The sequence below is a fragment of the Lupinus angustifolius genome, chromosome LG13 (genome assembly GCF_001865875.1).
Source record: "Lupinus angustifolius cultivar Tanjil chromosome LG13, LupAngTanjil_v1.0, whole genome shotgun sequence".
Classification (NCBI taxonomy): domain Eukaryota; kingdom Viridiplantae; phylum Streptophyta; class Magnoliopsida; order Fabales; family Fabaceae; genus Lupinus; species Lupinus angustifolius.
Window position 1 is genome coordinate 5,354,232 of NC_032021.1, and position 57,628 is coordinate 5,411,859.

A 57,628-nucleotide genomic window follows, 5' to 3' on the forward strand; every position below is an offset into this window, starting at 1 on the left:
GGGTGGGACTTTAGGCAATATGTTTCCTTCACTTTCTTTTGGTGTTTAAAATCTTCCAAATTTATGGGAACTTCGAAATGTTCATAAAAATAATGAGGGTTTTGGAGGATACAAGAAAATCTCATTTTCTTCACTTCATTTTATAAGACTCGAACAAGATAGAGGTTTTTAAGTAAACCTTATCCTCCCTCTGCTACATCCAAACATCCCCTTAAATTAACACTACTATCCACAAAGATATAGAAAGACAATAAGACATGAAAGTTACACATACCCGTCCTACATCCTGGAGATAATGAGGAACCAACTCTTTCATAATTGGAAGAGTTACTTCTGATCGCAGCCTGTATAGAATCACAAAAACAAAAGCCCCCACATATGAAGTAATGATATAGGTTTTGAAGACTATAAAAACTGTTACGATATAAAAAGAAAACTGGGGCAAAGAAAACTCAAATGGAGAAGAATCACATCAAGGACAAAACATCAATAATCATCCGGAGACAAAAAAACACATGGCAGGCATAATCATGAAAGGTGATGCAATTAAAGGTTTCCATGGCAACAAAGGTGACTGTTTTTACTTCTTGCAACAATCACTTGGGTTTTTGGGTTAGGGTTTATAATTCACTGGCATGCACTCAGACTTCTGCTGAATATGTAACTCAAGCTCCCCGTCCTCTCATTATACATGGACATATGCCAAAGAATGAACAACTTTATGTCTATTTTTTCTCCTCTCTGCTTTTAATTTTGTCCGTTTGAATACTAGTTATTGTGTTCATCCATGCCAATCTCAAAACAGAAACATAACGAATATACTACAGGAGCACCAAAACACTTAACTCTTTTGAATTCACCAACATATAAATTTTATATCCATGCTACCTGCTCTCAGCAGCACATTGCATGGCATCACCAATACAGTCATTAAATTTGTAATTGGCATTTCCATCATAAGCAATCAGTTTTAGTTTGGCTAAGCAACAACGATCAAGCAAGAACTGTAATTAATTAATAAAATAAACATTTAAGTCTAACCAGAGAGAGAAAGATCAAATCAAGGGTACATACTGAGCATGTGACGATAAAGGAAGTGCTGCATATCCAATTACCACCTGGAAAATTTGACAAGGATAATTGATTCAATAAAATCAACAAGCAGCCCCGGACAGCCAACCATAAAGAGAAGGGTTAAAAATTGAGAAATTAAGTGGAGCACAAGCTTACTGGCTTTGGAGATTCCAATTTTGTGTGAAGATCAACGTGATAGAAGGTAAATAGAAGGTGGTGCATTGGTGTCCACATAGCAGGAAGGGAAAGTTTAATTTCATCATGGTAGCAAGCAACCCTGGCCCCAACAGCAACTTGGGTATGAGCCCACTTCAGAAATGAAGCATCTGAGCCTGGATCTCTAGGATGCATTGCCTGGCAGATTAATCATACCCAAGAAACGAGTAAGATAAAGGTAAGTGTAGCACCATGACACGCAAAAATGAAGATCATTACCTCCAATGGATGTCTACGAACATCACCATCATCCTCCCTCAGTTCAACACGTATGAACAAATTCCTCTTCCTACTCAAACTTACAGTCAACGGATACACATACAGGCAGTGAAAAGGTTGCAAAAAGGGCTCGTTTCTCGTTGTAGTGCGGAAGTCAAAAGCATGGAACTGTATGTTAACCAATAGAGAGCATATTAGCAGAGACATTGAATACAGAAATGAAATTAACTTGAAAACCATAGTATAAAATGAAATATCTTCACCATAACAATGCCAAGCTTTATTTTCTTGACCAAACAAAAAATAGGCTAGAAAGATTCAGAGATCCCACAAAAAGTGACTAGCAAGACAACTTATGAATAAATATCTACCATTCATATATCCAATTTTACATAAATTTCACTATATGCACATGATACCCTATCAAAAGAATTACTTATAACAGGTCGTGATCTAATTCACTCAATAATGTTACAACCTAACACCTATAGGTACTATCAAGATGTTATCTTGATCACTGTAACAAAGAAAAAAGTTATTCTGACGATTTTATAATCTCAAACATCCAAAACCTTACAAAGATCCTACCATTGTACCAAAATTTGGCTATACAAATGCACTTTAAGACAGAAATTGTCATTATAAATCCCTTAAAACAGTGAATCCAACTCTAGCAAAAACTAACTCCAAAAGGTAAATATCTACGGTCCACTCAGTCAAGACACATGATACTTACATCAGCATTAAAATCTGGATTTACATGTTGATTTGCTCCATTTACCGAAACCTCTTTCCCACCATAGAAATTCCACTTGGAGACACTACCCTGAGGATCATCAGAAACATTACTATGATACTTTCCAGATGATGAATCTGCAATGTGATCCCCTGGGTTAACAGAATCATTGGTTATACTACCACTTTCAGACACGGTTTCCAAGTCAGCTTGAGAAATTTGGTGCTTTTCAATTTCCAGTCTCAAAACGCCTTTCACAGGTTTATGCACTTTACGCTTGGGATCCTTGACATTTAAGAAATAACAGCCAAAGAAAACAAGTTATTGCAAAATACTAATTTTTAAATCATAGAGCATGCATAGTGTCTTCTCGATATAACAGAAATGCACAGTTAACAAGAACACAGACTTTGAGTATAACAACTTCTGGCACAGCATAGTGTCCAAAATTCAATGTTTAGATCAAGCACAAATTATTTTTAGAAAATATAAGCCCAATAAATATGAGCAAATGAGCAACTAAAAACTGAAATTCTTATTGAATTGAATAAAATAAACAAATGATCAGAAAGAAAGATTCAATACAACTTAACATCTAATTAGATGGAGGAATGGAACACAAACCCATACAAAAGCAAAATAAAAAAATAAATAAACACCTATAGTTAATGCATACTGAATGATTGTAGCATAGTTGCCTTAAATAATTCATTAAAAGCATTTTCAGAATTATAAAATTACAAGTAGCAGATAACTTTCGCCAGAATTCATATGCCGTCAATTTAATCACTCAGAAAATAAAACTCTACTGAATGACACCTGAAACATATGATGAATAGGCCACATACCTGAAGTGATTCCTCAGTATAGCTTTCTTTGACTTTATTTAAATTTGAAACCTCAACTACAAGAGAATTTCCATTTGAGTAACTCAGCTTTCCATCTAAACATATCTTTCCACTAGTCTCAAAAACACCTTCATGGGAACTTGAACCAGATACACTTCTAGCTAGAGGGCTACTTGGGGAAGCAGGCCCCACTGAAGCTGCACCAGTACTGCTATCAAACAATGATACAATGGCCCATGAGAACGACTCTTTGTAAGGCATGATTTGAGACCACACTTGCAATTTTTGCTTCTCTCTCTCAGTCAAGTGCACCTGTCCAAGTGAAATGAATCTTAGAGCCTAAACAATTTTTTAGATGATATATCATATCAGGCACAACTAACATCACATTGCCGATTACAATCTAAAATAATCAGGCATCCATAGTCAGCAAGTCTACATTCAAAGAACATATTTATTTCTAGAAAACAATTTAAGTCCAAGCTGGGCAATGCATTGTTCTATGAAAGAAAACAGTATACTTGATCTTCTTCTTTTTATAATAAAAGAAATATGGTTAGAAGAAAAAATCAAAGTACAAAGGAAGAGGATAAGGCATCCTCTCAAACAAAACAAAATGAAACAACTAGAACCTATGTACAAAGCATGTCGAACCCTCTACATACCTATCAGATAAACACCACTAAAAAGCCCTAGGGCAGAGCATCAAAGGGATGCCGAAGTTTACTGTCAAAAAGGAGTCATAGGATATCCCATTGTTCCTTTCCAAACATATACAGCAAAAATAGTAAAACTAGAGCACTGAAATAAATAAAATAACATCTTTCTAACCACCGTGTTACAGTCTTCTCATTTTTAACACCATGAAATAATTTTGTTTAAATAAATAGTTAATAGATAGATCACACCCTTTTATGGTCCAAAAGTGCTCCTATATTCTATACACATGTGCAAAAAAGGAATTGACTCAAAATTAATGGGTAAATAAGGAAAAAAGAAAACAACTACAACAAAGTAAGAAATATATCAACACATACTGGATCTTTACGTGAATAAACAGAAGGAGTAACCCCGCCTTCTTCGGTAGCATGCTTCTCCAACTTGATTAAGAAACAAACTGAAGCAGATGGAGCATCTAAATAAAAAACTGCACGATGTTCATATGTAATTTTGGCCTGGAAATTTTAAAGAATGAATAGTCATTGTTACTTCGAACCCACTGATTCCATGCATTAGGAAAATAAAATGTCCCAGAAAACATGTTAAACTTGGTCATGTATAGCTTACATCCTGCATTTCAGTTGGAAAAACATGAAAGTAAAAGTCTTCTGATAATTTTTCTCTTCTTTCCCTATTGTATAAGCAAATTGTACCATAGAAGGGCTCTGCAAAAACAGAGTTCTTAGTCAGAAATGTTAATACGTTTTCAATGCATAAACCTTAAAAACTAAGAAGGCAACATCACAATGAGAGTATGCAATTAGGAAACAGAACAAAACTAACCAGCTAAACCTGCTTGAAATTGTAAAGATTGAACTTTTACGGAGATCTTCATTCCACTGGGATGACCAAGAGAAAAGGAAGGGGAATGAAACACTCAGTTGATTAAAACAAAAAGGAATCGAGAAAAGACTGATAAAACTATTCTGCTCGGAAACAACATCAGGACTGTCATACTGTGATATAGGATTTTCAAGCATCCTTTGTCCAAATATCAATGATCTCTCATTTTCCCAATCAAACGCCGGTTCATAAGCAGGAAGGGGAGATTGACCAACATGCTGCTGTGTATTAAGTATAAAGAGGGAAATGCATGTGTTCAGTTAAGCATCGATGTTGTTTTGAAATACAAAAGAAACTATAAACTCTAGACTAGCATAAAATCATACTATAGAGAAATTGCTATGGTACTCTTACTCCGGTGAGTACAGTACCCATTGTGAGTTACCAAGCATTCATTGGTTGTTAATTTCATAGTAAATGTTTAAAAAATAAAATAATAAGTCTTTGATGGGTGTCACATCCAATGAATAAATTGTACTATAGCATTCCCCTCGAAAGAATTAAAACAACTAGACCTTAGGAACATCTAAAGCAACATCTGCTGCAGCTTCTAAAAAATGCCGTCCTGAAGTACTAGGGATGTCATCCTCGCTAACAACTTCACCCTTTGTTCTCCTCGCACTAGCAAGCCGCATTTCTGCATATAACATTGAAAACAAAATACAACACAGAACCCACCCACATGCAATTAGTATCATTTCTAGGACAAATTCTTGCACACTCTAAGAATACTGTAATACTACAGAAAAAACATGACACATGGCACTACATATATACAGTTGCATCGAAGAAAAAAATATTATTGAAGTTAGTGAGATTATTACTCGAGTGTGATTGGATTAAGTAACATTAAATTTCAAAGAATTTTAAATTCAATTATTTTGAAATGAAGCATTTAAAATAGCGTAATTTACAAAATGCTCTTCAATCTTCAGAAACATCTCAGAAAAACGCTCCTTCATCGACCTGACCCTAGAAGTACGATGCCCGCGGATAGGTGAGAAACCATCATCACACAGCCCAGGATGCTTCCATGCCACCACCAGATCACCAATGTGGCATAGCTGTCATGCCTCCAGTTTCTGTTGATCCCATTCTAAATGCTTGTCTTCATCCTTTGGCTAGAATGTGTGGGAACTTTTGTGGAACAATCAGCAGTATAAAGCAAAGATGAAGGTGGGGAAATAGTGGTATTGAAGGAGACGAGGAAAAGTGTTTATGTGGGGCAAAGAACAATTGTGACTCTTAATAGGCATCTTGATAATTTTCACAAAATCCAAAGAAGTTTCGAATGGGCCACTAATTCTCTTAGTAACTCTACAAACTGGATGCCAATTCTCGTGTACCACGTTCCGCATACCAATTCATGGTACTTCACAATGTAAAGGAAAGTCTTCTTATTAAATGGTACTTTACAATGTAAACAAACTAGAATCACTTCAATAAGTAATCAAATTACTTGTTTCAGAAGGAGATGCACAGGCTAAGGTAAAAGCCAATGCCCTGGATATGACCGGAACTTACTTGGACTACTTCCAAGGTATAACATAACGACTTCGACTTCCAATCCTTAAAAAAGAAAGAAGGGAATATCAGACTGCCTAGCCTACTTCAGCTACAATCAAAAGTTCAAAACAACCTTCACCCACAATTAAAGAACCACAATTTGGAGATAGAGATAAGGTAGAATACCAGACACGCAGCACTCTCGCCATGCAAATTGCAGATAATATTTAAAACTCCTAATTTCATGTGATAAAAATCCTCTTTTAAAATTAACTAATTCCAAATTTAGTAATTCCAAATTTCTTGAAAACTCATTTCCAAACGGAGCATTTTGTGGTAGAGAATTTGAAACACTCTCTAAACATGAATTACCTACATACATTAATTATCTCATCAAAACAAAAAACCATAGTAAATAAAAATTCCTTCTGTTTTCCAGAACAATCACATTCTTATCCAACAACATACCACATTTTAAAATTAATTTAAAAAATAAGAAAATAAAAAGAAAATAGCATAATGCAGAAGCAAACAAATGTAGAATACCAGTCTCAACATCAGTATCAGGTCCTTCATATATCTGGTTACGAAACGACGGCGTACCAATGCTCTCATAATGACCGTACTTATTATCATCCTTCACCCAATCATTGGTGTAACAGTGAACCAGTTCATTCAGGTGTGGCCACTGCTCCAAATTCTCATCGAACTTCAACAACCAAACAATTGAAATTAATTAAAATAAACAAAACGACACCGTATTTGATAAATAACGGTTAATAGAATGAAATGTTACCTTGTTCTGCCACCTTGTGGTGGCGGGAATAGAATCACGGCGATGTCGGAGATGAAGCATTAGAGATCTAGGGTTTAATCCTCTGGTGCCGGGACTAGGGAATGTGAAGATCGAAGGGGTGAGATTCAGAGAATGGGAGTAATGTGAAGCATTGGATGGATCTGGAATGAGGAAAAGAGAATGAGAGAGAGAGAGAGAGTAGTTGGTGTAACTGAAGCAGTAGTAGAGGAAGTGGAGGATAGTGAAAAGGAGTCAAAGTGAAGTTCAAAGAGAGAAAACGCCAAAGAATGTTAGTTCATATGCACACACAACTAAACTACCAAGTGTCACGACATGTATCTCTTAAACTAATCCATTTTGCTTCTTTTTCTTTGCAACTTGTTTCTAATTAATTAATAAATGATAATAAAGATTTTCTACTTAGGATTAACAAAAGTTCAAAAATACTTATTAGTAGAGACAGAATCATATATTACAAAAGCGATTAGTTCCTTAACATAAGTATGGAATATCTCGATACTACCAACAAAATAATACATTAACCAAAACCATTTAATAAAGAGATGTATTAATATTGTAAGATATTTTTTACATTATTAGCTTACCATTCCTGTGTATAAATAAGAGATATATATTAACTTTGTGAAAACTGTAGATTAAAAGTGCATATGTTTTGAAATTAATATTGTAATCCCAAAATAATTTCGCTTAAATGTTTTGGGTATTTTTCTATTATTTTACATTTCCCTTCTCCAGCTATTCTAATTTCTAAGCAGTTATTTTAGCTTGTAAGAAAAGCAATAATGATAGATGGTAGTGACCAATGGGGTGGAGCTGTTGGCCTGTTCCATTTTTTATGTTTCTCTTTTTTGTTTCGCTTTTCCTGTCACAGAAGAATATAACCTATGCAGCTACGAACCATATGAGGGATAGGTACGGCTAAAAACTAAAAAGGAATGAAGTTAGTAAGTTTTTTATACTCATTCCTTATTTTGATTATCGATTTTATAGAAATTTAATGGTTTTAATTATTGAGTAAATCTAAATCATTAGATATTCATAAAATTGATCGATAGGACGGGGAATAAGTTTAATTAACTTACTCTAACCTCACTCTTGAAACAAGGCTTGTCTTGCTAGATCTTTAGAATAACCAAAAGATTAAAATTTTGATTCCTATAAGCAACACTTGTTGGATGAGACAGTCATATTGTATGAAAAAATTAGTTCCTTACTCAAAAGTAAGTGAGTAACATTAATAATATTAAAAAAATCAAAATTTTATTAGAGTCTAACAAAGTTATATATACTTTAAAAAATGTAAAAATAGATTTTCTAATATCATAATTGATGTGTAGGTTATAAGGAAAAACTCCCACTATCTTTAAAAAAAGTGTTTAATCCCATTATCCAAACATACTAATCACATCCTATAGAAACATCTTTATTAGAAGAAAGATTTTTTTGATTGTTGTTAAAACCATATCTGTTATTAAACCGGTCATGATACTAGTATAGTAGTACAGTGGTTCAACCAATGGTTCATTAATTAAATCGCATACCGGTCAAACCGAAAATACATACTTATATTTATATATATATAAACCTATAACAAAAAAATCCAAATAGGTAGATACTCAAATTTACAATTCATATTCACAATCTACTCAAAATTCACATAAACAAACAACTTTAAGTCTTTAACAAATTCAAAAGTCTAAATTACAAAATATATCAATCTAAAAGTATCACTTAACAACCGCAAAATATAAATAAATGACACAAGTTCATAACTCACTCTACAAAACAAATAAATTTGGAGTTTTAACATTTAACGTCAAGGAGTCAAAGTTGTCTCATATCGATATTATATTTTTGCACCAAATCCTATATTCAGACACAAGATTTCACAAATGTCATTGAGATTACACACAAATATTAGGAATCAAAATGTGTAATCAAAGTATGTCTTGGAAGCATGTGCCTTGAAGTGTTAAAGAATAGATGAAAAGATTGTCACCTTGTAATGGGTTTTTAAGTTTTTTAAGTTTTTTTTCAAAAAAGAAAATATATGTATAAACCGACCGGTTTAGTGAAATAACGATCGGTTCACCAGTTTTAACCGGTTTTGACCAGTTTTGATATTTGACCGGTTCAACATCTGTACCGTATTGATTAAAAGGCCGATTCACCGGTTTTCTAGTTGAATTGACCGGTACGATACAGTTTTTACATCATTTCATTTCACGTGTTAATATTAAATGTAATCTCCACTTTTTTCTAATGGTCATATCAACTATGATTAACTTTCATTTTTCAATGAGTTTATGACACATCTTCACTCCTCTAACCTCTAATAATGAATCATTCTCTCATTAGATATAACCACATGCTAAATTGGTAATATATACTTTAATATTAGTCATCTATATTTATCTATACTTCTATACTAATAGATAAAGGGAAAACATAAAATAATTATTCATGAAGTAATTTAAGCGTCCCTATATTACCATTTATAAGTTTTAATTTTATGTTTATATAAAGGGAGTAAAGTATCTCTTGATATAAGGAGATAAGTTATATCATCCTTACAATGAAATCATGACATATATCATATTTTATCGTTTTCTATAAAATATTTTTAAAACTAAACAAAATAACACATATGTTATATTTTTACTGATATGAGAAGATACATTATTCTCTTATATAAATTATGACTAAGTCAATGTAAATTAATATTTTTATTTAAATTCTTAGAGTAATTCTTAAACATCTCTCTCATTCCCACTTCTCATGTTAACTGATTTTCCTATTTTGAAGATAATTGAGCATCAGGACAGTTTTTCCTCTCCAGTTAATTGGTAGCGTGTATCACACTTCAATTTTATTCTCTATTTTCTTTCAACCTTTAGGTATGTCTCTTTTCTTTCCCTTTTACATATTTTATCTCTTCCCTTTTTGTTATAAATAGTATTATACATTGGGTTACTTCTGGGTTTAAACTTTATAATCTGAATGAAAGTATTTGAATTAAAATATCATATAAAAATGTCAACATACACATTGAGTTGTTGTAGAATAGTAACCACATACTATTTATAATTAAATAAAAAAATATTTTTGAAAAAAAAGTAGGAATAATTTGAATGAAAGTGTTTGAATAGTTGAAGTAAAAAAAAGTTTGAAGGAAATAAGAAAAATAAATTGTGATATGTTTATTTACTATATTTGACATTTATATAATGTAAACTATACATTACAAATAATAAAAAATGAGTTAATAGGCACGATGTAAGACGCTAATGAAATATAAATTCAAAACGTATAGTTAAAGAATAATCCACCATGATCGACATAAATAAACCTTAACAATACCAAGTCAATATGTGCTTAAGAAAAACAAGGTTTAGAAACAAATTACCAACAAAATATGGTTATCCATAAATTCTGAAGGAGAACAACAAATGTTGTCCCATTTCTCCTCTATAAGGTGTGAGCAATATCCAATAGTGCCAAATGCCATTAATCCAACTCTCATATTTATTCTATTGTACCCGTGATGGAGAAAAGTGGGGGACAGTTGCCTTAATTTTTTAAATCAAATTTAATATGTAAAAATAGAAAATTAGCATGATATATCATCTTAAACATTTTGCTTTTCAAATTAGAGTAAATACATATTTTAGTCTCTCATATTTTTAATTTTACCGGTTTAGTTATTTAAAAGAAAAGACCTAAAATGTTTCCCAATTTTTTTAAATGTGGTTCAAATTACTTTTTTTTGGTTTAAATTAGTATCTATTAAGTGTTGTAAAACATGCTGAAAATGATAATTTGACCAATATTTATTTTGGCACTATTTTAGATTTAAAAACTAAACTGATAAGATCAAAAAAAATAATGAACTAAAGTGAATATTTACTTTTTAAATTATTAACCATTCAAATTGAAGTAACAAATAGATTATCTTAGAATTATGTGAAGATTTGACAGAAATAGGCAATTATAATTTCAAATAGTCAATTTCCTAATAAAATCAAAACAATATTACCTAATACTCCCTTTGTCCTTATATATATATATATTTATTTATATATATATATATATATATAAATAAATAAGGCAATTATAACTAATTTAGATATAAGGAGGAGTGACTATCGATTTTTAAAAAAATTACATTAACGTTATAAATTAACACCTCTATTCACTGATAGAGAAGTGAAAGGTTTATTAAGCTATATGCAGCATAGTTATTAAAACCGTACCGTAATGGCCGGTTCAATCGGAAAACTGGTGAACCGGTCCCCTAACCGGTACGGTATAGGTGTTGAACCGGTCAAGTATCAAAACTGGTCAAAAACCGGTCCAAACGGTCAAAAATCGGTCCAAACGGTCAAAACCGGTGAACCGGTCGGTATTTTACTAAACCGGTCAGTTTATACACATAAATTTTTTTATTTTTAAAAAACTTAAAAACCCATTACAAGGATGACCCATCTTTCTAACCTTCTTCAACATCCTAACATTCGTGTGTTTGTGTAATCTTGGAGTACCGTATGAAGATAGGATTTGGTAGAAAAGTATAATATTCATATAAGACAATTTTGACTTGTTAAATGTTAAAACTCTAAATTTATTTGTTTTATAGAGTGAGTTGTGAAGTTATGTCATTTATTTATATTTTGTGGTTGTTAAGTGATACTTTTGGATTGATATATGTTTTTTAATTTAGACTTTGAATTTGTTAAATACTTAAAGTTGTTTATTTATGTGAATTTTGAGTAGATTATAAATATGAATTATATATATATATATAAATATAAGTAGGTATGTCCGGTTTAACCGACATGCGGTTTAATTACTGAACTACTGGTTGAACCACTGTACCACTATACCAGTACCCTGAGCGGTTTAATAACCGGTACGGTTTTAACAACACTGATGCATAGTATGATAGTACTAAACATAACAATATAAATTACAGAAACACATCATAAAATAAATTACTCATACACCTTGAGGTGCATGAGCAGATGTGCTTTATTTTTTACAATTTTTTATTTTCTTTAATTTTTAAAATAAAGTAAAATAAAGAATTTAAAAAAAAATATTGCAATAGAAGTTATTAAAATATAATTATTCGCCTCATTACTTTTATGATAAATTCCAGAATCCAGATAGCTTAGCAGTCAAACGGTGCAGCGTGCAGCGACAAGTATATATAACAAGAAGACCTAATGATACATGTATTATTGTTAGTGTAAGATTCATATATAATTATTGTATCATTGATTATTTATTTGAATTACTTCTTTTATTAAATATGAATAATAAATAATACAATGATAATATATAAAACTAATATAATTTTTTAATGCATATATTTTTTCTCATGATAAATATTATATATTATCATTATACATGTTGACGTCATCTCTAAATAGAAAAGAAGGTTGTCCTCATCATCCTACTCGAGAGTTGGCAAATTTAACATGTTTATTGTACAAATTATATATGTATAATATTTAATTTAATGGTGTGATTTTATACCGGAAGGTGTATTGCTCATTGTTGTTGGAAAAATATAATTAAATTTTCTTAGGAAAAATCTTGTGACCTAGTTGTCCAGAAATATATTTGCTATAAGAAGCATGTTTAAATCTAAAATGGGTTTTCTCAATCTCATCTCTATTAGGATGAGGAGTGTCTCAGTTCAGTTCAACTTTTGGTATAGTTTAATAATCGAACCAATTGAATGACATAATTCAGTTTAGTTTGGTTAATATTGAATTTATGTGTAAGAATCAAATTGATTATAAATGATTTGGTTTAATTCGGTTAAGATGTCTTTTTTAAATCATATGACACATCAAATTATATTCTATAAAACATTGATTGTGTATTTCAATTATCATTTTAGCCTTATTTACTGAGTAAAGATTATAGGACTATGCAACCAAGACACGTTTATCTAACTACCGTGAAACCCTAATTTCTCCTGCAAGCGAAAGTGTCACGATCTTGTTTCAATATAACATAGGTTAGTTGTCTTGGCCTTATAACTCTACCCATTGAGGAAGGAAAGCTCCACACTCATTTGTGGTGGGATACCTCTACTACTTATATGGATAGGGTGAGAGAGGAGTATTCTTATTCTAGATTTGATTGAAAATTAATGGAATGATATAATATTAGTGCATTCGAGGTTTTGACAACAAATGCAAGGTTGGATATTTTTGTCTAATGGTGCACAAATTTGGATTAAATAATGATGTAGATTTATTAGTTAAAATATAATAATCTCAATCAATTATAATATTCAATAGTTAAATGCATTTTATGCTCCATAAACTTTAGAAGAGGCATGCCTCAATTACTTATTATATTTCTATGTTGTAATTTAATTGTTCTTCTTGACATTTCATTTTATAAATTCAGCTATATTAATTACTATTTAAAGTGTCCATTTCATTATTTGATGTGGTAGATGTAAACATATACACTATTAAAATATTTGTTTAGCTTGGACACTTTATGCTCCATAAACTTGAAGAGATCTAGACATGCCTCAATTATTTTTATTTATTTATTTATTTATGTCAACATCATAAAATAATGTGGTAATACACCTTTAGATCTAAACATACAACTTTTAATGAATTTGTTTAGTGGGACAACCTTGGTGTCTTATTCCCAAAAGGTGATTGGCATTTCCACTAAAATATAATGACAAAAATGTGAAGGTCACCAACATGTACAACTTTATGTCTTTATTCCAAACCAGCAGCTAGCAAGACAAAATCTGCACGAATCCATTAGTGAATTTCACTAATCAACTCACAATATTTCAAAATTGTTATTGGTTTAAACACAATTCAATTTGACTTTGCCACCTCAATCCTAGTCATTTCTTATAGAGTTTTTTCTAGTTATAACTACTCCTAATAATATATTAGGAAAAAATGTATTCACAGTCTAAAAGTATATATATATATATATATATATATATATATAATCTTTCTATTTTTCTTATCATGTCGTTTGATATCGACTTTAATAAGTAAAGAAGTATGTAGACGAATCATTAAACTTTTAGATGTGGAAATAGTCTAACAAAATGGGTTTGCTTCTGTCATGTACTGCTTATCAGTTTATGCTTATGGGAACAAAATCAATATTTAAGTTTATTAAATTGAAAATAGTACTTCAAAAAGTAAATATATAAATAGTGAGAAAGGATTTAAAGGTTTTTTGATTCTTATAGTGAGGCAAAAACACAAAACATGTTCTTTCACTTATTTTTAGTTATTATTTAGTTACATAAGTTTTGTAAATAAGTTTCACAATTTTTTGAGAATCAACAAATAAATCTTTTTTTGTTAACATTGTTAAAAAAATATAAGTGGCATAAGAAAAAGTTAAAAACGAAAAAAACAAATCCGACCACCCTTCATAGCAGGAAGTGAAGAAAAACACGTTTGATGTGAGAATCAATGCACAAAGATGAGCACATACTATTGACTTGGGATATGTATATCATGTTCTAAGTTAAACAAAATATGATTTTTTCTTATTTTTTGTTTTTAATTATTTTTATTTTATTCATATGATAAATTTTGAACTGAGAATGAAACATGATTGATGATAAATGATATTTTTACTTTGACAATGACTATGGTGGAGGACGAAGAACAAGGTGGTGGTCACAATTAAAGTCACTAAAAAAGAATATGAACATTTTTGTTATAATTTTTGTCTTCATATAACATATCTACCTTTTCAACAATGTTTGACAGAAACAATTTGTTTGTTGTATATCAAAATTTTATGACAATAAAAATTATAAATAACTTTTTTATGAGAAGCCACATAACACTCACTTGTGGTAAGTTAAAAGTTTACCATTTTCTTATATATTTCAAAATATAGACATTTTAAGTCTATTCCACTCATATAAGTATTTTAAAATATAGACAGATTTTGGAGTATGAAACTAGTAAAAAATTTGATAGACTATTTAAAAACCAGACATGGTTTTGATTCCTGCTTCTATATAATGTCTTAGCATATTAATCCTTAAAGACCAAACATACTTGTTCAACTATGTCCAACTCAACCCCTCTTCTCTCTCATACAGAAACTGATAAACACCACCTTCCTTCTCTTGGTTCCACCATTGAAAAATGCATAGGTGATTTCAACTGGAACCAATTCCTCCAAGCTCTTCTTATTTCCTTAGCATGGTTCTTTGATGCTCAACAAACCTTCATTAGTGTCTTCACAGATTCACAACAACCATGGCACTGCACCAAAACCAACCATAACTCTTCATCACCATGCACCACAAACACCACTACTATGTGTAACCTTCCAAATGATTCATGGGCATGGAATGGTTCCACACAAGGTTCAATAATATCAGAATGGAACTTGGAGTGTTCTAGTTCCATACTCACTGGTTTACCAGCTTCTGTTTTCTTCATGGGTTGTTTATTTGGTGGTCTTGTTTTTGCTACACTTGCTGATTCATCACTTGGTCGAAAGAACATGCTTTTATTCTCTTGTCTTTTGATGTCTTTATCTTCTTTGGTTTCTACTATGTCACCTAATATTTGGTTCTACTCTGGTTTCAAGTTTCTATGTGGGTGTGGTCGTGCTACTATTGGAACTTCAGCACTTGTCTTAACTTCTGAGCTTGTTGGAAAAAAGTGGCGTGGCCAGATAAGTGTTATTGGGTTCTTTTTTTTCACTATAGGGTTCTTGTCCTTACCAGCTATGGCTTATATTAATAGAACTTCTTCATGGAGGAACCTTTATTTATGGACTTCTGTTCCAACTATTTTCTATTGCATATTGGTTAAGTGTTTTGTTCAAGAATCTCCTAGGTGGCTTCTAGTTCAAGGAAGAAAAGAAGAAGCTTTGGCTAGTTTAAAATGCATCACATCAACCACTCATAGTAATGTTAACTTAGCTATTAATAGCATGTTTCACAAGGAAGAAACATGGAATGTGGATTTGTACTCAGCACTCAAGATTTTGTTGCAGAAAAAATGGTCTTCAAGAAGGGTATTAGCAATTATGGCTATGGGTTTTGGCATTGGATTAGTGTATTATGGTATGCCACTAGGCCTTGGAAACTTGTCCTTTAACCTTTACTTGAGTGTCACACTTAATGCTTTATCTGAACTACCATCTTCTCTGGTTACTTTCATTCTCATAGACAAGATCAATAGGAGAAGTACAATCTTGATATTCACTATACTTAGTGGTGTATGTAGTGTGATGTCAATCATTGAAGGGAAGCTATGGAGCAAGTTGCAAATTGTGTTTGAGTTAATATCATTTTTTAGTGCTTGTACTTCTTTTAATATTTACCTTATATACACCACAGAGTTGTTCCCAACTTGTGTGAGGAACTCTGCTTTGTCCATGGCAAGACAAGCTGTGGTGTTTGGTGGCAGTTTCAGTCCATTGTTGGTTAGTGCAGGAAGAGTGAATAAGTTCCTATGTTATGGGGTTTTTGGTTTGGTCATTGGTTGTAGTGGAGTGTTTGGAGTGTTGTTGCCAGAGACAAAGGGAAGAGCACTATGTGATACAATGGATGAAGAAGAAAATAAAGGGTGTGGTATATTGGCTTAGTGAAACTTCACCGACTTCACACTCATGTTTCTACTAGTGGAGTTACTGAGGGAATGAAAATAGAAAGCTTTGATCTATGAAATATATTTGTAAACTTGAAGTCTTTTATTTTTATTTCTTTCTTAAATTCAACTTCAAAATGAACTAAAATGAGTTATGATTTAGGTGGACTTTCATGTATATATGTGAATCAAACAATGCAGCAAAAAAATATATGTTTTTGTGAGTTGTTAAGTTTTGAAGATTATATTAATTTTACAGTATTATTTTTTATCTTTTATATATACATGTATTTAAACAATACATTAAAATTTTGCAAGATAGTGTCCCTATTTTGGTATTGATCAAACATTATCCCTAAAACAGAATGTGATACAATGGATGGAGGATACCAAATTGGTCAATACACCCACAACCAAACTAGGAACAAATTTGATGTTTTATTCCTCCTTTTTTACTTATTTATTTGAATAATTGCATAATCATGTGTATGAGACTTATCACCATTAATTATATCACTAATGTTATATTATATTTCTCATGTACTAAAAAAATGTTAATATCCTTAATTTTATATATAAAGAGAGTGTTTGCAAGATTTGAAATCATGACGTAGGTTATAAATGCAAGACAATCGATTTTACCATTGTGCTAATAAAAAACCTCTAAATAAACACTATTTCAGCCGAATTTAAAAATGCAAAAAGATATGCTTAAACTGCTGCATTATAAATGAGCTTGTGTCATGGTCTGAGTACAAGAGAGCCGCACATGTGCTACGTGACCAAACAGAGAGGAAATCTGTATTGTTTAGATGTTATGCTCGGTTTCTTGTCAGTTATGTTCCCCAATTTGGATTTTATGACTGTGGTAGTGCAACAAGTTGTTTTTGTTTTCTATGCATATAGGTGGCAAATGTAGCTAACAAGTAATAATTGATTCTTTGTAATTCAATTAGTAAATTAAAATGGGTTACCAAGTTTAAGAAATTCCCACCCAGTGGAATCTTGAGGATTATTTATACTAGAAGGATAGGAACATGACATTTAATTTGTGACTTTAGTGAACTCTATATCCATTGGAAGATTGTTCATTGCTCACTAAATGGATTGCCATAATTGGACCTGGGGTCATCCAACATATTTATTACATTCTGTAGGGAGAAGTATACCCAGCAATTTATTATCTCTTTGTTGAGGTGGAGGTCAAACATTTGGCAACACTATAATGCAGAGGGCAATCAATCTATGTTGTCTTTTTATCTCATTTGACTCAGGTACATAGGTGCAATAAGCAACCACAAGCTTAATAATTGGAGTTGAAGAGTAATTTGGCTACGCAATAACTGATCAGAGATAAGATGTGCTCACAGCTCACACTTATGTCACAACCAATAAAAGTTAAGAAACCCAGCTGTTGGTATTGAATTGGGTTTTCACAAATTTATTTAAAAAACATGTTATAGTATGAACTTCATATTATTAAATTCTACAAATTAAGATAGGCGATGATATAATAGTAAAATAAATAAAATAGTAAAAAGTGCTAAATAAATCATTGATTCATTGAGCATTTAGGTCAGCATCTTATTGGCTTAACTTATCAATTGTAAACAAGAAACATTTTCTGGATTTAATCATGTCACTGTATCACTATCACATTCTTCTAATGACCGGAAATGGCATGATTTATTTGGATATGACATGCATTTCTGAAGCCTCTCTAAAAATCCAGATTAACCCAACTGCAAAATAAGGAGTCAGGCTTGTGGAAATGACATGCATTTCATGTACTCCAGAATTGATTCTGATAACAGATGCAGGGTCAAAGACTAAGGGTGGTTCTGCTTACATGATTTTCACTACTTCAGAGGTCTCAGAATTGATTCTCAATACAGTCAGAATTTGAATGATTGATTTTGGCCTCTGAATTCTTAATGATTCTTTTCCATGCCAAGGCAGAGTTATGTATCCATTATCACTCATAATACCTCTCCCATCATTTTGGTTCCTTTAGCAGTATCCACAAGATTTGGAATGTACCCATATGATCTTAACAGAATTGTCAATCCCCGCAATGCCCTATATATGTTTTCTGTCTCAGGATGTCTCTCATCCAAAGAATAGAATTCTACCACACTATCATTGACCTCAACAACACTACACCCTGGCAACTTCCGGAACCCAGTATCTCTCATTGCAGTCTTCAATCGGGCAACATCTTGCCATCTTCCAAGATCCTTATATATGTTCGACAGCATGACAAAATTAGCCGGGTTTTTTGGTTCAAGTTCGATGAGCTGCTGGAGAGCCAGTTCTGCTATTTCTACATTCTTGTATATCCTACATGCCCCAAGTAGAGCAGCCCATATGATTGCATCTGGTTTCATTGGCATCTTTCTCACAAAATTAACAGCCTGGTCTAAAAGACCAGCTCTTCCAAGCAAATCAACCATACACCCATAATGCTGGATTTGAGGCACAATTGAATAATGATCGGTCATAGATTGGAAATATGAAAATCCATCCTCGATTAACCCCATATGCACACATGCAGACAATATCCCAACAAAAGTAACTTCGTCTGGCTTAACTCCCGCATTCTTCATATCGTCAAATAAACTTAAGGCATCCGGTGCATGCCCATGCATGGCCAGACAATTAATGATAGTGTTCCAGGTAAATATATCTTTCCTATCCATTGAATTGAACACATCTACTGCATTTTCTATCACCCCACATTTTGCATACAAATCAATCAAAGCATTTCCAACAAACAGGTTTCCCTTATACCCAATACTCTCCGCATATACATGTACCCACTTACCCATATCAAGGGACCCTAATTTTGAACACGCGGACAGCACTGTGACAAGTGTGGCATCATTAGGAAGAACGTCACCTTCAACCAACATCTGTTTAAAAGACTCCAAAACTTGAGAAAAAAGGCCATTACGTGCATAGCCTCCAATCAATCCATTCCAAGAAAAGATATTCCTCTCAGGGATCTCGTCGAAAAATTTCTCAAACAACTCCACATCCCCGTTGCTTGCATAACCATTCAACATGGTGTTCCATGACATCACATCCCGGCCCGGCATTTTATCAAAAAGTTTCCTCGCAGCAACCATATCCTCAGATTCAATATAACCTGAAACTAGAGTGTTCCACAGGATGACATCACGCAGAGGCGCCAGATCAAAAAGGCGTTGTGCAGAAACCATGTCACCGACGGAAATGTAGGCACGAATGATGGCAGTCCAAGCAACCACATTCCTCTCATGCATTTCCCCAAACACCTTATAAGCATCCCCGACAAATCCCCACAATGAATACATATCAATCAACGCAGTCCCCACAAATGGGTTCGACATAAAACCCATTCTCACCACAACACAATGAACCTCTTCTCCTTCCCTTACTGCATTCACCTTCCCACAACACTTAACAACCATAGGGAAAGTGAAGCAATTCGGCACAACGCCAAAGTGTCTCATCTTGCCGAACAAAACAACAACTTCCAAGTAACAATCGAGTTGTAAATACCCTCTGAATATGGAGTTCCATGTGGCTGTATTTGGGTCAGGCATTTTATCAAACAGTTTCCGGGCATGGGCCATCTTATTAAGGCGCGAACACGTGGTGATGATGTTGGGTGTGATGTAATCGTTGTTGGTGAGTCCATGGGTAGTTATCTGGGCTTGGATCTGGTGGAGGTGTTGGGAAGTTCTACATGAGCGTAAGAGGGAAATGAACTTTTCTTCGAGGATTCTGGTGGGTGGTTTAAGTGGTAGGTACGCTATTTTGGTGGTAGGAAGTAGAACATGGGTGCCATTGGTGTTGGAGAAGGAACGAAGAGAAGAACACAATGGTATGTTATGCTGAAATGGGAGATGGAATGAAGAGATATTGATAGCTTTGCAGTCCAATGGAAACGATGCTTATGGTTGAGAGTGAAGTATTAGAATTAAGTTATTATAAAATTTTGCTACTAACAAAAGCCAGACAAATAAGTTTTTCAAAAATTGACGAAGAGTAAGTTTGGAGGAAGTCCTCACTCTTTCTGGGAAGTGATTTACTTATTCCTAGTATGTTTTAAAAAAAAAAAAGATTTAAGTATATCTAAACCATTAGATGGTCATAGACTTGATGGTTATAATGAAGATTAAGTTTAAAAAACTTATTCTCCTTGCTCTTTCTTAAAAAAACTAATAATAAAATGAGAATTATAATTAATAACATTAGATTCATACAAGGAACAGTTAAGAAATGAACTAATCATGGTTGATTGTTGTCTCAATAAATATGTTCTCACAAGAATATCTGATTTTTTATTCTATATGGTAGCGAACTAGCCTTTATATCACTAAGCTTCATGTAAAGATAAAATTGTTTATCTTATGAAGTGGATCTCATGATTTCAAATCTTCTAACCAACTAACGCCCCAAACTTATCATCATATATGTATATGCCAAAATAGTTCTTAGTAGTGTGCAGGAAAACATGTTAAGGGGATGATTGCTAAAAGAAAAATTAGACGGTGATAAAAGAATCAAGTCCTATGTATTTTTGCATAGATTAAGTCATACTTTTATAGGTAGCAACTAAGAATATGATCCTCTCGAATATTATAAAGGCATATGTTTTAATTTCTTTTGTTTTCAATGATAAAAATATTATTTTATTGTACTTAAAAGAATAAATGTAACATTATGTTGAAATTTATTTTGTTTTTGAATCACTTGTCTCTAAGAACATCAGAGAATCCTTACTCAACAACCTAATGTGAGATTGCAAATGGATCTCTTGTACAATACATAAGTCAATAACCATACATAAACTTTAACAACAAAAAAAGCACGTATAGAAAGTATGCACATTGTATAACTAGCATTTAAAATACATTTCTATAAGTTCAAACACATCTAGGATATGACCTAATTGAACAACTCACAAACCCATTTACAATTTTCTCCACTCTCAAACCATCCCAACAAAGCCAAGTTATCTTTTTCAAGAAAAGCAATCACCATTCTTCAGCACTCTTAAAAACCACTCTATCAACCCAACAAAACACAGTTATCTTCTTATGCAAGTTATGCAATCTACAATTATTTCCATTCTACAATCATCCAGTGAACACCCTAAGACGATTGGTGATCCTCTCTCGGCATATGTGACAATTGCTTAACCTGGCTCCACAATCTCTGCAAGCCTGTGATCCAAAAGATTGTTAAAACCCATAAAACTTCAAACAACAGACGAGAATGGAGACGAAGTGTTTAATGAGGCTCACCATGTGACCACATCCAAAGGCCAAATCCTTTTCATTGGTCAGACAAATGGCACACACCTGCATGATTTCAGCGGATAAAAACACAATCAATCATCATGCAAGGCCAAACATGGCAGAAAAGCAAACCTTGTTCCGTAAATAATAACTCTATAGTAGAGCAATGATCATATAGCAGCAGCACCTATAGCTGCTAATGAATTTGTTTTCTGGTGCCAAAACTTAAAAATAACTATTAGTTTAGGCATTTTGTGGTTATTAGTTTCCATGTATGTTTTACTCCACCCTGTACCAAGTTTAAGTTACTAGGACTTGATAAAGGAGAAAATATAATGAAACATTCTACTGTTCAGTATTATATACCATTTGGTTTCGCTCATCTTCCGTTGATGCTGGCATATAGCTGGGAATATGAGCTGGAGCCATTTGCCGAGAATAAGGAACTGGAGGAGGTCTTGGAACTATTTTCTTTGCTCTTCCTGTTGCATGACTTTTGTCCAAAAAACAAAGACAGATGTAAAATAAACGGATTATCATCAAACAGCAAATGCTAACAAATGGTCACCTGAAAGAAAACCACAAATTTTTTTTTAAGAAATATGGAACCAAATGAATCCAAAGTATATTACATATGTTTTCACATTCCATCTTATAAAACTTAAGTTAGTATATAAGGAACTCACCCAAGTAATCCAAATTCAATGGTGGCCTTATATTGGAAAGGTATCTCCATTAGAGCAGCCAGAGCAAAAGCCGTTTCTTTCTCAGAGGAGCTTGAATTCTTAGACATTATGTCAGAGAAGTTAACAAACTGCATAAAAAGGGGGACAATGTTTTAATCAGTTTAATGTAAAAGAGTGATCGCAAAAAATGCAAACAGATAACACCACTCAAAATTTAGCGCTACTATTACTCTACCTGAAAATTGTCAAAATCACGTGCTGGTATCTTGTCATCAAACTTTTTCATGTCTTCCCAAGGTCCATCACCAACTCCAACCAGAATAATAGAAAGCGCATATGAGCTGGCAGCGGAAGAAGTAGAAAACAAAAAGTTAATGTTATTCGATTTTAAAAACATTGAAGAAAAGATTCTGGTATTTCTCTCATAGCAGATGTTAACTTCCATTTCTGTTGACAATTTATTGTTTTTTCTTCAAAGAGAGTTACGTCGTTACAAACAATGTTGATTAGCATCTAGGATTGCCGTGTAACTATAAATTTGCCATATATACCTTGCATCAACGATTGCTTTGATTGTCCTATCTTCTTGAGGACTAAGTTCTCCATCATCAGTGTTGACACTTCTTGTAACCTTCAAATTGTACAAAATTGAATAAACCTGAGAATCACATGCACAAAGACATACATTGAGGAACCATTACATACCTGACCGTCTGCAACAATAACCAACACATGGAATTGGCCACCAGCTTTCTCAACTATATCTATTGCAGCCTCAATCACCGGAGCATAGGAAGTTGGTCCTTCAAACAAAATGCAAATATAACTTCAGCCATGACTCTAATGCAAAAAAATAATAGTGATGTGTGGTATATTAATTGGTAAGTCCATTACATGTCTCATTCTATAGAAATGGGAATGGTGATTCAATGGTTCATATAATGAAATTTAATTTCTTTTTCCCATATCATTCCCTCATTTTATAAATTAACAATTACTAGACTTGGTCATTTATCCTTTCTTAATCCTAAAATTATTTTCAACCCACCATTCATGGCTTACATTTGAAAAGGATGTGACTGATTAGTTTACGGTTTTCAACCTACCGTTCATTCTTTATTTCTATTTTATAAATTTCGTTTTCTCATGAGAATTATCTATTGCATTTAGATCAATTTGATTCCATGCACCAGACAAATGATGGCTTGAAAAGATATTCCACTTATGAATCACCAAAATGTAAAGTGAGTGGTCATTTCATTCAAATTCTCGTCATGTATCAAATGTTTTCGACAGTAGCAGTCTTTAACCAGCGATAAGAGCATATTGAGTTAACTGATTGCAGTAAGAAAAACACAAGAAGATAAAGATTATAGTAACCTGATAGACTCAAGTTTGGAACTATTTTTTTATAGCAATCCAGAACTTCCTCAAAACCATGGCAAGGTGAATGATCATTGTGAAAGCTAAACACTTCATGATCATGCGTAGTAGCTGCAAAGTGACGGAAGTTGAACCATATTTAAAATTGGAAAAAACTATAATTAACATTTTCGTACATTTCAGCGTTAAGGAATAAGGATTAGGCCTTACCATCACCAAAACCAAAACAAGGAATCAAGTTGTCATCATCAAAGGGAGCTAAAGTCTTGCCAATAATAGAGATGGCCTTCTCATAGGGGTTAGGTGTGTTTCCAATAGCATGCAGGCTTTTATTCTTGAATGAGATTTTGCCTTCATAAACATCAGGTGAACAGTCAAAAAGCAATCATTCCAAAAGGAAATAATAACTAAAACACGTACTTCAGTGTCCGTTTGCGAGTTGAGTTTTGAAGGATAATGAAAGGAAATGAAAGACTTTAGAGCCATTTCACAAGTGTTACTTCATGGCTCTGAAGCCTTTCATTTCCCTTATTTCTCCTCCAAAACCTAACTCGCAAACAGACCTTAGGGTCAAACCAGAAACCACTTTTATGCCAAATTTATTTTTCAATTATGGCTCCATTTTTTCATCCCTTATAAATTGCAATATGATCATGGAATGACTCAGTTAAATTTTGTTCATGTACTACAACTTACCAGTCCATTCATTGCTTTTAGTGAAATCAATTCCAAGTACCAAATTTGATGATTCTAAACCTTCTTCCCTCAAGGCAGTTGTAACCTGTATGAGGAGGGGAAAAAACACTGAAACTTTCAACAAACATCTGGCAATACCTACTGAAGTTCACCAATAAATACTACTTATATAATTCTGACTTGAGTAATGGGATAAAAGAGTTCGATTAAGATTATCTTGATTTGGAAAATCCATTCCAAAATTATTTATAATACTTAATACACATAAACTCAACTACCAACAAGGTTTAAACCCTTCGGTCTAGTGGTGTAAGGCCCCATACCAAAATGTCAAAGAATTTAATTCCCGTGAGCGACACTCGTTGAAAGGGGCAGTCATTCACCCCAAAGGAATTAGTTCCATAACCAAAGGGTGAGGAGATATCATTTGTTATACAAAAAAGTACATAAACTCAACTATCCCCCACCAGTCCACCGCACACTACAATGCTTATTTGTTTTCAATTTTTATTTATTTAGATTAACCATAATCTACAATGTTGACTTGAACAATATTTGATGACCATTCCAACTTCTAAAGTTAACCACAAAAAAAAATTAATGTAAGAATTTCTAATTTTGGTCAACATCATCAATAAGTAATAATAAGATAGGACATAAGGACCTTGCATCCTGTAATGTTTCTTTTCTACCAAAAGTGACCCTCTTTAGGGGTCTAAAGACTTTTACTTTTTTCATCACAAATATAAAATTACTAAAAGTATTATATTTAATACAATAGTTTAATACATATAGATATATGTGTGCATTTGTGTTTGACATGTGTCTATTTTACTTCCTCCACCAAATTTTCATTTTAAAATATATTATAAAAAAGAATAAGACACATGTTAAAGACTTAATAGATTTAAGAAGATAAGTTATTTCCTAAGAGATACTTTATTTTCTATGAAATATATAATTTTTTTTCTTAATCTGTTTTTAACCTTTGTTTTTTTGGTCCTTAAAACAAAACAATCATGATGCAGTGGTATAAGACTTTGCTAGGATTTAGGGTAATAAAACACTGTTAAAGTTCAATTACTGAGAGCAATACTTGTTACGAGGCATGAGAGAATATACTTGGTAATACAAAAAAACAATCAAAACCAAAGGAATCTAACTATCATCCATTCCTAGGACTAATTTACTTTCTCAGTCAACGCGTTAATCTAATGGTAAACTTGAACACAGAAATAGATAATAATAATTTGAATCTGTTAGAAGAATAAAAGTAAGTGTAATCAAACCTGTTGAAGGGTGGTGAAGTTATCAGGAATGAAACCATACTTCTGTTTTATGGACACCTTTGTTGAACTCTGACCTGACCCATGATGACTTGGAACATAGGTTTGTACTGGCGGTGGTGACAGATTTATAGTGGAGGAAGACGATGTTCTGTCTTTAACATTTCTTGAAGATTGAGTATCACGCTTTGTACCAGAAGAGTTTCCCATGGCATCTTCAACTACACCTTCAATTCAACACAAGACTTGACTGATTAAAAGGGACACTCATAGTGTAAACTTTACTATCATTTGGTAAAGTTTCTTGAGTGTCTATAAAATGAAGTAATTACAGCGCATTACAACATTTTAGTAAAATTACATAAATTATCCTTCATTTTTTTACACTTACACAAACCTCCTCATTTTTATATTTTATTACATGGATAAAAAATAAGTGTAATCCCTTTAAAATAAATGTGATAATAAATACAATCCCTTTAAAATAAAACATAGTATATTGTGAAGACAAATCTAAATAATATATAAGTCAATATCTTTTTATTATTTTTGGTTCATTACGATATAGTATAAGAATGACTTAAACAATATATCTTTAAAATTATTGATGCATTTTATAACAAAAAATAATAAAGATACATTGATTTGTATATTACTTAAATTTGTCTCCACATATACCATATTTTGCTTAATTTAATTGTATTTATTATATTTTTTGTTTAAAAAATTACACTTGTTTATCATGCAGGGTCAGTCAGTGCAATGACAGCATAAAAATTAGAGGTTTATATAGATATAAAAAATAAATGATGGTTTGAGTAATTTCGCTAAACATCAGAGGATAGTGAACAATTGAGGGTGGCTTATTGAGGGTGAACAGAGAAAATAAATGATGTTACTATAATTTACTCTATGAAATACTTTTACCCATATTAAACTCTGATTTAAATGTTAATTGAGGGTGGCTTATTGTTTATTTATTTTTAGCCATAAAGGATATAATTTATTGCATTTAGCTGAGGATAGTGAACAATACTATATATAAAATAACTCTAGCGGCTAGTTGGGCCAGAGTATTTTTTATAAAATAATTTTCTCTGTTCTAGGGTGATGTTGTTAATCTCAATTCAAGTATAATCGGTTAAGAAATATAAAAAGAAATAAATGTCTCTGAAACTTGGAAATTAAGTTTATTGACTATCCAAGTATTAAATATATCATTTTGTTCAAATATAGGCCGCCTCATTAAATTTTTTGATAAATTGCTTTTAATGATTGTTTATTTTTAAAATGAGTATAAATTTTGACTTAAACTACAAGCCCACAATTATAATTATAATTGCTGAATTCAAACGATGATCATGTTGATTTAGCAAATCATTTATGTAGTTTGGAAACCAAGAAGCTTGCACATTTTCTTACAACCAAATGAATAATGGGATCATAAGAGTAATCAACTTTACATATGGGTACAACTACTAATGCACCTTGACAATGGAAGAATTGTACTAAATATTTATTATTAAAAGTATATTGCACAATTTATTTATTTGTATTACTTATTCTGAAAAGTCAATAATAATTAAATATGAATGATAGATGATATAATGATAGTATATAAAACTCATACACTGGTGCATCTTGCTGCAGTGTACTTAAAAAAAGCTCGAGGAAGCATCCATGAATATGTGATTGACTTCAGCTATGCATGCTTCTACGTTTCTCAGGGGAAACTCAGCAACTAAAAGGTGTTTCATGCTCACATGATATTATTATGATTGGAGCAAAGGGACATCTATTTCAATTATCCAACATTACAGCTCAATATCAAAGAAATTATCAAATTAGGTGGCCTAGGCAAATTAACCATGATCAACTATAGCCATTTTGATTCAGAGTGAACAAATATCATCCATAAGTTTCATCCTATATTCTTGGAAATATAAAAGCTACTAGACTCAAAATTTGCTTCATGTTGGAGATAAATCCGCCTAGAGCTAACACATCTATCCACTCAAAAACTGTACAAGATGTAACCGTTGATGAGAAAGTCCTTGGAGAAAACCAAACCAAAATTGCATGCAAAAAAAGCAGATGATTAAAAGCTCCCATCGGCGTGTAGGCCATTTCCATTGGTGTGTACACCATTTATGGACCCATTGGGAGATTTGGACCCATTTCCGTTGTGTGCGTTTACCGACAAGTGTCCATTATGTATACCATTAGTTAACTTGGCATGGCCGTTGCTTGTTGGCAGAACTGTCCTGCTCATTTTGCATGCTGCTGAAATTAATCCTGTTACAGTGAGGTATTTATTTAGTGTACAGAATGCATCTCTTGTTCTCAGATAAGCAGTGGTGTGCACGCATCGACAATTTCTTGGTTGGATGGTTGGAGTGCACATCAATGAATTTGAAATATGAACGACATAAGACGTGTAGCTCAGGAGAAAATACCTGAGAATAGTGGAGAAGGTTTCCCTGGTCTTGACTTGAACTCGGGATGAAACTGAGCACCAACAAAGAAAGGATGACCGGGCAATTCAATTATCTGCATTTGTATCATAAGCATAATTATAAGAAGGGTAGTTAGTAATTTGTGGCAATCTCAAGTTCCATGTCATAAGGGTTTCGTGCAAATACACACCTCCATGCGCCTCCCAGTTTCATCTTTCCCCACGAAAGATAGACCAGCACTCTCAAATTGTGATATCATGTCAGGATTAACCTGTAAAGCGTAACAATTATTGTACAAGACCAACGTTGCATCTTTCTATAAAGGGAACCAACTGCATGCAAACAATTTACCTCGTATCTATGCCGATGTCGCTCATCAACAAAGCTCGCATTACCATACCTATGTCAAATTCCACATATATCATCACAAACATGATATCAATCTTTAAAGGAGATCAATAAGACAGTACTTCAAATTAATCATTACTTATACATGACATAATGAACTTTTTTTTGGATTAAAGATGATGCAGAATTTCACATAAATACATTCAAGTGCAGGAGCGCATTTATCAGTACGGTGCCCCTTAGGAAATGATAGCATATGTAATATGTTTATAAGTATGTCAGTAAACTGGAGTTTGATTCCAAATTCTTACAGTTTGGCAGATTTGCAGTCAGCAACTTGGAAGTAAGTTCTCCTTGAACCAAGACGCATAGTTCCGCCCATATGAGTCTTCGAACCCTATCAATACAACAAGAACCAGCTTAACTAAATTCCAAAAGGATGAAAATTATCAACTAAAGTAGAATGCGTGTATGGGAAATTTACTTCTGGCATAAATAAGACACAAGGGGTTTTGGCTTCAGGATCAAACTCAGTGCTATTAGCATCAAGAAGACCTAGAATAGATCTTGCAAACTCAATTACAGCAATTTGCATCCCCAAGCAAATGCCCAGAAAGGGAACATTGTTCTCTCGGGCAAACTTAGCAGCAAGAATTTTCCCTTGCACTCCTCTATCACCAAAACCTCCTGGAACTAGAATCCCGTTAGCTCCCTGCAACAAAAATCCATTTAGGGAACACCAAAAAATTATCTCATTTCAATATATTTTTAAATCGCCCATATAGTATGAATACCTTCAAAAGACCCCAAGCAGCTTCATGTGCATCAGGATTCTGCAAGCAGTAAATTAATCATCAAAGATTTGGAAGTTAGTACACGATCGACATATGTAGAAAAGCAGAAAAATAAAAAATGACCTCCTTAAAAGTGCCATCTTCAAGATCCTCAGCTGGAACCCAGTCCACAATAAGTTTATGATTGTGAGCAACAGAAGCATGTAAAAGTGCCTGCAGAAAATATCGAGTTTATAAACTTTTCACAGGTTCCTTAAAATTTTACTATCAAAGTCGCTTGAAATGGGAAGGTATCTGTCAATACATGGCCAAAGCCATGAAACTAATCATTTTTGAATTATTATATTCTTTTTACGGAGTATGGATCCCTACCTTATCCTCACAACAAATGTTGAATCGATTTACAAGAGAAATAGAAGTAGTGATGACAAAGCAAACTAGCTAATAGATTACACCTAGTACACAAATACAAAAATACCCCATAAGGATAAAATAAAAGGCAACATGAAAAACATTCCTTGATTTTAATAAAAAAATCTCTAAATCTGATGAATCATGATTTGCTCTTGAAATTTTTAGCATGCAGTTGCAAGGAAACAAAAGTAAGGAGAGCAGGTGAACAGCAATTCAACAACCATCAGAATATATATATATATATAGTCATACGCCGTAACTCTGCCTCTGCACAATTTTAGAAAATCTGATTTTCTTATTTCATGTCATAAATTTCTACCATCTTATATCCACTTTTACTTATTTTCTTAGCATTCGATTGCTGTGTCACAGTCTACCCAATATCTCCCTCGACTATGATGAAAAGAACATGGATGTACACTTTCATTAACATCCACTGTTGTTACTACAACATTCAAAAAATTCCTAATCTCCTTACAAAATCTCCTTGAAATTTGCCTAAAATTCAGGTTCCCATGCATCATACTTGTGCAGGGTTTGATACAGATACTGAATAATGATTATTGATTACATCACTGCAGATCAACCATCCAAAGTGAATCTATGCTAGAGATATGACAGCCCACATCACAAAAGATAAACTAGTGATCAATCTCTTATAAAAGCCAACAGAAAGAGGCTGAGTACAAGCTTATATCAAGAATTAGACATGAAGGTTGTAGCGGATGCATTTTTTTATAGAATTCTAGTGTAATACTTCCAAAAATGACTAATAAATTAAAGAATAACATACCTTCAGCACTGAAAGATATGCATCTGAAAGGCCAGTATATTTTCCCACCATTGCAATTCTAACCTGTGCAAAACATAATAGTTGGGAGGTTAAATACTTGGCACTAATCAGAGTAATGAATATCTAAACATATATTAATGCTTATTATCAGAGATGTTGAAACCCACAGATTCATGAAATTTGTCATGGACTTTTGTCCTACTGATCCACTCCTTGAAGTTAGGCTCTGTAGCAACACTGCAAATCATAACTAACATTCAGGTAATTGTCATATCATAACTAACAAGAAATTCTCGAAACATCAATGCAGCAGGATGGGGATTCTTTCTGGGGTGGGGAGGGGGTTATACACCAAAACATGAATGAGTTTGTCAAACAAACCCTTGCAGATTTAATGCTTTCAGGATTGCCTCGTGTGCCTTCTGGTCCTATTTGTAACAGAACAATATCAAAATAAAAACTTCAGGTTATTATATGAATTACATCACCAAATGGAAAATAGTGCAATTCAATTATCCAGGAATGAAGTTATCAAACCGCAAGCTAAGTGGATTGAAACTTAAATCATGAATAAGGTTCATGCAATACTAGAAGACAAGAACAGAACGACAGAAAGCAGTTTCATAAAATACTCTAGAGTAACTTACTCTTAATAGCAAAGGGATGTGCCAAATGTTTGGAACATCATGGAGGTTAACTATGTTTGATAACTGCAGATACAAAAGTTTACTTTGAGAATATATGGAAGGCTTTGAGAAAATTGTTAAGACAGGTATCATATTACCGCCACATGACAAAATTGAGCTAGTTTTCCCTTAACATTGTCATCAAGTTCCTGGTACAGACAAAGTAAAAATATTCAATCATTATTACACGAAACCAACAGGAGAAAAGAAAAGGCAAAGGAGCAAGAGACAGACCTTTGAACTGCGACAAGCAAGAAGATCTGGGGTCATCCCTAACGCTCTAAGCTGACGAACACTATGTTGAGTTGGCTTTGTTTTCTGAAGATTAACACGTTCAGTAAGTAGAAGATAATATAGAATTCCTTGTACCATTTGAAAAGATGCTATAACAGCACATATATCACAGGGAAAAAAAACATTATATATTTCAATTGAGAGTCTAAATACTTTTATTTCAATTTTACTTCTAATAATCACATATAAAAATGATGCATTGATGACATAGTTTGCGGTATACCGGTTCACCAACAACACTGAGAACAGGCACCAGACTGACATGAATCAAACAGAAGTTGCCAGAGCCTAAAATAAAGAACCAATTAAGATAAGCAAGACTATTTTAATGAAGCATACCCAACATAACTTAGTTGATATAATTCAATAAACTATGAGGTTTCAAGTATGATGAGCATTACCTACACGGTATGAAAATTGGCCAAGTGCTTCAATAAAAGGCATGGACTCGATGTCCCCTGCATTAAAGAAAAGTCATTTTAAATTAATGATTCATAAAATATAGGTTCTATCATTTTAATAGTACTACTAAAATCAATACTATTTGGTCTCAATGTTTGCTAGATAATAACAGGTTTGAACTTCTGCTTGACCTCAACCATGATTTTTAAAATTAAAATATAGAAAAATTGAATAGAATTATAATGCTTCCAGAAATCAACTTCTACCTCAGTAGAAATTAAAAATTTGTCATAAAATATTAGTTCACCTATAGTTCCACCCAATTCAATGACACAAACATCAGCCGGGCCATCTTTTCCATCAACTGGTATCTGTGCCACACGCTCTATCCACGCTTGGATGGCATCTGTAATGTGTGGAACAACCTACCAGTAAAGCAAAGGTGAAATCAAGACCAAGATACCATCAGCCATTACAAATTGCTCCAAAAAAATAAGAATAATCGAACATACCTGGACAGTCTTTCCAAGATAATCTCCTCTTCTCTCCTTCTCAATGACAGACTATTGAACATTCAAAACAAAAAAAAACATTAAGGAACCATAGGCATGCCTAGTAAAAAAATGGAAGATATTCAATAATTAAAACATCAACAGTTTGTCCACCTGATATATTTTTCCAGTTGTGATATTATTGTCACGGGTTAATTTGATGTCCAAGAAGCGTTCATAGTTTCCAAGATCAAGGTCAACCTTCAACCCAAAAAAATATATATTTAAAACTACAGCATGAATAACAGGGTAATGCAATCGCTGTTATCACAATTGAAATCAGTCACATGATATCATAACAAAAAACAGTACACTCAAGTGAATTAAGAAATAGATAGAAGGGGGATCACTGTACGAGTGAAGATTAACATTGCCATGTTAATAAAAAAGAAATCAATGTGATCTCATATTACCAATGTAGTTCCGAAAAGGAACAATAATTTGCATCTCATGGTCAAAAAATGTAACGAAACTATTTACCTCACCACCATCATCTAGAACAAACACCTCCCCATGCTCAAAAGGAGACATTGTACCTGCATCGGTGTTGAGGTAGGGATCTGCAAGGGATAGATAAGTTTAAACACAACTACAATAATTTAAAATAAACAAATTCATTTTGTATAACTTGAAAATATTAGTTAGAAGGAAAAACTGGGTTGTAACTGCATATATCAGCTCAACAAGAATAAACCAGATCCTTTACTTATAAGACAAGAAACCTCCCCACCCTAACCACCTCCTCATGCGACCAAGTTGGCCACCACTCAGCAATCGACTGAACCAAAATTTTATTATTACACTGAACACACACCAGCATGGAAAATATACATTAAAATTCAATCTTCCCGAGTAGTTTTGCCTCGCCATTTACCATTTTGCTAAATAAGAAAAGGTAAAAGGGTGAAAAATCCAATACCGATCTTGATCGAAGTAACTCGAAATCCACAGGCCTTGAGGAGTACCCCAACACTGCTGGCAGTGACTCCTTTTCCAAGTCCACTGACAACACCACCTGTCACCAGCACATACTTCATTCTTCCTCTAACACTGAAATTGGTCCTCGACTGCTTCGCTTGTAAGAAAAATGCAAAACCAAATTATCAGAACTATAACAAAACAACCTTAAATGAAGTAGTTATTGCTAAGAACCCAGTTACCTATATCATCTGATAAAACTATGAAATAATCACAACAATAACACAAACATGTCAAATGCCTATAATAAGAGGACAAGATAGACACATGGCATTTACATTACACAGTGTACAATATGAAATCAAACAAAAAATGAATTTTAAAAATAGAGCGAAAAATTGACAATGACAAGGTTTTACAAGGTGTTTAATCCTTAAATCAAAAGGGTATTCTTATATTCATGAATAGACAATAAATAAGAGAAAAATAGAACCTTGGTGTCTGAAATTGAATGAATACCTGAAATCTGAATGAGAGAAAAAACAAGGAAATGGAATGAGGGAAGAGATTATAGAAGGGTTAAAGGGATATAGAGAATGAGGATTTTGAATTCTGTGTAGAAAATGAAAATCCTTTTGAACGAAAATGGAACCCTTTTTCTTCCCTCTTCCTTGTTCCTTGTTCGTTGTTGTTGATGTTTCAGGCGGCGGGTGACAAAGGAAGTTAGCTTTCAACCTTTCAATTTATAATAAGACAACAAAAACAATACCCAATAAATAATTTTAAAATTAAAATTAAATAAAACTAAAACTTTTTTTGCCATTTATTTATTTTTGTATTAATTGCCACTAATTATTAAACAGGAGCAGTTACTCTGTTTTTAATATTTTAGAAATTTGTTGATTGTTTTATTGTTTGGAATGTTATTTTATTGCGTAGTTTGTATTTTTTTTAAATGAAAAAGTTATGAAATAACTTAAACTTAATAAATTATAAAATAATACAAACTACACGTTATGAATTTAATAAAATTGAATTTTCATTTCGTTAAAGAATAAAAAGGTGATTTTTGGTTGTGATGTTAACAGGATAACTTTTTGTATTATTAATTATTAACAAAGGGTGAGAATTTGACTTGCATAGCATGCAAGTGACACTAGCCTTTTAACATGACCTATATGTTTACAACCTCATAGCCTAAAATGATAATATTCTAAAGTCAGAGGTTTAAAATTGCACATAGATGCTAATGTCCATTTAGTGTTAAGTAATCATGTTCAAGTAGAGTCTACTTCCTTTGCTGTGTTAGAATTCCATAGTTAGGACTTAGGAGTGGTTTTATTTGTTTGATATGTTTTATTATTTTTTTAAAGAGTAAATTACATTCATTATCTTGGAGGTTTGCACTTAACCCTTTTTCTCAAATATTACACTCCCCACTATTGACTAACAGAATCATTGAAGGTGCTAATAGAATATGCTTATATCGTTCATTAAAATACACAACTTGAAATTTAAAACAATAAAAGTGACCGGAGACTAAGTTTTGATTGGAAATTCCTAACTGATACCATTGATGTGGTCATTTCCAACATCAACCTCATTTACAGCGTCTCTTGAATTCTAAGTGAATGAATCAGTATAGCTCCAACATTTTGTCTTTAACAGGGGTAGTAAATGTGTGTGCACCCATATTTAACAGGGATGAGTATACATTAACTTCAAGTTGATGAACAATGTTTGCTAAGTAGCTCAGCCTCAGAGTATTGAATAATGGTAGCAAGGGTGAAAGAAAAGTGGTGATATTGTTATCATCATGAAGAACACATTAGTATAATCTTTCAAATGGATCATTGCATATACAATTGAGTAGGAGGTGGTAGGAGTTTTAGTAATTTAACAAGGAATTATTGCAATGGTGACGATGACCTTCAAAGGGCTTCTTAACCTTGCAAGTGCTTATGTTCATTGTTTGTTTCTTTGTTTTATTTTGATTCATTTAGTGTTAAGTAATAATGGAAAACAAATATTGATGATGTAGAAGCAAAAGCTTGCTGCTTGCAAACCAATTCAATGATTTCAATCTCCACCCTCTAGGATAGTAGTAATTTCAAATTTGAAGAGCAAATTGCAGCACAAAACACTATTATTGAAACATTTTTAATGAGTAGATGTTAAAAGAGCTACATTAAGCAGAAAAGTACTCAAATCCATCTCTCGCCTTATATACTTAACATGAAGTGATCAAAATAAAAGTACATAATCCCATTTTTCACCAAACATGAAGGTCCAAATTCATCTATAACATTTTTTTTCTTTTTAAAACCGTACTAAGAAATTATGTTCAGATGAGATGGTGTCTACAAAATAAAATAAAAGCTTCCTTCCAAGAACTGAGAAAGTCGTGTCAAATCCATCTTTCCAAATTCCAAGCATGCCACTACCTGAATGAAGTAGTAAAAAAGTCAGGGGATTCAACAATGAAATATTTCTGATATGACTGCTGCCAATTAAAAGGCCATAACAATTTTGACACATGCTTTTCCCCTTTTCCTTTTCTGGAGAGATGAAAGGGGGAAGGTTAAAAAAGAGCAAGGGGTATTTGATTTTAAAAGTTGAGAAAGCACATGATACTAGGCATATCAGTGAAGAAATAACTCAGGATAGTAGAAAAATGAATAGAGCTAGCATATGCAACCGAAACTTTTTCAGTCATCTATGTACAAAGGAAGAGATTGTACATAGAAGAACATGTTAATTAAATGGCAGATGCAAAGAGATTGTAGCTTGAAATAGTGAAAACAAATTACTGATTCAACATTCAAATTGGGCCTGTGTTTGTTTGTTAGTTCTATGAACAAACAAATTACTGATTCGGCTTTCCTAGCTACTTGTCATGAAATGCTAGAGCACCTCCTAAGGTTGAGACTATGGGTAGAAATGAGTCGAGTTGAGCTTGGCTCAACTCAGCTTGTTAAGGATTGACTTGAGTTTCAAGTTGAGTTCAATGCGAAATATCTTTTCAGCTCAAGATGGGCTCAATTAAAGTTCACGAATTTTGAACGGGCTCAAATTTCTTTCGTTCAATGATTCAAACAATCATCAATGATATACACACATAGGTATATATATATGTGTGTACATACATAAATAGAAATGAGACTATTAAATCCATTTGTATGACAGTTTTACTTTAATAAATATTATATTCTATATTTATATAAAAATATGTTTATATAATAATTATAATTTTTTTTAAAATATGCAATATATATGATTATATATTTAATGTGTATAAATTTAAAGAATCTCTATGTGTATATATGTATAAATTAACTATTTAGCTCAAGTTTCACTCGTTTATTTAACGACCTCAATTTTTAGCTCAAGTTCAACATGTTTGAGTTTCGAAAAAATGTCGAGTTAGTTCAATTATTGTCACCCTAGTTGAGGCTTTTGTTTGTACTCTAGTACTCAACAAGATTAATAATATGATTGGCTAGTGGTAAGTAGACCTAATAAAGGTATTTTCCCTCAGTGCTATGTAGAAACCTCACAAGCTCTTACTACAAATTTATATCCACTAAAGCTACTGAAATTCAATTAATGAGACATACCATGTTAGGAGAAATGGCCATGCCTTACAAGCAATCTATCCAATCTTTATTATCATTATCAACATAAAATTATTATATGCAAAGTAAACGCAATTTATTTTGATAGATCATACCCACTTTGGCATGGTTGGTAGCACCCACAGTATGTGGAGATAGCAGATATAATAAATTCTTATAGACAGACACACAATGATATGAGGACTAAACCGGATTGGATGGTCTGGCTGAAAACCGGGCTTGCAAACGGCCTTGGTTCGCACTCTTAACCAAACGAGGGTTTTGGACCGTAAAAATTCTGGTCTGACCCGATTATTTTGTACTAACCCGGGAAGCGAATAGAAGTTTCACTTAAAATTTAAAAATATATTGGAAAGACATTATTCCAATTGGACACAAACATATGGGACCTCTTCCACTTTGATGTCCGACTTGGGTTTCGTAACATTGGACACACATATAGTTGCTAAAAACTAAAAAATTACTCAAAAAGCATACTCGCCATTAATAACATTTATTCAAATTCAAGCTTTATGAGGATTTATTTATAGTAATTCAATGTATCTAAGTTTGTTTTTAGAAACTAATACAATCTATGCTTCTTTTACACATTCAAAGATCAGAACTACTTTCAAAAGCTAAATTATAGACATAACAAGTATAGCATCCTATTTCATATATCAGAAACAGTTTAAATTCATGATTATCAAAAGCTATTTCATATATCAGCCTTACTTTTAAGCACACAAAAAACATTGATCTAGCTGATATGCATGATAACCATAAGCAATTCAGCATCAAGTATTAAAAAAAAACAAATACAAAAGCCTTAATGCAATTGAAAAGCCAATCAGCAACATAAACACACCCAAATCACTCAACAAATAACATTCCAAGCAATAAGTAACCATCTATTGTCACAGTTCACAACAAAGTAAAATCAACACTGACACAAATTATAACTAACTACCTAACAATTAGTACCAAACCAAAATCGAAAAACAAAAAAAAAATAACAAGGAGTTTACCCAAATCAACGTGCAGGGTTAAGTCCCAAGAGCAAGTTCTGTCCACCAGGCAAGTAAGACACATTAGGCGACTTTGCCAATGTGGCTGCAACCTCCCTAGATGCCTCAATCCTCCTAAGCTCAATCAACCCCATTCCAGCCGCGGCGGTAGCATCAGAAATCAGCTTAGCAGAATCACTTTCTCCCTCAGCCCGAATAATCGCAGCCCTACGCTCCTGCTCCGCCTTCATCACAACAAACTTAGACCTCTCAGCCTCCTGCTGCGCCACCTGCTTCTGCTCCACAGCTCGCGAGAACTCAGCTCCATAAGAGAGGTGCGTGATAGCCACGTCATCAAGGACGATGTTGAAATCCTTGGCTCGACGAACGAGGCTTTCACGAACCATGTTAGAGACATTAGGGCGCTCAGTGAGGAGTTGATCGGCGTTGAATTGAGCAACAACCGCTTTCAAAACCTCGTTTCCGATTGAAGGAAGGACCTTCTCGTCGTATTCGAGACCGAGATTCTGAACGATGACGGAGAGGTGATCGGTGTCGGGGCGAGAGAGAACACGGAGGGTGAGATTCACCATCTGAAGATCTTTGGTGCCGGAAATTGAAGAGAAGGTGTGGGGGCGAGTACGGATATCGAAGATGTAGGGTTTTTGAACCCATGGGATGAGGAAATGGGTGCCTTCGCCGACGGTTTCCTCGAGGATTCCGCGGAATCGGTCGAAGAGGACGGCGCGCTGGCCACCGTCGACTGTGTAGAGTGATGAGTTGAGGACGGCGGCGGAAGCGCCGAGGCCGATGGCGGCACGGGCGACGTTGGTGAGGAAAGATACGGCGGCTGGGCTGCCCATTTTTTTGAGTAAGGGTTTTGGTTATTTTTGTTGTCTGAAATGTGGGTTTTAGTTTTTATTTATTTTGTTTTATATTTCTTGTGGAAGAAGCCAATTTTGTGGGGTTGCCTGGCTTGAGGAATTAGGGTTAACATTTTATGAAGAATACTTAGATTTGTTGGACAATATATCAATTTCTTTTCAAAAACCAACCTTTTAGTTTTCACACCATGCATTAGGGAGGGTAAGTGGTTCCGGGTTAAACCACGAAATCGATAGAATCAGACCATAAAATATGGTTCAATTTGATTTTGCAGCTCGTCTGATTATTTTTCTAAGGAACAATTTATGTTCAATTCGGTTTATGGTTTTATAAATTTAGGAACCGTTGAAACTGAACAACATATTAAAGAAATAGATATTAGTTAATGTTGATATTTAATTATTGTTCAAGTTCTTCAACCAATTTTATAATTTAAATTATCAATTATATGTGAAATGTAGTATTATATATGTTACTAAATTGTTATTATGTTAATATTATATATGTTATTACTTACTAAATTGTTTCTCGTTGTCTTAATGATTTGGAACATATATTCTTTTGTAGTATTGAGTTTGAAACTAACATATACCATATATTGATATACATGTATTGTTATATATGTTACTAATTGTGAATTATAAGGTTATATACGTGACTATTGTATATTTTACTAATTGATATATATGTTACTGATTGTGGATTATATTATTATATATGTAATAATTCAATTTTTCTCTCCATAAATTACATAATTATTATATATGTTAGTAATAAACAATTACGAGTTTCAACATTTTTACTCATGATTCATAATTTTTTATAATAATAATAATAGTGTTTTTTCTTTTATGGACAGACAATATATTTTGTAATACATTTTGAATTTTCAATTGATGCAATATTTTTTTTATAAAAAAATAATAGGAAAAACCGTGGAACCCAATCATTCAAGAGCAATTTGGTTCGGTTTGGTTCCTATAGTTAAATTTGTGGTTAATTGAGCAGAATCAAACCATGTGTTTATATCGGTTCGGTCACAAAAATGCACCAAAAACTGAATCGAACTTTTACACCCCTTACCGCATGGGATGAATTGCACACTATCACTAATTGAAAATTTCAAAAATGTTCTAAGTGTATTATTTATATACTAGATTTTTTGGATTTGTTAACTCCGTATAAAACCATAAGGGTATGTTTTTTCTCTTTTTTTGAATCCATATAATTTCATAAGAACGTGTTATTTAAAATGTGTTAATACATATCTTTGGAACCACATGAATGTGTTATTTTATTTGTTAGTTTGAGTCTGTTAACACATTAATAAGAAACCATATTGATGTGTTTTTTGCTAAACACTACCATAAGATGGATTAATGGGGACTAAGGGTGTTTTTGTTAAAATATAGGGTTTATTTATTTATTTGTGGATTGTAAAAACTCAAGCCTTAGGAATTCAACTACGTACACTTGTTTTTTAACAAGCCTACAAATATTATTGTCAATTACATCCTAGGACTTACAAATTAAATCAAAAAATAAATAGGGGTAAAAAAGATAAAGAGAAAATGTACCACTGTTGCACTCTATCACTAAAAGCACTCTTGTATACATAGTCACATATCCGACCTACCATGGGCTGAGATCCTCTCTGGTACTGAAAGATCCTGTACTAGAATCTGAAGCCCAAATTTATTTTATCATTTATAATATTTTCTTAGTTAAAAATATTTTAAAATTGGAACCATCAATTTTCTCTAAAGTCCATGTGTCTCTTTTCTTATTAAGTACTAATAATCTATTTTCACCTACCATTACAGCTTCTACATCTGCAATTATCACTCTAAATCTCTAATGCACTTAACACATTTATTTCACATCCCCTGTCTTCATTTATTAATGCTAACTAATGCTTTCCGCTTCTCATTGTATGTTGGTCCGAGTTACATAAGTTAGGTTCCACAATTTTATATTAAAAGACAGAACTGCACACTATTTCCTTCATTATTATGTGGCTCACATAGATAATATCTTAGTGCAGTCATTTTTTAGAAGTCTAAAGTGGGTTATGCAGTTTTTGGTATATAGATGAGTTCAGAAACTTAGCAGGGTTTAATTAGACTAGGAATGTTTGAATAGATAACAGCACTTTTTGGATGTTGTTAACATTGGTGTTACTATAGAACTAAAATGTTGAAGCTATGTTTCTCAACTCTAGTTCTCACATTACTATAATTTAATTTCATTGCATATTATTTTCTTGCTAGCTTACATACATTTACATTTCATATACTATGTGAATTGTAGTTACCTTTTTATGCTATAAGAAACGAGAATAGCCTCTCTATTTTATAAAACTTAGTTCGCGACTACTCTTTTAAAATTGAGCATGATCACTTCATTTTGTCCCATTTTAAGTCACATGAGTCACTTCGGAAAGTACATTTCATAATATGGGATTATATGAATTTTAAAATTTCGTAAGTTGTTAATTTTGTAATCAAAATTACATGACTTGAACTACATGCAACTTTTTTTATAGAAAAATAACAATAGTAATTATCATTCAAAACTTAACTTTCCTTATACTCTACATTGGTATTATAATCATATGTTAGTTAAGGACATAAAAAGCATTCTATCACCAATTGATGAAACAAAGACCTTCTCTTCCAAAAAATTAATGTCCTCAAATCAATAAAAATATTTTATTTTTTTATATTTTTTTGCTTTCTAAGTAAGTGACAACTTTTAATTATTAGAACATAATTAGAATACAAAAAGTGGGACAGATCTATTCCAATTGATTGATGAAGAGTATAAGAACAATCATAAGTTATACTAGTGACTCCTCTCCATTACCGGAGAGAGAAGTGTTGTATAAAACAAAACAAAAAGTATGATAAAAAGATAATTATATTATTTTATTTGCATTTACAATGACACTTTTATCCTAAAACTAAGTATAAAAAAATCACTTTTCTCTGCTCTTCTGCAAGAATCACAAACACTTTTTGAATTATGGATACAAATATAAGAATCCAAATTCAATACGTAATTTGCGCATTCCAAGAATATTCTTTAATAATCTCATTTTTCAGTTATTAAACCCTTTTTTTACCAAGTTCAATGTTAGTAAGATTAGGAACTATTTATATGTTTCGATCGAACAACAAATTGTTATTTTTAATAAGTAGTTTTAAAAATAATAAAAAATTACTAAAAAGATTAATAAAAAACATAAAATATATGAAGAAATGCCTGGAGAGGACCCTACTCCTAGTTTTTACATCCTAATGAATCAAGATAGTGAAATGATGGTTATCATGTAAAGAAGTGTCACTACTAATATATATATATAGAGATATATATTTTGTTATGACTTTTTTCTTAGCTTTCAATCTTTAAGAAGACCATAGAAGAGACTTTCAAAAAAAAAAAAAGACGACCATAAAAAAGGAATAAAAGTAACACGCTAGCATAATAATATTTAAGAGTTAAAGAAGACTATATAGCATTACAACAGCCGAAAAGAAAGACAAAGAATTCTTATATTTTTCATAAAACCAGATATGAGATAACACATGGGTTGTACTTGTACCTATGTTGGAGTTATTTGACAGATTAATGGAGAATATAACAAAATAGGATAGTGAAAGTTGAAATATTTTGGTTCTACCTAGAGATTTTTAATACATCTTATTTATTCCACGCAAAAGGTGGAGATTCAATTGTGGTTAACTGATTATGCACTTAATCCCCCTCTCAAGATAAAGGAATAAAATAAAAGACAATACTTTCTTTGTCCATATCTTTTTAAAATAAGTTAATCATTAAAGTGAAAAAGTAGATGTGTATTTATCAATGAACTTTGGTGAATTAAGATTATAATTACTTTAAATTAAACAAACCATTGACATCTTTTTGTTTCCTAATTACCCACTCTTTAAATATAAGCAACTTTAAAAGATTTTTATCCTAAAAAGATGATGACTTGCACTATTTCAAAATAACAAGTTTACCAAAAAAAACATTTAGGATTTGTTTGTGAGTTAATTTGTAGAGAGGAATGAAGAGAAAATAAATGTTTGAAGTCATCTTATAAATATATTTCATAACTCTGAAATCATTCACTTCTCTCCGGTGCCCTTCAGTCTTCAACTCTCAAACAGACCATTAACAACTATATATAATGCCCCAACATATGCTTAAATACGTAAACTTATATCATTTATATTTATATCTATACTATATATAATATATATACTATATATAAAACCAAAACTATAAATAAACACCGTAACATAATTTTTCATATTCCAAAATTACCCTTTTGTAACTCATTCAATAATAATTATTGTAAACTTGCAAATATTAATTTTATTCTTTTTCATAATACATCATTATTCTTTCACACATTTTCTTATTTTTATCTTTTCTTTTTCAATTCTATTTTTTATTAATCTTCTTACAATTTTGGTCTGTTAAGTTTCTATATAACATTTCTTATATTAAATTATTTTTCTTTAAAAAATGTAAAACAAAAATGATACATATCAGAAAAAATAAGAATGCAAATCAATAGGCAGAAAGTGCCGATCCACATGTTAGTTAACAATAAATACAAATTGCTTCACATGCTTATCAACAGAGTAACAACCAAGATCAGCTGACCCAAATAAAAAATCTACATCTCTACTTCATCTAATAAAGTTTTGACACATAATATAAAATTAATATACCACTTTAACTTTGATTCTCACTACTTAAGTCTCATTTTTTTTTTAAAATTATCAAAATTTATTGGATGAGAGGAAAAGATTTGGGTATAACTGATATGCATTCTTAAGCAAAGTCACAAAGCTAGTACTAAAACTAATAATACATAGAGGATGAAATGGGAAGCATAGAGTTGCTTCATGTTCATGTTCCCCCACCTGCTACTTATGCCCCACATGTCCCAGACACGTATGGAGAAATCATAGTTGATTGGTTCTTGAAAAATCACATTTCCATAAAGCACATCACTAATAATTTGACTAAAGTTGCAAACTTTTAAAACAGTTATTATGGCCTTTAAGAAATTAGAAATAGTATATGAGAATGTTAACCACCCACTTTAATTAGTTCTTAACTATATAGTGATGTATCAACAATGAATTAGCACACCCTCCTACACCTACCTTCTAACCACCACTACCCACCAGCTATAAGTTATCATTAAAAATAGCAACCGTTTTTTATTATATAATGTACTAATGATTTAAGTTTGACTTATCAATAAAGTTGTTGTTCAAGAGGTATTCTGAAAACAACTTGTTTGTGTAGAAATCTAACATTTTCAAACCCCACTAAGTCGTGGACATCTAAACTTCTGAAACCTCATTAAGTACGAGCCTCGTGTCTGAGCATAATTCCCTATTTGATACATGTACAATGTCAGAATCCTGTAAATTGAGGGAATAAAAGTTTGCTTAGACAATAAGATCCATAACTGTAAAATAAAATATTTTGTCAAATGAATATTACAGTACTGCCACAATGGTCTCAACTATATAAGGAGCTATAATATTATGTTAAGTAAATAAGTGACATACTCAAATGGAAAGTTGTTAGATCTTAACCAACACAAACAATGTAATTTCTTCTAAGTGAGACTTTGAAATCTACCAGTTCCACACTCTTGTAGTGTATTTGAGCACTATGGTTCCAAGACCAAATGATCTCATTTCCTGGCCCACAAAATTATTCAGATTCCTTTACACTTTTTTGCAGTTTTCAATTCTGGGCTACTAACATGAAACCTGATGGGGTCACAAAGAGCTTTTTTTGCCTATCAGATTCCTTGTCTTTTTCACATCAGAAAAACTGATACACCAGCTACAAATTCTTGGGAAGAATATGGTCATTCATCAACAACTCTACATCAATAATCAAATACGATAACATTTACATTAACAAATTATTATTTCATTGTTTAAATACATACATGAAAATTTGTTTAAATACATACATGAAAAATACATTGTCATCCGTGCGAATGCGCGAGTATGTTACTAGTTTCTCCATAAAAAAAGTACAGTTACGTATAGAATAGTATCAAGATGGGCGACATCATAGAGATTCCCAGTGTCAGTCTCACTTGTTATACCGCACATAATCTCAAAAATGTCCAAACCCGTGTCCAAAATTTACAACTTCAATCAGGAAGGTTTAGTTTCAAGCTATAATTCCTCATTTGACATCAACCCTTAAAATCAACATCAACTGTTCTGAAGTCTTTGGTAGTCAATTCCACTTTTTGTAAGCAGGAGAGTGCAGGACACTCACTTTTCCTAATTTCTTAAAACAAAAATGTTATTGTCTCCAACCACATCATTGATTATGATGAATTTGGAGAACTGAAGGTGTACGTTATCACTGCTTCGGAAGTGGCCAATGCCTTCAACAAACCGATAAATTTTGTATAACCTCGATGGCTTCTAGCCTGCAACTTCTTCAAGCTTCCGAAGGACCTGCTTTATGTTAGGTCTGATTGAAGGGGAATGGGAGCAACAAGCCAAAGCAAGTTGAAAATATTTGAGAATGCATTCTTCTGAAACTGGAACTCTATCATCTCTGCCGTTTCCGAGAAGAATGGCTGGATGGTATAAATCGGAAATTCGTTGTCCAAGGACAGCGTTTCTCATGAAATTCGGCAAATAGAAATCCCCATCAGGAGTAGGGTGCTCATTTATCGGTTCCTTCCCTGAAAGTAATTCCAGAAAGATAACACCGAGGCTATATATATCAGTTTCTTCACTAGCATCCTTCATTTTGATAAGCTCGGGTGCCTTATAACCTTGAGCAGCTGAAGTTTCAAGCATTTCTTGGCCAGCGGTAGGATTCAACAGAAGATGGAGGCCTGAATCTGAGATGTATGGTCGATACGAGTGATCCAAAAGGATGTTTTTCGACTTGAGATTTCCATGGATAATAGGCTTCTCCTGCCCCGTGTGAAGACGCTCTAATCCCTTAGCTATACCATAGGATATTCTGTATATGATAGACCATTCGTAACACTCTCCATTTCCATCTGCTGAAGTGAACAACATTGATCAATAATCAGACATCAAATTAAAAAATAAAAGGCATTCTCTATGTTGGGAATAGCAGTGTTGATGATTCAAATAGACAGGTTCGAAAAATGTTGCCTAACTATTTGATCACAAGCCTTTCTTAATTGATATTTCAATTTTTCCTAGTCCAACTAAAGATACATTAATGAATACTAATGTTGTCACAATGATCAAAACATAAGGTAGATAAAATTTAATAGCATCAATCTCATCCTTGAAAATGTAAAGTAAAAAATTTAAAAGTAGAAGAAGAAAGAGAAACATTCATCCTTCTGCCACTAAAAAGTAAAGCCTATTTTTTTAAAGTTCAAGTAAATGCAAGGGCTTTGATAAACAGAAAATCACTTAAAGAACTGTGATTAGCAGTTAACACAAAACTTGATGCTTCTTTAAACACCTAAAATAGATTAAGTCAATGGTTTTCAAATATACTAGACATCAGTATTTTCATGACATCAACATCATTATACTGATAAAAATCAGGACATATCATCAAATTAAATTTCACAAAGAGAGAAAACAGAGGAACAACAGATTTCAAAGACAGACAGGTAAGAGAATCATTATTACCTCTTATGAACTGAGCCAAATTCCCATTTCTATAAAAAGGATGAACTAGAAGCTTCTCAAACCTTGGCCCAGTGTAAAATCCAAGAAGTGGTACCAAATTAGGGTGCCTTATCCTTCCAATAAACTGAACAATTTCATCCAAATCTTCAGCTCTTGTAGTGCAAATTGGCCTCAGAAACCTCAACAACCTCACTTTGTTGCTCCTTTGCAACAAGGCCTTATACAGTGTCCCATAATTTGATTTTCCAATCACTTCCCCTGGAGCATCCAATATATCACATATTGTAAGGTCCTCTCCACCTTCAAAAATGATCAAATCCTCCTTCTGAATTATATCATCTTCCTGAATATTCTGTTCTGACCATTCTATGTCTTTTCCACTCTCATGTTTTGATTTTCTTCTCCTGCATAAGAAGACACAAAATGCAAGAATGACAAAAAATGTAGCTGATGTTAGTCCAACAACTAAAATCAACAAATGGGTAGTTTCCATTTTCTCAAAAATCTATTCTTTTTTGTGATGGAATTGAGATAATGAAGAAATAAGAAATTGGGCACTAGGATCTAGATCTCATGAGAGAGAAAAGGAATAATATTGATGGCAAATAATAATAATGGCATGTGGGGTTAGGACAAGGAGAAGCATGTGTAAGAGAACTTTTGTGGGTGGTGGGGAATTTGTACATGAGGAAGAAGCAAAAGTTATGAATTATTGGATTATAGAAGTTGAGAGTGAAGGGTTTATGTTAGTTTGTTGTTGATGGGGTGGAAGAGGGAGAAGAGGGAGAAGAGTTAGAGAGCACACAAGTTGGAATGTGAATGTAATGTGAGACAGATCTAATGCATGTGATCACTTCTATCCAAACTTTATTCTTCTGTCTCATGTTGTCATGTGAAAGTACACATTTGCCACACAAGAATTTTATGCTTCATCAAAAATCTAATATAATATTTATGTAATGTAGTTGTAATATATATTAGGAGGAGATACACTTATCTAATAGTAAGATTTTTAAAAAAATTCCTCCACATTTTAACCATTAATTTTACAAAAAATCATAGTTTGAATTAGTTATTAGATCTAACCTATTAGATTTTCATAAAACTGATGATTAAGATGTGAAGAAAGTTTTTTAAACTTACTGTTAGAGAGTAAATATATTCACTCTCTAATGTATTATATATCACTTATTTTATTCATTTTATATTTTTTGGAGCATAATCATCATAGTTAAACTTGAATGATATATGATAAAATGGTAGTGTATGAAACTCAATTTTTTCTCTAATCTTTTTTATTTTTCAATTTAAAGTTTAGAATGAGGAAGGCACATATAATACGGAGGAATAATGAATGGCACTAAGAGTAAGCTTAATAAAAAAGGAATTATATGTTATAAAAAATTTATATATAAATTTGGTGTAAAATAGAAGTTTTTTATGTTTCATTAAATAAAATTAAATGAGAAACAAGTAACTTGGGGAAATAATGAGAAACTTGACTAGTTTCATATCTTATTTTGTGTTTTTTAATTTTGTCCAAAACATGTCAGTATCCTACAAATAATTTTTTATAATGCTTTACTAAGAAATAATCTTAAATAAAAAACAATATTTATAATCATTACATACTATAAAAGTTAAGAATTGCACTGAAATCACAGTCAGGGTCAGATAAGATGATTAAAAATGGCAACTGTGTGTAGATTTCCATTTACTATTGCATTTATAGATACTAGTCAAAGTCTATTCTCTATATTTCATTTATGACTTATATTTGTTTGACCTGATTATAAAAAAATTACTTTTTATGTTTCTGGAAAGAGAAAACAACTTTTATGAATCAAAGAAGATTGTTTATATTAATTGACTATAATAATATCAACCACTTACTATATTCATTTACCTAACGAATATGCATTTCATTATATTATTAAAATATTTTTGGTACTTTATATGTATTATTTTTATTTAATAGTAAAAAAATATTAATATGTGAATAATGAATTATGTTATATCCAATTTTAAAAGAACTTTCATACTATCAATAAACAATTCATTTTATATTTGTTATTAATATTTAAAAAATATTAATTATGAATATAAATCTCAAATTTAAGGTTTGGTTGTTGGTTAATAAATCTCAAATTTTGAAAACCGTGAGCCTTAGCTTACAAAGATAAGTAAATTTTTTATAACATGAAAATATATTTTTTATTAAATAGGCAAGACTAATATGTACTTTGGAGAAGTAAACATTATCATATTAAAATTTGACAATCAACCTTTTTTATTTTATATAAGATACAATAATATATATACAATAACAAATCTTCATACAAAGTTTAGGAGGGACAATAATATTTAATTATAATTTATAATTAAGATTAACTTTAGTAACAAAAAAATATAAGGAAATATATATAATTGTTTCAAAGTTTCAAAACAATTTATTAATTCTAAATAACAATAATTAACAATTAAAGACATTAAAATGTCTTAAACTTTTTGACGATTGAATTGGGGTAAATTTTTCAGCTATTGCCTTTTCAATATAAATTATGATATTGACTATAAATTTTTTATCTTCTATCTTACTACATAATTTTGTTTGATTGTCTTTGCTGCTGAAAATTTTATAGTAACAAAACCATAATAGTTAATATAAGACGATCAACTCAATCAAGTAAATAATACATTTATTTTTCTCATATCTTCAAAGTTGCACTTAAATTAGAGATGATAGAGAGTTTTTCAAACAAAAATGACTCACAATATCAACAATAAAATGTTAAAATTGACATCTTAAGTTAATCATATCTTACTCATTGAAATTCATTGGGTGCATTTTGCATAGGAATACATATTTATTATATTAAATTATTTATAAAAATCATTACAATCTTAGGATTTTTGTTCCAAAGTTTGACAAAGACAATCTATGATCTCATAATCTATTTTGTAAGTGTAAAATCATTATGAACTCAAATCATTACAATCTTAGCAATATCTGTAACGCCCCGAAAAATACTCTTTATTTATTTCGCGGAAAAGTGAGTAAATTTTTTTTCTTTTGAATTGGTGACATAAAATTGTTTCCTTTTAAAAACCTTTCTTTTCTGGGAGATCACTTTAAGTAACATATAATGCGGAAATCAAAATCGGTTACCTAACGGTAACTGAAATGATACAACATTTCCTGAATATACATCATCATAGATATATATAATGGGTTAAGTCATAGTCAGTTCATACGGACTAGGTTAGTAAAGGCAGAAACTACATCACCACTAACATATACAAAATCCAAAGAAACGCATCCCCCCACCAAAAACAAAAAGGGGACATCGACTGGCCCACAAGCTGACTCAAAAGATTCTAGGAATGTTGGACCCCTCACTCGGGTCCTCCTCCTCCTCCGAGTCGGACACGAGGTCGATCACCTCCACTAAGCTCTCTACTTGACGAGCTCAACGACCTCGTCCACCTCCTCCTCTTCCTCCACTTCATTATGCCACAACTCAGTGGCATAATTCGGAGGGGATGACATTCTCAAAACTGGAGCCTTCTTGCAGGGACCTCCTCCAAGACCACTGCTCCTCTTGGCTCTACTGGATGACGAAGCATCCAAATAATCTGGCCACGTCTTATAACCGTGGGAGGGAATAACGCCATCACTCCTGACTGGCGGGTATCGAAGTCCAACCTCTGAAGACGTCGGCCTCTTTGGCAGCAAGGTGAAGGAAGCGTCAATATAGGTGTCGGGGTGAGGGATCATCATTGATGACCCGTTGCACACCATGTGCAACGACAAACCGCAGGGGCCTGTGTATGTATATATGTGTCCGTCACTAGCCCATTGTCCCATCGGGGACATCGTGAAGTGATAACCTCGAATGTGAGTGCTGTTGTTGGCCATCTACATAGCGAATATATACAGAACAAGAACAATACAACAGAGAGAGTAAGACATATAATGAACGTAAATTCATTGACGGCGTAGACTTACTCAGAATATCACACTCATATATGAAAAGCAGTTCATATATATAACATACCACATTATAACTCCTTAGTGGTTCTCGTAAACAATTATCCAATCCACATGAATAATATAACCAAACTCATCCATTGTTCTCATAAACAATTATCTAATCAACCTATGTAAGGTAAACAACACTTATTCAATATCATAATTCACCATTTATCAATATATAATTCATCGACAAGATATCATGACTATAATTAAATAACACATAAGTGGAGATCATAACCCCAAATAATAACATACACATATATTATCTATAACCGACATCATAACCCACCATTTATCAATATAAACAATAATGTATCACATACATTTCATAAACAAATATCATAACCATAAGTAATAATATGTGCATAAGGTTAATGATGCATGATGTTTGTACTCAAATGTGGGAATCCACTTCCACAAGTACAATATATGTATGCTATGTCATGATCATCCACCTTACACCAATATCCTCCCAATAACATAGTCGGAAATAAATCAAGAGTACAGGTCCCATACCAAGCCACTTTGTACGCACCAACAAGCCTTCCATGAGCCAATTGCTCAATAAGTTCCATAGGAACAGTCCATAACAGGACGATGTCGTAACAAACGCTTTCTGGGCATCCCTCTCATTGATCCAGATTGCAAAGAGGGGTTATTAGAGATCGTCTAGTTTGACCTGTGAGAACTGTCCGATCCAACAAGATGTCCTCTCCCAGGAATACAAGGGACTCACCTCACCTAGACTCTCCCTCAAGACATTGTTGATGAATCACCGTCCAACAACGCCGTCCCTCTCAACGTCATGGTACTCTAAGGCATCCCGTCAATTTCCTCTCCATTACTCCATTATTAACCATATGCATATGAACACTAACCACAGTTAGATGATTAAATCTTTTAATTGTTATTTACCATGCTCGGCCCACCTTAAGTCATCTCCCTCAGGAATGCTTCTTATGGGTCCCGATCTTACGTTAACACGTAATATAAAGGTAATACATCCCACCACTACGCTCATTGCTGAATACCCTGGACGGTCCCAGACCAAGCCTCTTACGGTCAACCGATCCCGCTCCGTGGTATCCTGGATTCCTTTCTGGGCAGTGCCCTAATTCACATCATACACTTTAAGCAAGATAAAGTCTAACACAAATGACAGAACATGACCGCATACATTCTATATTTGGAATAAATATTGTACACTAATGAGATAAAAGTCAAAGAATATTTTACATTGATTAGGCATAATTAGGCATGATTAGTTTTCCAATTATGGATTTGTAATTCCTGTATATATTACATGTTGATAATCAATAACAGACACGGAAATATTTTCCTATATGGTATCAGCTAGGTTTGATCCATACCAAATTGTAGCCGTTGCAGCTTGAATCCTTATTCTTCCGCTCCAAACAAACCTTCTTTCTTTGACCATGCCTTCACCTGATGAAACCTCTCCTCCTAAATTTCACTCTGCCTTTGCAATAACCAACTTGAAAACCATCATTCCCATCACGTTGGACAATGATTCAAGTCTCTATCTTTCTTGGTCTGTCTTGTTTCAGGTTCAAGCGCGTGTTCACAATGTACTTGATCATATAATCCCTCCCACTGATGAAGCAACCCGACAAAGAGTTGCACAAACAAAGACCAATGATCCCAACCTCTGGAACCGTCTCGACGCGGTTGTTCTGCAGTGGATGTATGCCACTGTTACCCAGGATATTCTCAGCTCCATCCCGGTGCTTAACGACACCGCTGAAAGCTGTTGGAACCGAATTACGACTATGTTTAAAGACAACAAGCATTCGAGAGTAGTCCACCTCGAGCATCAATTCGCCAACACGCACTTGGAAGATTTCCCGTCAACAAAAGCATATTGCAATCGCCTGAAACTCCTCGCAGATCAACTCGCCAATGTTGATTCTCCCGTCAACAACACTCGTCTTGTGTTGAAGATGATTTCTGGACTGACAGATTCATATGCAGGATTCGTTACATACATCCAGCAACAAGATCCCTTGCCGACGTTTGAAACGGCGAAATCACGGTTGGAATTAGAAGAATCCACCATGATTCAACGAGTTGCACGCGAATCCGGCAACCAATCATCTCCGACAGCCTTACTCATGAAATCAGAAGATGCGAACTCATCTTCCTTTGCCTCTCCTGCCAATCCCATGCGACACTCTCTAAACAACAACAACAATAATCGCGGCAACAACAACAATTGGGGTAGAAACAGTAACCGCAGTAACAAGGGGAACAACTCTGGCAGAGGTGACCGTAGTTACACCGGCGACGGTGGTGGACGTGGTCAGTATCCTCAATGGCAGCAACAATTTCCTTGTCAACAACAATGGCAACAATACCCTTGGGCTCCTCCTCCATGCCCTTACCCATCGTATTGAACTAAAACCAATGCTGGCCCAAAATATCAACAATCTGATATTCTTGGACCAAAACCCCAACCTGCTGCTTTTACTACCACTGAACCAAGCCCAACAGATATTGAAGCGGCTCTTCATACTCTACATCGTGCTCAGTCTGACCCATCTTGGTATATGGACACTGGAGCAACATCTCACATGACATCTACAAATGGTAATCTCTCATCTTATTTTAATTTGAGCAAAAATAATAGTATTATCGTAGGAAATGGCCATTCTGTTCTGATTCATGGTTTTGGAAATGCTAACTTGCCTCCCCCTCATCCTCCTCTAGCCTTATCAAATGTCCTTCATGCACCGAAATTAATTAAAAATTTAATTTCCGTTCGAAAATTCACTACCGATAACCATGTTTCTGTTGAATTTGATCCGTTCGGTTTTTCTGTGAAGGATTTTCAGACGGGGATGGTCCTAATGCGATGTGAGAGTGAAGGCCAGCTATATCCTATCACCAACATCACAAAAAATAAGACCGTTTTTCCTTCCGAGTTTGCAGCTTTATCCACTTCTGTTTGGCACGACCGTTTGGGTCATCCTGGAGCATCTATTTTAGATTCTCTTCGCAAGAATAAATTGATTAACTGTATTCCTAATTCCAAAATAAATTCAACCTTCTGTCATTCTTGTCCTCTTGGTAAACATGTTAAAATACCTTTTATTGACTCATATAACTCCACTTTTACGCCCTTTGATATATTACATAGTGATGTATGGACATCTCCCGTATTGAGTACTTCCGGTCATAAATATTATGTGCTCTATTTGGTTGACTACTCGAATTTTTTGTGGACTTTCCCGATTTCACACAAATCACAAGTTTTTCCATCTTTTGAAAATTTAAGAGCATATATTAAAACTCAATTTCATCGGGAAGTTAAAAATATTCAATGTGACATGGTCGAGAATATATCAATCACCCCTTTCAAAAACTCTGTAACGCAAATGGAATTTCACTTCGTTTCTCGTGTCCTCATACTTCTTCTCAAAATGGCAAAGCTGAACGAAAAATCCGTTCTATTAATAATATAATTCGGACTCTACTAATTCATGCTTCTTTACCGCCAAATTTTTGGCACCATGCTCTCCAAATGGCAACTTATCTACTGAATATTTTACCAAATAAAAAGTTGAAATATCAATCACCTCTCAAAATTCTTTTTCAAAAAGATCCATCCTATACCCATCTACGAGTCTTCGGTTGTTTATGTTACCCTCTCTTTCCATCAACCACTATAAATAAACTCCAATCTCGTTCCACCCCGTGTGTCTTCTTAGGATATCCTTCAAATCATCGTGGGTACAAATGCTATGACCTATCCCTTAATAAAATCATTGTTTGTCGCCATGTCATATTTGATGAATCAGAATTTCCTTTTTCAAAGTTGCACACTCTTAATCCAAACAATTATCAATTTTTTGATAATGAAGTGTCACCTTACATAAATCACCTTATCACAGAAACTAGCCCAGGTCCAAGGACACCTAACATCACTCAACAAAACTCTCAACCACCTGCTCAACTAGGACCGATCCCAACTCCCCCGCGCTTCGGACCCAACCTAATCAAACACACCAAACTGAAATACCTTCCTCAGACCAACCCACCTCTCAACCGAACCAAACTTTGCCTTCCACATCTACTCCGCCAAATATACCATTTCCTGTTATTTCCCAACCTACCGTTAGTACTGACAACAAACCTGTTACGAGGAGCCAACATGGCATTTTTAAACCCAACCAAAAATACATCAATCTCCACACCACCGTCCCAAAATCTTCTCTCCCTCGTAATCCTGTGTTAGCACTAAAAGACCCGAATTGGAAAATGGCTATGGATGATGAATACAATGCTCTTATTCAAAATAAGACGTGGGATTTAGTGCCCCGTCCACCTGATGCTAATATTATTCGTTCTATGTGGATTTTTAGGCATAAAGAAAAATCTGATGGTTCTTTTGAGAGGCATAAAGCCCGACTTGTAGGTAACGGTGCAGGTCAACAGGTTGGCATAGATTGTGGAGAGACCTTTAGTCCGGTTGTCAAACCAGCCACCATCCGAACAGTACTCAGTATTTCCTTATCTAACGCATGGAAAATTCATCAGTTAGACGTCAAGAATGCTTTTCTACATGGTGAATTCAAAGAAACAATGTATATGCATCAGCCTTTGGGCTTTAAAGATCCAAATCTTCCTCATCATGTCTGCCGTCTGCGAAAATCTTTGTATGGGCTCAAGCAAGCTCCAAGAGCGTGGTACAAACGATTTGTAGATTATGTATGTTCTATCAGATTCTCTCAAAGCAAGTCAGACAACTCTCTTTTCATCTACCGAAAAGATACACACATGGCCTATCTTCTTCTTTATGTGGACGACATCATTCTCACTACGTCTGCTGATGATCTTCGCAAGTATACAATATCACGACTCAGCTCTGAATTTGCAATGAAAGACTTGGGATCACTAAGTTATTTTTTGGGTATTGCAGTTACTCAGCATAATGGTGGTTTGTTCTTATCTCTGAAAAAGTATGTAGATGAAATTCTAGTGCGAGCAGGCATGTCATCATGTAAATCCTGTCCAACTCCAGTTGACACTAATCCAAAGCTTAGCGCCAAGTCTAGCACTCCCTATGAAGACCCATCATTATACGGTAGCCTTGCCGGTGCTCTCCAATACCTCACTTTCACGAGACCCGACATCACATATGCAGTACAGCAGATATGTCTTTTTATGCATGACCCCATGGACAATCACATGCACTCTCTTCGCCTCATTTTGCGATACATTCAGGGAACCAGTCACTATGGTTTACATCTCTATCCATCTTCCACTACATCGTTGATCTCTTACACTGACGCTGATTGGGGAGGATGTCCCGACACTAGACGCTCTACCTCCGGTTATTGTGTTTTTCTTGGAGAGAACTTACTATCATGGTCGTCCAAACATCAACCCACATTGTCTCAATCCAGTGCCGAAGCTGAATATCGTGGAATTGCCAATGTCGTCTCTGAGTCATGCTAGTTACGTAACCTACTTCTCGAACTTCATTGTCCGATACACAAAGCTACTATAGTATACTGTGATAAGGTTAGTGCCATATATCTTTCCGGTAATCCTGTTCAACATCAACGTACAAAACATATCGAGATGGACATTCACTTTGTATGTGAAAAAGTAGCTCGTTGACATATACGCGTCCTGCATGTTCCCCCGTGCTATCAAATTGTGGATATATTTACCAAGGGTCTTCCCCTAATACTCTTTCAAGATTTCCGAGATAGTTTAAGCGTACGCCAGCCTCCCGCTTCAACTGCGGGGGTGTGAAAGAACATGACCACATACATTCTATATTTGGAATAAATATTGTACACTAATGAGATAAAAGTAAAAGAATATTTACATTGATTAGGCATAATTAGGCATGATTAGTTTTCCAATTATGGATTTGTAATTCCTATATATATTACATGTTGATAATCAATAACAGACACGGAAATATTTTCCTATAATCATAACTCAAAGGGTAACGTCCCTACCACTACGACTATCGCTGAATCACCCTGGACGGTCCTAGACCAAGCCCCTTACGGTCAGACGATCTCGCTCTGTGGTATCACGTATCCTTTTCTGGGCAACACCCTAAATCATACATCCTTCTCGGAATACTTTCTTTAAAATTAATTACCGAGTTTGACTATTTAATTCTAACACCTTGAATACCTTACTTTTTAATTCAATTACGGTGTTATACTAAAGTAGTTTATATCACATACCCATACTAGAGTTATTACATACTCAACCAATCAGTCAAAATAGTCAAACACAATTACTGTCTCTCGCCTAAGCGAGGACCTTTCGCTCAAGCGAAAATTCAATCAACAATACCGTTTAAAAACTGGGCATCTATCGCTCAAGCAATAATTGTTTCTTGCCCAAGCGATAATTCATCTTTAAATCTCAAATAAACTTAAGTCTTCCTCGCCCATGCGAAGGTACTATCGCCCAAGCGAGGCCTCTCCTCGCTCAAGTGAGGCATCTCTCGCCCCAGCGAGAGAGTTCTAGGGGCTCATTAAAATCCTGGGCGTTCTCGCCCAAGCGAGACCCTTACTCGCCGAGGCGAGGCTTGCTCGCCCAAGCGAGATTCTGTCGCCCAGGCGAGGGAATCCTAGAACCAAAACCTCCCCTCGCCCAAGCGAGACTGTGCTCGCCCATGCGAGAGTTTCTCGCCCAAGCGACAAGGACTTAGACATAATACCAATTTTGCCCTTTTCGACAACCGAAACACATTTAAACATAGTTTTTCAAACACCTGCACACAGAAAAGTTCCCAACAAC

At 33.4% G+C, this 57,628-nt stretch overlaps 8 protein-coding genes across 15 annotated transcripts in view; 2 read left to right on the forward strand and 6 right to left on the reverse strand.

Moving 5' to 3' along the window:
• LOC109325497 (guanine nucleotide exchange factor SPIKE 1-like) overlaps window positions 1–7,298 on the reverse strand; it is a 20,902-nt gene extending 13,604 nt beyond the window's left edge. For 2 of the 5 annotated variants that reach the window (XM_019557904.1, XM_019557901.1), the window contains exons 1-13: window positions 6,959–7,298; window positions 6,709–6,871; window positions 5,172–5,293; window positions 4,771–4,874; window positions 4,597–4,652; window positions 4,381–4,478; window positions 4,131–4,268; window positions 3,094–3,405; window positions 2,246–2,530; window positions 1,510–1,677; window positions 1,231–1,428; window positions 1,075–1,118; window positions 275–344 (exon numbers count right to left, since the gene is read on the reverse strand). In XM_019557904.1, the coding sequence (XP_019413449.1) occupies window positions 275–344; window positions 1,075–1,118; window positions 1,231–1,428; window positions 1,510–1,677; window positions 2,246–2,530; window positions 3,094–3,405; window positions 4,131–4,268; window positions 4,381–4,478; window positions 4,597–4,652; window positions 4,771–4,874; window positions 5,172–5,293; window positions 6,709–6,871; window positions 6,959–7,018 (1,818 nt within the window). In that variant the 5' untranslated portion in view covers window positions 7,019–7,298. Of the gene's footprint in view, window positions 1–274; window positions 345–1,074; window positions 1,119–1,230; window positions 1,429–1,509; window positions 1,678–2,245; window positions 2,531–3,093; window positions 3,406–4,130; window positions 4,278–4,380; window positions 4,479–4,596; window positions 4,653–4,770; window positions 4,878–5,171; window positions 5,294–6,708; window positions 6,872–6,958 lie in introns of all 5 variants that reach the window. The other 3 variants (XM_019557903.1, XM_019557900.1, XM_019557902.1) reach the window with 2 other exon arrangements.
• Window positions 14,989–16,652, forward strand: LOC109325876 (organic cation/carnitine transporter 3). Its single transcript, XM_019558473.1, has one exon. It carries the CDS (start codon window positions 15,071–15,073, stop codon window positions 16,604–16,606), a length of 1,536 nt encoding a protein of 511 aa, XP_019414018.1. The 5' UTR covers window positions 14,989–15,070; the 3' UTR covers window positions 16,607–16,652.
• Window positions 18,321–20,534, reverse strand: LOC109325877 (pentatricopeptide repeat-containing protein At1g08070, chloroplastic). The gene has a single exon (XM_019558474.1). It carries the CDS (start codon window positions 20,223–20,225, stop codon window positions 18,588–18,590), a length of 1,638 nt encoding a protein of 545 aa, XP_019414019.1. The 5' UTR covers window positions 20,226–20,534; the 3' UTR covers window positions 18,321–18,587.
• LOC109325957 (E3 ubiquitin-protein ligase RGLG2-like) lies at window positions 21,559–26,193 on the reverse strand. The gene is made up of 11 exons (XM_019558592.1): window positions 25,951–26,193; window positions 24,662–24,746; window positions 24,176–24,316; window positions 23,963–24,076; window positions 23,288–23,385; window positions 23,134–23,213; window positions 22,818–22,923; window positions 22,583–22,710; window positions 22,263–22,389; window positions 21,903–21,959; window positions 21,559–21,821 (listed from the first exon to the last, which is right to left on the reverse strand). Exons 1-11 carry the CDS (start codon window positions 26,155–26,157, stop codon window positions 21,735–21,737), a joined length of 1,230 nt encoding a protein of 409 aa, XP_019414137.1. The 5' UTR covers window positions 26,158–26,193; the 3' UTR covers window positions 21,559–21,734.
• LOC109325802 (CTP synthase-like) lies at window positions 27,695–34,332 on the reverse strand. Of its 3 annotated transcripts, XM_019558369.1 has the most exons (22): window positions 34,123–34,331; window positions 33,605–33,760; window positions 33,166–33,245; window positions 32,800–32,886; window positions 32,647–32,697; window positions 32,442–32,559; window positions 32,134–32,190; window positions 31,956–32,020; window positions 31,673–31,756; window positions 31,537–31,587; window positions 31,400–31,462; window positions 31,134–31,180; window positions 30,920–30,989; window positions 30,753–30,815; window positions 29,669–29,758; window positions 29,546–29,584; window positions 29,236–29,463; window positions 29,063–29,148; window positions 28,755–28,803; window positions 28,594–28,674; window positions 28,404–28,497; window positions 27,695–28,242 (listed from the first exon to the last, which is right to left on the reverse strand). In XM_019558369.1, the coding sequence occupies exons 2-22, from the start codon at window positions 33,720–33,722 to the stop codon at window positions 28,046–28,048; spliced, it is 1,818 nt and encodes a 605-aa protein (XP_019413914.1). In that variant the 5' UTR covers window positions 33,723–33,760; window positions 34,123–34,331; the 3' UTR covers window positions 27,695–28,045. The 3 variants fall into 3 exon arrangements, with proteins under 3 accessions (XP_019413914.1, XP_019413915.1, XP_019413916.1); XM_019558370.1 differs by lacking the exon at window positions 31,537–31,587 and having other exon boundaries at window positions 34,123–34,332; XM_019558371.1 differs by lacking the exons at window positions 31,537–31,587; window positions 31,673–31,756 and having other exon boundaries at window positions 34,123–34,332.
• On the reverse strand, window positions 35,732–39,148 carry LOC109325768 (prohibitin-3, mitochondrial-like). The gene is made up of 2 exons (XM_019558320.1): window positions 38,246–39,148; window positions 35,732–36,047 (listed from the first exon to the last, which is right to left on the reverse strand). The coding sequence occupies exon 1, from the start codon at window positions 39,085–39,087 to the stop codon at window positions 38,251–38,253; it is 837 nt and encodes a 278-aa protein (XP_019413865.1). The 5' UTR covers window positions 39,088–39,148; the 3' UTR covers window positions 35,732–36,047; window positions 38,246–38,250.
• LOC109363246 (putative kinase-like protein TMKL1) lies at window positions 45,116–47,676 on the reverse strand. 2 transcript variants are annotated; one of them, XM_019609442.1, is made up of 2 exons: window positions 46,801–47,676; window positions 45,116–46,190 (listed from the first exon to the last, which is right to left on the reverse strand). In XM_019609442.1, the coding sequence occupies exons 1-2, from the start codon at window positions 47,291–47,293 to the stop codon at window positions 45,595–45,597; spliced, it is 1,089 nt and encodes a 362-aa protein (XP_019464987.1). In that variant the 5' UTR covers window positions 47,294–47,676; the 3' UTR covers window positions 45,116–45,594. The 2 variants fall into 2 exon arrangements, with proteins under 2 accessions (XP_019464987.1, XP_019464988.1); XM_019609443.1 differs by having other exon boundaries at window positions 45,117–46,187.
• Window positions 52,273–53,250, forward strand: LOC109363531 (adenylate cyclase, terminal-differentiation specific-like). The gene has a single exon (XM_019609795.1). It carries the CDS (start codon window positions 52,273–52,275, stop codon window positions 53,248–53,250), a length of 978 nt encoding a protein of 325 aa, XP_019465340.1.

What these genes read in the sequence shown, in the direction of transcription:
- LOC109325876 (XM_019558473.1), top strand. Translation starts at nt 15,071, where the DNA reads ATGTCCAACTCAACCCCTCTTCTCTCTCATACAGAAACTGATAAACAC.
- LOC109325877 (XM_019558474.1), bottom strand. Translation starts at nt 20,225, where the DNA reads ATGGCCCATGCCCGGAAACTGTTTGATAAAATGCCTGACCCAAATACA.
- LOC109325957 (XM_019558592.1), bottom strand. Translation starts at nt 26,157, where the DNA reads ATGGGAAACTCTTCTGGTACAAAGCGTGATACTCAATCTTCAAGAAAT. An exon ending in TTGTTTTGGTTTTGGTGATG is followed by an intron (nt 24,077 to 24,175) that starts GTAAGGCCTAAT and finishes GTCACTTTGCAG; the next exon opens with CTACTACGCATGATCATGAA. An exon ending in AAAGCAATCGTTGATGCAAG is followed by an intron (nt 22,924 to 23,133) that starts GTATATATGGCA and finishes TTCCGCTGCCAG; the next exon opens with CTCATATGCGCTTTCTATTA.
- LOC109325802 (XM_019558369.1), bottom strand. Translation starts at nt 33,722, where the DNA reads ATGAAGTATGTGCTGGTGACAGGTGGTGTTGTCAGTGGACTTGGAAAA. An exon ending in TGAATTGGGTGGAACTATAG is followed by an intron (nt 32,191 to 32,441) that starts GTGAACTAATAT and finishes TCTTTAATGCAG; the next exon opens with GGGACATCGAGTCCATGCCT. An exon ending in CATATCTTTCAGTGCTGAAG is followed by an intron (nt 29,759 to 30,752) that starts GTATGTTATTCT and finishes TATTTTCTGCAG; the next exon opens with GCACTTTTACATGCTTCTGT.
- LOC109325768 (XM_019558320.1), bottom strand. Translation starts at nt 39,087, where the DNA reads ATGGGCAGCCCAGCCGCCGTATCTTTCCTCACCAACGTCGCCCGTGCC.
- LOC109363246 (XM_019609442.1), bottom strand. Translation starts at nt 47,293, where the DNA reads ATGGAAACTACCCATTTGTTGATTTTAGTTGTTGGACTAACATCAGCT. An exon ending in TTTGGCTCAGTTCATAAGAG is followed by an intron (nt 46,191 to 46,800) that starts GTAATAATGATT and finishes TGTTCACTTCAG; the next exon opens with CAGATGGAAATGGAGAGTGT.
- LOC109363531 (XM_019609795.1), top strand. Translation starts at nt 52,273, where the DNA reads ATGCCTTCACCTGATGAAACCTCTCCTCCTAAATTTCACTCTGCCTTT.